Source organism: Lygodium microphyllum, chromosome 19, assembly GCF_053477565.2.
Source record: "Lygodium microphyllum isolate KBCC chromosome 19, Lygodium_microphyllum_v1.1.10, whole genome shotgun sequence".
Classification (NCBI taxonomy): domain Eukaryota; kingdom Viridiplantae; phylum Streptophyta; class Polypodiopsida; order Schizaeales; family Lygodiaceae; genus Lygodium; species Lygodium microphyllum.
This window is the reverse complement of record NC_141153.1, coordinates 49,295,882-49,367,970: the sequence shown is the minus strand read 5'-3', so window position 1 is coordinate 49,367,970 and position 72,089 is coordinate 49,295,882. Positions and strand designations below refer to the sequence as shown.

The following is a 72,089-nucleotide window of genomic DNA, read 5'->3' as shown; positions in this document are numbered from 1 at the left end:
CTTAACTGCATTATGTAGGGATTTCCACTGATTAAATTTAATAGTTGAGCCACCATTTCTCGAGTTTATATTGCCAAGTCTCCCATGAAAGCCTAGAAACCTTCTAGCCTTCACTCCACCAATAGATGGTTTTTTTGGGACACAATTACCATCCTTAGACTTCTGAAGATCTGGTTCAATAACAACATTGCCACCATACCAATTGCAGAGAGAACTTTTTCAACATTTGTTATAACATTGTTCTAGTTGATAATGGCTTCAGCTCCATGCAAATCCTATATAGAGATGAACAAGCTTTTCAATTATCCTGCAAAGTGCATGAAGTGTACAAATATGGGCATTCGCTAAAGGAATGTCCAAGTCTGGTTTAAACTGTGGATCCTTGTTGTGCCTAGAGGGAGCTCTATTCCAATTGCTTGAGTTTAACTCTGCAGCTGGTGACATGCAATATAAGCAAGGAGATCTCGAGTTGGCTCCCTTTGATACATTATACATACATTTGAGTGTCTTTAGGTCACCAGCTATGTGCCACTCAATCCTGTAGTTCCCAAATCCTTCAAGAAATAGCTCTTCTCTTGCTTGTTGCCTTTGAATAACATTAGGTATTGATGTTTGATGAAAAACCCAATATAGTATATCAAAATTCTCAGTATCTACCTCAAATGCTCCTAGCCACCATATGTTATATTCAGATTGAATACTAAATGATGTTGAGTGATTGCAATGACCTGACGAAAGTGCTCTATTCATCAAGGTGATAGAGATTCTCTCCAATTTTTTACATTTCAGAATCTCACTTTCATCAAGTTTAATCACAAATCTAGCCATTCCCTGTGCCTCTGCTACTGACAAGTCATAAAATTTGATCATTAAGCATTGTAGGGTGGAAAAGTCAAGGAAAATATTGTTAAATTCATTGAATGTAACCTCCTTTTTATTGCCCTTGAAGCTAGCCTTGATATGAAAAGGCTCACCTAGAATCCCCATCACTTTGTTATTAACTCTCTGTCTGATAGTCCTAACCACAAATGGCTTCGGAAGTATGCAATTGCGTATCTGTCCTTGCTTCATATTTGATTGTAAAAGCTGGAAAAGTTGCATATAAGCATCTCGATTGATACCAATACTATCCAGTGTCTTCTGTACTAACTCAGAATCCAAAGAATGATCCTTTACAAATGACTCCAAGCATTGTTTCTTTGCCTTTTTAAATTTCTTCTTCTCCAAAATATCCTTTGAAACTACTGAAGGAAGAAGATGATAATAAAACTGAGTTGCTTTTAAAGAATCTCTTTCACTTGCATTTGGTTGTAGAAGAGATCTAAGAAAAATTAACATCACAAATCAATGCAAGTAATTTAAATAAAGCCATATTTAAGATTTTTCAACTGAAAAAAAATATACATTGCTGCTTGGATTCTTTTACCACAGCCTCCTCCTCCTCGTTTGAGATTCTCAATATTTTTAAGAGCTCTTTGTTGATTTCGAAGGCCTAATAAAGTTTGCTTTCGTTGATAAGCTTTGATACGCTTTTCCAATGAATGAATTTTTTGTTGACAATCCTCTAGCTTCTGCAACAACTCTATATTATGTTTCATCAAAAGATGATTCTCTAGTCCAAGGATATCCTTTTCTGCAACAAGATTAAGTGTATAACCTAAAAATACATTGTAACCATCACCAATAAACCTCATTAATAATGAGCTATTATAGAAAGGAGGAGTGCTATTTCTGCTAGGATCTTTGGGATATAGCTTTCCATCTAACCAAAGATCAATATTCTTCTTTCCTTCAAACCTCAGTATATGTTTCATAGACTCTGTAACCGTGATAGATTTTGTTCTCTTTCTTATTGATTCATACTCACTATCCAACTCAATATGAAGATGATAGAGAGTTCTTTTATGAGAGCTACAGAGATCATTGGATGACTGATCCATAGCTGAGTTACAGAGATCATTGGGTGATTGATTCATAGCTAAGGATATGATTAGAAGCAAGAACGAAAACAAAGAAGAGGCTACTAAGGAGGATAAAAAAAGAAGAGAGAAACGATGGAGGGAGGCAATCGAGTATCCACCAAAATTCAAATTGAATATTACTTTTCACTTTAATGAGGAGAGGTAAGATCTTCATTATGACAACCTTGCTAACTTTATGGCGACCTAGATTTCTAGGTTTGATGTGACCACGAGAATATCACGACAATGACTTATTAACGAATTTTGATATTTTAACTTATCAAAATATAAACCTTTTAAAAATTCTATAAAATGATTTTATTTCTTAAATTTTTTTCTCTCTCTAGGATCTCTTACAGGGCATTTTCGAGACCTCAAAACTCCCCTAATGTTATATGTAGCAATAATGTTGTTTTCCATGAGGAGAAAATTCATAAGCAGGCTTGAGCATGTCGGTCGTTGAGGTATTCAGGGTGATATTTCAGGAGCCTCTTGCTAATGTACAACCAGCTAGATAGCTTGCCACAATGGCTGATGCTCTAGTAGCCCAGGTCCCTGATACTCCACGGAATGTCTTGGCTCCATAACTGGTTTGGAGGTGGTCGATTAGAGATAGACAAGAGCCTGCATGGCTTGAGCCCTCTATGGATTATGTTATGGTGATAGATGCTGGTGAGCCTCTTACTTATGATGAGGCCATGCATAGAGGTGATAGTCACTCTTTGGAGAGGGCCATGCAGTCAAAGTATGAATCACTACAGAAAAATCATACGTGGGATTTGGTTCCTTTGCCTAGTGGCAAGTGTGCTTTGCCATGGAAGTGGTTGTACAAGTTAAAAAGTACCCTTGGATACCGCAAGACGATGGGATACAAGGCCAGATTGGTTGTTAAGGGCTTCAAACATAAACATGGTGTGGACTTTGACTAAGTCTTTTCATATTGTGAAGATGACTAACCTATGCTTGGTATTGGTTGTGCTTGCTCTGCTTGACTTGAATCTTTATCAGATGATGGATGTCAAGATGTCTTTTCTTCATGGGGACTTGCATGATGAGATTTACATGGAGGACTCTAAGGGCTTTGCAGACCCTAGCAGGAACACCTAGTATGTAGATTGTGAATGGCCTTAAACATACACCTAGGGAATGGTATCACAAGTTTGATGCCTTTATGCATTCAAAGGATATTCTCACAATGATATGGATATGTGTTTATACAAGAAGAAGGCTAGTGATGGCAGCCTTATGATTTTGATCCTCTATGTGGATGATATGTTGATTACTTGGAGTGCTCATGCTTGAAAAGAGATAGGCATGTAAACCCTATGTATGCAAGGCAGATTAGGGTAGTTGGGTATGAATGAACTGGAGGGCATGGGGAAACCCTAACCCTAGCCATACAGATGCTATTTAAACAGCATAGAGGTCACTCTCAATGTAGAGGAGAGTGTACAATTGCATTTGTGAATAACTCATTAAGCAATATCTTCTTGTACTTGAGCTCTCTCTCTTCCTCTTGTGCATACTTTCTCTTGATCTCACTCTGATATTTCAATATGATATCAGAGCTATCTCTAATCCATTGAGCTTCCCACAATCACATCTTGGCTTAAGTGCATAAGAAACTTCCATTTCTTCAACTTATCCTTCTTTCCACCATAGCTAGTTTTGATCTACCTCCATTGGAGGAGTTGATGTGAGCAAAGAAGGCCATATCTACTCTTGATTCCTTCTAGAGACTTCTTCTTTGGCTTAGGGCACTTCAACACATCACATCAAACATTGACATTGAGCAATGAGGAAGGCAACATTGCGTGTTTTTACAGATCTTCTGAGGACGTTTTTACAACGTGAATTGTCGCATTGCACCATGGGAAACAGAGGGCACAATCCCTTGAGCCACCATAGCGCTTTGTTAGCCCCCATGTGAGCTATCTCTGTCTAAGAGGGTTTGGCATAATTCCTTTCTTGCTACTCACACAGAGCAAAACCCTGGCTGTGGGTTGTTCAGCAGACATAGCCAGAAAGCTTCAAGCTTTCTTCTTTTAATATTAATCACCCTGGTTGACACTAATAGTGATTCTAATCATTGACTTAAGTCCTATGGAGTCTCTTGTAGATTTGGAAGCTCCATCTCAGGTTCAAAGACACTTGATGAACATCATTAAGCTCATGAGAAAGCCGACTTGTAGACATATACTATGAGATGAGTGCTTGTAAGCACTAATGCTACATCTCATAGTCATGATCCTATTTCTAATCTCAGGATGTGGAAGATGTTTTACACTAAACCTTATTCTTAAGAAGATTAGTTTCTATCTTAAGCATATGTATTGAGTGCTTTACTGTCATTATGAGGCTATGTGTAGATTATGAACACATAGACCATTGTCCTCATCCCTCATCTCATCTTGTAACACATTAGAATTGAGCTTGCTATCTATTAATCATCTCTTTTTGCTTCCGCACTTATTGTCCATTGTGTAAAGGACTAGACACTACCATTGCCTAAAGCAATTGGTTAGACCTTCCTATCCTGGCCATGGCCTATGCTGGAGTTACACCTCAAATCCGTAAGCTTGATGGAAAAGAATTTCATCCATGGTAGGTACTAGTGAAGTATAAAATGATGGAATGGGGCTACTGGCCCTTCATTAAAGGAACCAAGGTAATTGATCCATCAAACCCACTTGATGTAGAAGATGATGAAAGAGCCCAAGCCATAATCATGCTTCATCTAGATGAATCCTTAATCCATTTGGAGTATAAACAAGGAGAAGACCTAGGTAAGTTCATTTCTCACATGAAGGGGCTAATGGCATAGCTATCCTCAGTTCAAGCTCCAATTCATGATAAAGATGTCATGGCAATTCTCTTGAAAGCTATAAAGAAGGTATTCCTAACCCTTGTAACTACTCTTACAAATATTCCTAATCCAACCTTAGAAAGCACCATCCAATCTTGTTTATATGAAGAGAAAAGAAATCAGAAAGAAGGCAGCACTAGTTAGGGATCTACTTCAATAGCCCGTGAGCAACTCTTGGTTCATACTGTCTCCACCAAATACTCCTTTTGCATTAAGAAGGGACATCTTGTCAGTAACTATTGGAAAAAATATCCTTACAAAATGAAGTGCAACAAATATAAGAAGACATGGCATATTACCAGTAAAATGCCCTACCACCCTTGAAGTACCAAAAGAATTGAAGGCCAACTTTGTCTCCAAAACATCTAATGATTGGCTTTTCTAAATCTATAAATCCTCTACTTATAAGCACTCTTGTAGTGTGATTTATAAAGGCATCCCATTTTGTTTTTTTTGGGGGGGGGCATTATTATGTTTTGTAGTACAATGCCACTCTGGCATTGGGGGGGGGTGTGTTGAGAGATAGGCATGTGAACCCTATATATGCAAGGGTAGATGAGGGTAGCTGGGTATGAATAAACTGGAGGGTAGGGGGAAACCCTAGCCCTAGCCATCTAGAGGCTATTTAAATAGCCTAGAGACCACTCTCAATGTATAGGAGAGGTACAACTGGTGAACAGGAGAGGTACAACTAGTAAACAACTCATTAAGCAAGATCTTCTTCTTGTACAGTTCTTGTACTTGAGCTCTCTTTCTCTCTCCCTCTTGTGTACACTTTCTCTTGCTCTCACTCTTATATTTCAACAATGCTAAGTTGGATGCCTTGAAAAGTTAGCTCAAGAAGAGCTTTGAGATGAAGGACATGGGACATGTCTCACATATTCTTGGGATGCACATTACATGCGATCCCTCTAAGGGGCTCCTTTACTTGTCATAGAAGGAGTACATTCAAAAGGTCCTTGAGCAGTTTCATTTGTAGGATGTTACACCTGTCCTTTACCTTTTCACGTGAAGGTTAGTCAGGCCGATTTTCTGCAGTAGTTTGATGAGGAGAAGGCCGAGATGATGAAGATTCCTTATGCATCCACAATGGGTAATTTGATATATGCCATGATAGCCATTCATCGTGACATAGCATTTATAGTGGGAGTTGTGGCACACTATATGGCTACACTTGGCATACAACATTGGGATGCCATCAAGGGTATCATGAGGTATCTGAAGGGCACAATAGCTATGTGAATATATTATGGTGGTTAGCATACAAGAGTTGTGGGGTACATTGACTCTAATTATGTAGGACATGTAGACAGTAGGAAGTTGACCTATAGCTATGTTTTCACTTTTGTTCGAGGCGCTGCCTCTTCTTGGATGTCCAAGGAGTAGAAATGCATGGCCTTATCTACTACAGAGGTAGAGTGTGTGCTTGCGAGAAGTGAGCTTTTGAGTGAGCTTTTTTTGGCAATCTCAAGTTTTTTTTCTTTTGGGAATATATGCCAGTGCCCCTCTTCTTTGGCTTCAAAAATTTCTAGCACTCTCTCCTATAATACTACAATACTACTTTTGGCCTCTCCTACATTAATTTGAAAAAGGTACCTCTCTATCCAAACTACTTTTTATATTTCTTTCTCTTCTCTCTTATCAATGATATTTAAAAAGACACCTCTTTTCTTGTCTCTCGTCAATAATTGTTTTTATCTCCTCTCTCTCTCTCTCTCATCCAATTTTTTTTAAATCTCTCTCTCCTCCCTCTCTTATCCATTGAGTCCTAAAACCCTTCCAATTAAAATTCCTTGCATTCAAAGTATCTAGAATATATTTTAAATTCTAAAGACTAGGCAAACCATTGATGAATTACTTAGTCAAGGTGGATTAGAGTTTGTATGAGAATAAGTTATATTTTTAGTTCTATAATATATACTAGACAGACCTACCTTGATTATTCTCTCTATATGTATGTGTGTGTGCATGCATGCACTCATGTGTGTGTCTCATTAAGAACTTGTTTCTATCTCTCTCTCTTATTAAAAAACTATTGCCACTAAATCTCTCTCTCTCTCTCTCTCTCTCTCTCTCATTAACATATATACATATGTATGTGTGCATGTATTTTTTTAGATCCTATAAATATTAATATTACAACAACATAATGTCAAGCTAGCAAAGACATGCACAATGAGAGATCAAGATGATGGTCTCTCTCTCTCTCTCTCTCTCTCTCTCTCTCTCTCTCTCATATTAAGCATATTGATTGAGCATCAAATGTGTACTTGTTTTCACTGATCAATATCCCTTCTTGCCACCAGAATAAATAATCCACAAATGTGCAAGCCTTAATAACGATTTTTAATTTTTTAACCAATGTTTAATGAGGTTGCTAGAGCCATGTATAAAGAAAAATGTTTAGTGAGTATTTGGAATGGATGCAAATGTAGACATGTTTATATACCAACCCATGCTTACTAAGAGAACTTACATCTCATATTTGGAAAGAGAAGAACTTTTCCAACGTTGCCCATAGTGTGACCAACAAAGCAAAGACTTTGCTAATTCTTAGAGCAAATACATTTTATTTTGTTGAGAAAATACAAACATACCTTGCTTTGGTTAGCTATGATCAAATTTATGATAATCTTTTACTATCATTGACTGTTAGTTTGTGAAATAATAGTACACCTGCTAGAGGTCAATGTAATACAAATCTAGATCCGAATTGTTTGTAGAAATGGTTTTGTCTTGTAAATGAGAGAGAGAGAGAGAGAGAGAGAGAGAGAGAGAGAGAGAGAGAGAGAGAGAGAGAGAGAGAGAGAGAGAGAGAGAGAGAGAGAGAGAGAGAGAGAGAGAGAGAGAGAGAGAGAGAGAGAGAGAGAGAGAGAGAGAGAGAACTATTTACAAGTAAAGAGTGAACTATTTGTTGGGACACATGTCATAATCCAATCTAAAGCAAGTTCTTTCAAAGCTAGATTACTTGCACAAATACTTTTGTATTGCAAACGAGAGAGAGAGAGAGAGAGAGAGAGAGAGAGAGAGAGAGAGAGAGAGAGAGAGAGAGAGAGAGAGAGAGAGAGAGAGAGAGAGAGAGAGAGAGAGAGAGAGAGAGAGAGAGAGAGAGAGAGAGAGAGAGAGAGAGAGAGAGAGAGAACTATTTACAAGTAAAGAGTGAACTATTTGTTGGGACACATGTCATAATCCAATCTAAAGCAAGTTCTTTCAAAGCTAGATTACTTGCACAAATACTTTTGTATTGCAAACGAGAGAGAGAGAGAGAGAGAGAGAGAGAGAGAGAGAGAGAGAGAGAGAGAGAGAGAGAGAGAGAGAGAGAGAGAGAGAGAGAGAGAGAGAGAGAGAGAGTGTGTGTGTGTGTGTGTGTGTGTGTGGTGGCGAAGGTAGTGATGGGGGTGATGGTGGTAGAGCTAGTGGCGGTGGTGGCGGTGGCGGTGGCGGAAAAAGTGGAAGTGGAGATGGATACATCTAAGACTGGAATAAGTGAACTATGTGGAATAAGAATATAGGGGTTGCAAAAAAAAAAAAAAAACTCACTTAAAAGATCACTCAAAAAACTCACGTCTTGCCCTTCCCTAGGCAGATTATGTTGCAGCCACCCACCATTGAGGCTTGCAAGGAGACACTTTGGTTTGGCAGACCTTGGCATTACTAATGTGGTCTCTACACTGCATTCAAATTCTATGAGCGCTATTCAGCTGGCCAAGAATTTGGTCTTCCATGTGAAGATGAAGCACATTGAGGTGGGCCACCAATTTATTCGAGAGGTCACTGAGGATAAGTCATTAAGCTTGTCAAGAACTCAATTGACCAAAATCCTGCAGATTCACCACACACACACACACACACACTCTCTCTCTCTCTCTCTCTCTAAACTCATTGATGGACCTAGATTTATAGATTCCATTGGATGAGTCCACAAGATATTGAAGTATTACATACTTCAGTGGTCCATGCCTTCCCACACATTGTGCCATCCACTACACCACCATGACGCTTAGCCCCATAGAATTGTTGATAGTATGATGAGTATAGAGAGATATGCATACCTCTCTAGTGGGAGATGGCTCTTATTGTGTGTACGCATAAACATGCTCAGACAATCTTCAAATGCATAATCTAGAAGAAGAAATAGGACTATTTGGCTAGATTGGAGACATAGATGTATTTTATGTTCTTGTTGGGACACGAGAGAAAAAGAGCGTAGGTGAGGCTTCATGAGAGTCGATCTAAAGGGACTGAGCTGCTTGAAGTAGAAGCACGGGGAGTGAAAGTAAGAGCTATGGTGGAAGGAGTAAGAGGAGCAAGAGAGAGAGACACACAAGATGTGGGAACTCCGATAGTCACAATGTGTGACTAGCCTACCCTTTATCCGATTGTCAATGAAAGAATAAAGAATGAAGTGACAATGATGGGCGCTTGCTACCTGCAGTGTATAGGTGTGCAGGAATGCGAGTACTGTAAGTGCCACTAATACATGGGCGACTAGGCACATACACCTTTACCCCTAATAACATCCCACTTCAAGCGAATGTGCCGTTGGTGAGGAGAGAACAATAAAAAAGTGGCAAAGTTACAAATGTACATAAGTATAACAAGATGAGGAAAGACAAGTAAAGAAAGAGAGAGAGAGATAGAGGGAATGAGCTACTTACATGTAGCGAGAGAGAGAGAGAGAGAGAGAGAGAGAGAGAGAGAGAGAGAGAGAGAGAGAGAGAGAGAGTTGTGTGAGAGGAAAGAAAGAGAGAGAGAGACAGAGGGAATGAGATACAGAGAGAGAGAGAGAGAGAGAGAGAGAGAGAGAGAGAGTGTGTGTGTGTGTGAAGGTGGTGGTGGCGAAGGCAGTGATGGGGATGATGGTGGTAGAGCTAGCGACGGCGGCAATAGAAGTGGAAGTGGAGATGGATACATCTAAGGTGGCTAGAATAAGTGAACTATGTGAAACAAGAATAGAGGGGTTGAAAAAAAAAAACTCACTTAAAAACTCGCTCAAAAAACTCACGTCTTGCCCTTCCCTAGGCAAATTATGTTGTAGCCACCCACCACTGAAGCTTGCAAGGAGACACTCTGGTTTGGCAGACCTTGGCATTACTAATGTGGTCCCTACACTGCATTCAGATTCTATGAGCGCTATTCAGCTGGCCAAGAATTTGGTCTTCCATGCGAAGATGAAGCACATTGAGGTGCGCTACTAATTTATTCAAGAGGTCACTGAGGATAAGTCCATTAAGCTTGTCAAGAACTCAACTGACCAAAATCCTCAGATTTTCTCACTAAAAGTCTCTCAATGGAGCATTTTTCCTTCCTTAGGAAGTTGATGGGCATTGGACTCAGATGACGTCTTTCCTCATCTTGTTATACTTATGTACATTTGTTATTGTCACTTCATTCTTTATTCTTTCAGTGACAATTGGATAAAGGGTAGGCTAGACACACATTGTGACTATTGGAGTTCCCACATCTTGTGTATGTCTCTCTCTTGCTCCTCTTGCTCCTTCCACCATAGCTCTTCCTTTCGCTCCCCGTGCTTCTACTTCAAGCAACTCCCTCCCTTTAGACCGACTCTCATGAAGCCTCACCTACGCTCTTTTTCTCTCTTGTCCCAACAAGAACATAAAATACATCTATGTCTCCAATCTAGCCAAGGAGTCCTATTTCTTCTTCTAGATTATGCATTTGAAGACTGTCTGAGCATGTTTATGCGTACACACACTAAGAGCCATCTCCCACTAGAGAGGTATGCATATCTCTCTATACTCATCATACTATCAACAATTCTACGGGGCTAAGCATCATGGTGGTGCAGTGGATGGCACAATGTGTGGGAAGGCATGGACTACTAAAGTATGTAATACTTCAACCAAATGTCTTGTGGACTCATGCAATGGAATCTATAAATCTAGATCCATCAATGAGTTTAGAGAGAGAGAGAGAGAGAGAGAGAGAGAGAGAGAGAGAGAGAGAGAGAGAGAGAGAGAGAGAGAGAGAGAGAGAGAGAGAGAGAGAGAGAGAGAGAGAGAGAGATGGCTTCTCATGTCTTTTCCCTTATGAACTCTTTACTTGCTAGAAGTCTCTCTCCCATAATCTTTTATTTTTACTCCCCTACTGTTGGCATGCTTGCTCATAATTTCGACCTTTTGATCCTTAGAGCATGTAGATACAAGAAATAGATGGTCAAAATCCCATATACACATGAAATAAAGAGCAAATGAATTTCTTATTTTTATGGCCAAAGCTATAATGCAATGGATATGTCACTTTACTATTTTTTCTAAATATAAGAATCATGTTGTAGGTTTATCGAAGCATAACAATAACAAACATAGGTACACAAATGTAAGAATCATGTTACAAGTTTATAGAAGCATAGCAATAACAAACATAAGGACATAAACGTGCTATACAAGTAGCATGTTGAAGAGCTACATAAGTCCCTTCATGGTTCTGTAATTCATGGGGGAAAGTGCCACTCCCTCGTATGCATTTGAAAAGGATATGTACTTTTCTATAGTATTCAATATTGCAAATATAATTTTTAAAGACAAGGTTATTAAAATATATTCAAAACTTAACAAAGATCATACTCTCAAAGTTTTCATTCACCTATGGTGGAGTCAAGCATGTGATCATGACAACAAACCAGCTTTTCATGCTTTGTGTATGAGTGTTATGCAAAACCATTGCAAAGGTATAAGTTGTATGATACCTTAGCAAAGGAGAAGAAGGATGCATGTGTAGCTACCTAAAGCAAGTACTAATACAATTATTTATCACTATATATTAGTAAATTCATTGAGAATATAAGTGCATGAAGGGAAAGAAGTGTATTGGTCATTTAGCATTAATAATTCAGTCTAAAATTCATTTTTTGAACTGAAATTGCATGGAGTATTGGTGATCTTATGATAGACGGCTAGACTTGCACAAGACAAGTACCAAGTACACACTATAAGTGGAAATAATCATGATTTATAAGAGCTAGTTTGGGACTGTTATGTGGACTTGTTTTGGAACCGAGTTTGCTGAAGTTTCACTATAAACTCTCTGTGAAATTTCACGAGGTAAACAGGTGTATTGCAAACTACTTTTGTAGCATGCTTGCTATATGATGAGATTATTTTTCTTGCTCTCCTAATGACTTCTTCCTTGTGCTTGTGTAAGTAGGGAGTGGTGTTAGTAAGGTAGGATGTGATATACTCAAGACACCTTGCTAGCCTTGAAGTATAATGAACATGAGGATAAACCATGTAGTCATTGAGAGTGAACCAAGCTACCCATATGTGTTGAGAGATAGGCATGTGAACCCTATGCATGCAAGGGTGGATAAGGGTAGATGGGTGTGAATGGACTGGAGGGCAGTGAGAAACCATAAACCTAGCCATCCGAAGGCTATTTAAATAGCCTAGAGGTCACTCTCAAAGGTAGAGAAAATGTACTAGTTGTACTTGTGAACAACTCATTAAGCAATATCTTCTTCTTGTACTTGAGCTCTCTCTCCCTCTTGTGCACACCTTTCTCATGCTCTCACTCTAATATTTGAACATGGTGTCAGAGGCATATCTGATCCAAAAATCTTCCTTCAGCTTCAGATTCTACTAAGTGCACATGAGCATGTCATTTTCTCAACCTATCCCTCTTTTCACCATAGCTAGTTTAGACTTACCTCCATTGGAGGAGCTAGTGTGAGGAAAGGAAGCCATATCTTCTCCTAAATCCCTTAAGAAATCTCTTCCTAAACTTATGTGTAGCATCTTGGCACATAAAAACCCTGACATTGTAGGTGCAGTAACATGAGATTGTGGTTTAACCCAAATTTGGCATAGTTTTGACAGTGACATGTTTCAAGCAGCAAAATGACACGAGCAAGATAGGGCAAATCCTTGGAGCTTTTGTGGGGCATTTGTATCCCCACAAGTGAGGTATCTATAACTGAAAGGGTTCAGAGAAATTCCATCTCTATTGCCCATAACAATCAAAACCCTAAATGTGATTTTCTATGGCAACCATAGCCCAAGCTTCAAAGCTTGCTTTTTTGAAAATTTCCACTCTCACTGAAGTCATCAACAATGATTTTAATCACTATTTTAAGCCATATGTGGAGTTTTTTGTAGAGCTGAACGCTCTGAACTCAGAGCATCCTTAACCAAAGGCGACTTCTCAAGCCAGTTACAATCGGGTTATTGTCAAGTGCTTTCACATATGCTTGGCAATGAGTGCTTCTTAGCACTAATGATAAATTTGTCTAGTACTTCCTACTGATTATTTTCAAAAATTTAAAATATTGTAGAACTTAAGCATGAATCAGCAAGTGCCTAAGTATCATAATACTTTTAATCATTGTAAGACTATGTGTTAGTTATAAACACATAGACCATTGTCCTCATCCTTGTGCTTCACATAGATGCTATTGCAATTCTCTTGAAAGCCGTAAAAAAGGTATTCCCAACCCTTGTAACTACTCTTACAAATATCTCTAATCCAACCTTGGAAAGCACCATCCAATCTTGTTTGGACGAGAAGGAAAGAAACCAGAAAGAAGGCAACACTAGTCAGATATCTACTTCAACAACCCATGAGCAACTCTTGGTTCATACTGTCTCCACTAAATGATCCTTTTATAATAAAAAGGGATATATTGTAAGAAACTATTGAAAAAAATATCGTGACAAGATGAAGTGCAACAAATCTAAGAAGACAAAGCATATTACTAGTAAATGCCCTACCACCCCTGAAGTACCAAAAGAATCAGAGGCCAACTTTATCTCCAAAACACACGATGATCAACTCTTCTAAATCTATAAATCTTGTACTTATAAGCACTCTTGTAGCATGATTTATAAAGGCATTCCATTTGGTTTTGGTGGGGGGGGGTGTCAAGATTGTGGGAGAGAAGGAAGGAGTCTCACTTGTAGCTTTCTCACTTACACAATGGGGGAATACACACAAAGGTGGAGGCTGAAAACAGTTTTCCTATTCTTACTTGTGTAAGCCAAAAGAACTCTAGTACAGAGAAATAGAAGAACCCTATATATGGGTCTCAAACCAAACTCAACTAACTAAGGTGGCATACTAACTGAGCCACGAACTAGAGTAGATAAGGATAGCTGTCATCTAGCTATTATTCATGGGCGGTGTACCAACCGCATTTGCAGCTAACAAGTCGATGACATAAATGCACAACGGTCACCCTGGCATATCACGAGTGGAGCTCGATATCTCAACACTCCCCCTCGAGCTCAATCCCAACTCCTGCACACCAAGCAGGTCTCTGAACTTGCGCAGCTTCTCTGCACCCAATGCCTTCGTGAATATGTCAGCTACCTGATCCTCTGTGCTGACATAAACTAGATCAATAAGACCTAGTAAAACCCTCTCCTGCACATAGTGATAATGCACCTCAATGTGCTTTGTTCTAGCATGATAGACTGGGTTATTTGCCAAGTGTATACTACTCATGTTGTCACAATAAATGACAACTAGCCCATCTGTAGGCTGATGCATATCATAAAGTAGCTTATGCAACCAAGCTACCTCACATGTAGCCATTGCTCCACCCCTGTACTCAGCTTCTGTGCTCGACAAGGCAACTGTAGGCTGTTTCTTGCTGCTCCAAGTGACTGCAGCACTCCCAAAAGAGAACACATATCCACTAGTAGATCGTCTATCAGAAATACTACCAGCCCAATCAGTATCAGTGTATCCATGCAACTGTATCTGAACCCCAGTCTCATAAAATAGTCCATACTGCAATGTGGACTTCACATACCTGAGTATGCGTCTAGCCGCATCCAAATGCGGTTTCCTTGGAGCCTGCATAAACTGACTTACCAATCCAACAACATAGCTCAAATCTGGCCTGGTAATAGTCATATAAATCAAACTTCCTACTATGCGTCTGTACATAGTAGGGTCTTCCAGAAGCTCACCTGCATCTACACTCAGCTTCACATTCTGCTCCAAAGGAACTGAAATAGGCTTACAGCCTGTTATCCTATATTTGGACATCATGTCCAATCCATACTGCCTCTGCAAGAGCGGTATTCCACTTGGTGATCTAATCACCTCAATGCCCAAGAAATAACGCAGCTCTCCCAAATCCTTCATCTCAAACTTCTGCTTCAATAGCATTTTCACATGAAGGATATATTCATCACTATCACCTCTCATAATCAAATCATCAACATAAATAACAAGTAGCATAATGCCTTTCTCTGTTTTTCTCACATAAAGTGAGAAATCTGCCTTGAAAATCTGAAAGCCAATAGTGACAAGATACTGTCCTATCTTGTCAGAACATGCTCTAGGTGCTTGCTTCAAGCCATACAAGGCTTTCTTCAACCTGCAAACAAACTCAGGATGAATAGCATGCACATAACCTGGTGGCTGCTCCATATAGACCTCTTCTTGCAAATCACCATGCAAGAAGGCATTCTTTACATCCATATGATGTAAAGACCATCCCTTTGATGTAGCCATAGCAATGAGTGCTCTTATGGTTGCCATCCTTGCAACCGGACTGAATGTTTCTTCATAATCAATGCCATATGTTTGTGCATACCCCTTGACTACTAATCTTGCCTTGTATCTGTTCATAGAACCATCTACATTGTGCTTCACCTTATAAATCCACTTACAACCAATTGCATTCTTATCTTTAGGCAAAGGTACCAATTCCCATGTAGCATTTTCTTCCAAGGCATCCATTTCTTCATCCATGGCTTTCTCCCATTTTTCTTTTCCCATGGCTTGCTCAAAAGAAGTGGGTTCTGGTTCCTGTATCACTTTGACAATATAGGCATAGTGAATGGCTATAAATCCATCATATTTCAGCCTATCCACAGGATACCTAGCTCTGGTTCCTGTATCACTTTGACCATATAGGCATAGTGAATGGCTGTAAATCCATCATATTTCAGCCTATCCACAGGATACCTAGCTCTGGTAGACCTACACAAAGTAGGTTTACATCTACATCATCAATCACATTTACTGGTTTATATCAGCTACTCATCTCATCAAAAACATCTCTGCTCATTGTAAACTTACGAGTAGAAGGGTTATAGCATCTATACCCTTTCTGCTGTAGAGAGTAATCAATAAAGATGCACTTCTCAGCTTTTGGATCCAACTTGGATCTCAACTCATCTGGCACATGAATATAGGCAATGCAACAAAAAATTTTCAAATGAGAAATATCTGGTTTCCTACCAGTATATCTCTCCTCTGGAGTCATCCAATGTATTGCTGCAGTGGGAGTCCTGTTCATTATGTAGACTGCTGTAGCAACTGCTTCAGCCCAGTAAAAATCTGGCAAGTCTTTTTCGTTGAGCATGGCACGAGATACCTCTCAAATATGCATGTTTTTCCTTTCTGCAATTCCATTTTTTTGTGGGGTATGACTGCATGAATATTGCTGCTTTATGCCATGCTTCTGCAGGAACCTTGCAAACTCATTTGAGAGGTACTCTCCCCCTCCATCTGACCTTAGGCATTTTATTTACACGCCTGTTTCTTTTTCAACCATAGCTTTAAGAGTTTTGAAATGCCCAAACACTTCGCTTTTCTTTTTCATAAAATACACCCAAACTTTTCTACTATAGTCATCAATAAAAGTGATAAAATAATGAGAGCCTCCAATAGATGCAGCTTTAGTAGTCCACACATCAGAGTGGATTAATTCCAATGGCTTCTTACTCTCTTGAGCATGTCTAGGAAATGGTTTCCTTGCCTGCTTTCCAAATTGACAAGCTTCACATACCTTATGCATTTCTGCAACCTTGAATTTAGGCAATCCTGCAACAATATTTTGGGCTTGCATTGATTTAAGTCGTTGTACATTAACATGACCAATGCGTTTATGCCAGATATCAATATCTGCAACTACACTGGTCCCATGTGCAAACATTGCTGCACTCAATTTAGACATGTCTGCATCCAACATAAACATTATGCCCTTCTTCTTTCCTTTTGCTATCAAGCGATATTTATTTTTCATATCCTCAACAAAGCATCCATGAGGATTAAATCTTATCTGCAAGCCCTGCTCAACCATTTGACCAACAGAAACCAGGTTCTTGATGATATTCGGGACATGAAATACATCCGACATGTATTTCTTTTTCCCATCCTGCATAGACAAAGGAAATTTTCCAATCTGCACAATAGGATGTGCAGTATCATCACCAGTCTCCACAAATCCTGGTTTTTCCATTTTCCTTACATCCTGCATCCATTCTGCGTGACCTGTCAGTTTGATGCACCTGAGTCAACATACCACACATCGTTGCTTTCTTCTACACTTGTCACAGAATTGGTCATGTGCTGCACCATAAACAAATGCTCATTTCTGTCATCACCCTGTCTACTAGAAGATGCATAATTTCCTTGTTGCAATTTTCCATTCATGATGTCATTCTGCTTTTTATAGCAGTCTTTAGCCATATGATCCATTTTACCACAGTAGTAGCATTCAACATTGCTGTTTACATTTTGGCCTCTTTGCCATCCACCACGACCTCTTTGGCTCCCCCTGCCTCTAGAGTTACCACGTCCTCCTCCACAGGACTGGTTTTCTTGAGTTTGCTACATATTCTGATTTCTACCACGGCCTCCAGATCGGCCTCCTCTACCTCTGCCTCTACCTCTTCCAGGATTTGAGTAGAAGACAATTTCTTTTGAAGTTCCTCCTGAAGAAGATGCACCACCATTTCTTTGCTCCTCAGAAATTAGAAGAGCAATCACCTCCTCAAAATCAAGAAATCTTTCACGGACGAAAATGGATGTTCGGAACTGTGCATAATCCTTTCCTAGACCATTCAAGGTCGCAGAAACTAAATCATCATCTTCCACTGGCGACCCAATGGAAGCAAGTGCATCTGCAATCGTCTTCACCTTCATGTGGTAGTCATTGATGCTCATACTTTCTCTTTGCACATTGTGCAACTCTTGCTTGAGCTGCATTTTCCTAGCTTGCGTATTTGTGCTATACATTTTTGACAAAGTATCCCATGCCTCCTTTGGCGTACTTGCATCCTAAATATGCACAATCATAGAGTCTGAAATACTGAGACAACCAGTACATAACTTTTCTGGCTCTCTCATGCCATCCTTTAAATGCCTGCATTTGTTGTTGATTGGGAACATCAGGAAGAACTCATTCTTCTTCATTTCCTGCAACAAATTCCCAATATTCTTTTCTCATAAGGAAATTCGTCATTCTAAACATCCATGCTTGGAAGTTGTTCTTGTCAAGCTTTTCAGTGACAATCTGTGAAAGAGAATCAGATGCCATTACAAAACACTGCAAAAAATTCTGTCACTGCAAAAAACACAGCTTCAGTCTCACAAGGGCAAATCTGCAAAACTGATGAAAGTGGTATTTGACCACACAGTCACTTCCTAGTGATGATTTTACATCAACATGCAACAAGGATGATTTTGTAACTCCCAACGTTTCTACGCACAGGCATACGATGCAATTTCTACGGTAACTTTTCACCAACCTGTAGAATAGTGGTCGCACAGCAAAAAACAAGGCCTTTTCCTGAGTGCATGCGAAAAACTTCCGCCTCCAAAATGGACCCCGAAATGGCCTCAAATAAAAAAAACAAGGCAACCAAAGGCTAAAGCCCTCTCCCGCAGTGTATATTACCCTCTTGCTACACCACGAAAGGTGTCTCAATCTGAGACAATGCACTCTTGTACTTTTCGGCTGTGCTACCTGCAGAGACTTGCTCCCAAACTCGAAAAATAAAAGCAACACTGGTCCTCTTACCAGAACACCGCGAACTTGGTTTGCTTTCTGGAACTCCTTACCATGAACCAGGCTCTGATACCATGTCAAGATTGTGGGAGAGAAGGAAGGAGTCTCACTTGTAGCTTTCTCACTTACACAATGGGGGAATACACACAAAGGTGGAGGCTGAAAATAATTTTTCTCTTCTTAGTTGTGTAAGTCAAAAGAACTCTAGTACAGATAAATAGAAGAACCCTATATATGGGTCTTAAACCAAACTCAACTAACTAAGGTGGCATATTAACTGAGCCACGAACTAGAGTAGATAAGGATAGCTGTCATCTAGCTATTATTTATGGGCGGTGTACCAACCGCATTTGCAGCTAATAAGTCGGTGACATAAATGTACAACGGTCACCCTAGCATATCACGAGTGGAGCTCGATATCTCAACAGGGAGAGGGGGGAGGGGAAACATTAACATGTATTGTAGTCCATTGACACTTTGGCATTGAAGGCATGTGTTGAGAGATAGGCATGTGAACCCTATGTATGCGAGGGTGGATAAGGGTAAATGGATGTGAATGAAGTGGAGGGCAAGGCGAAACCCTAACCCTAGCCATCTAGAGGCTATTTAAACAGCCTAGAGGTCACTCTCAAAGGTAGAGAGAGTGTATCCGTTCTACTTGTGAACAACTCATTAAGTAAGATCTTCTTCTTGTACTTGAGCTCTCTCTCCCTCTTGTGCATACCTTTCTCATGCTCTCACTGTAATATTTCAAAAATATGTAGCAATTTTTAGAATAAAGAGACATAGGAATGAGGACATGAAATAGCAACTATACCCTGATCCTAGAAAATCATGTCCTTCAAATGAGTAGAAGGGTTGAATATCGGGTCTAGTGAGGGTACCTAGCCAACTCAATGCCTTGTTGGTTGGTTAGGACAAGGGGTATGATTCCTTAGGGTATTATCTTGAGTCAATAGTTGCTAGAAGGTCAATTCCTAACTAGAAGTTCAATGCCTTGTTGGTTGGTTAAGATAAGGGGTGTGATTCTTTAGGGTATTATATTGAGCCAATAGCTAGAAGGTCAATTTCTAGGTTATTATCAAATTTTGTTTTGCCCCATGGGATCGGTTTTTGTAATAATAATCATGTTAATGAAAAGTTTATTTAATTTTTTCAAAATGATTGTTTGTGCATTTTTAGTTATTAATTAAGGGAATTTGTTTTAAGAAAGCTATGTATAGGATGCAACAAAGGAAGATATATGTTCAATATAGTATGGTGAAAATTAAACAACTAAAATGTGCTAAGTGAGTGGGTGGAAAGTAGAAGGATGAGTTTTCAACGACCCCTTTCTATACATGGGTGGGCTTGATCAATTGGGTGAATATTTTGTTAAAGACTTGTAGAGCATTCAATAAGGCTTAGAATAGACCTAATCCCATTCTAGGGGAAGGGACTATGATTGTGCTATGCCAAAGGGGTTGATACTTGCCTCACCTTGTTTCATTCTCTTTATGAACCAAGTTTGAAATTAGTTTGAGCATCTCAGAAGACATGCCAATAATCACAAGGGATTAATGCAAGTCTAACTAAACTGCTTGAGTTATGATGTTGTTTCCTTAGGAGATAGAGTTGGATCTTTAAGTAATTAGTCATTCCAATAATCCAATGTGGGTTAAGATAACATTCCAAAAAGTCAACATCTTCTTAGCTTGTCTAAGAAGACATGCCAATAATCCCAAGGGTATAATGCAAGTCTAACTAAATTGCTACAGTTATAATGGTGTTTTCCTATGAGATAGAGTTGGATCCTCTAGTAATTAGTCATTCCAATAATCCAATGTGGATTAAGTTGATAGATGATTGGCTCGTTATTGGATCTAGTCAACCTAATGGTCGCTTGCCAAATCTAAGATAGTACCCTACATTGATTCTTAAACTTGAGATAGAACTAGCACATGATGTACAAATCCTTCTCCATAAGGTCATGAAATGGGAAAACTGATCCTTGCTCTTGATCATTTATGATATTCCACCTTACTATTCACCAAGACCTCTTGATTAGAAACATAGTCATTTGTGTGGACACTTGAAAGGCAAAATCACATTTCATTATGAGCTAAAAGAGCTTTTACAAACATCTCAATCACATCACCTTAAGTTTGCACAGGCTATCATATTTGCATGATAGAGGAACTACGGATGATTGAAAAGCTTGGATTGGCCATTCAATCGAGCACAACTACCAATTGTCTCATTATAAAGCAGAGGCATTGACTAACAACAATGCAAATCCTTATCCTATGATGGGTTAACTCAAGAACCAAAAATTAATACAATTCCCCTTGCCATGTTTCCATTTCCCTTACAATAGCAAAAGCAAATGACCTATTAAGTAATCATCATCAACATGGAATAGTGTAGACTACGTAGTTGGCATTATGTTTAAGATCCATACTTCATAACTTTGTGATACCTATCTAATTATTTGACGTCTCACAATTGTCAAAATTATGCTTCGAGGTTCACTCAAAATTATTTTGTGCACTATCATCTATAATAGATGTGGAATTGTTCTTGAAATTCACAAAACAAATTTATGATATAGATATCTAATTATGAGATGTCCACAAGTATCTCCTAACATGATTCTATGCATATTAACTCTTGAAGAAAAATTATTGAAAGACTCTAGTTGCCAATTTTTGGGAATATAAAATGTCAAAGGGTTTAAGGTTTGTTTTGCAAATATTATACATAACATTAATTTGTGTATTTTCACCTAGATAATTGATGTTACACAAAGCATATTATATTTGTAGATTCCAATAAATAACAAGGAAAAGTGTGGTTTCGTACCAAGGACGGTTCAAGTGTATAATGTTTATGAGGTACAATGCCAAAGGGTGTAGAACACATTTTGCAAAACTTTGACAAAAACCATATATAGGCTAGCATTTCAATGCAACTGATACATGCAGATACTTCATTGCAAGCCGTTTGTAAGGTTCTCTCAAATAACTTAAGAACCTCACTCTTTGCTCGGATTTACTAGGAAAAACAAGTTTCATTTGCATTTTATAACCATAAGCCAAAAATGAGTTGCACCTAAATATTTCAATCTTTAGTTAGTTCACGAATCCTAATATCAGTCACATTTAAGTCATTTGAGTGGAGAGCTATACAAGAACAATGATGCATCACTATATGGATGGCTCTCTGTCAAACCATTTTATCCATGGTAAATATGGCAAAATATTACAATATAAACCCTAGCAATCTCCTTAGCTTATACACACATCCAAGGTCATTCCAAGCATACAAATGTATCATTCAAAGTGTGACTACTTCAAAAGGGTCTAATTGGATCATTATTCCTTATGAAAGGCCTAGGATGAGGTTGCTAGGGTCATTGCAAGATGAAACCATAATGCACACCTCAAACAAATCCTTCCAAGAATGAATACTTCAAATGAGGGTCATGATGGTTCCATTAGGATGTGGAGAAGATAGTGTCTTCACAAACATCATAACAATCTTCATTAGCAATAACAATGAGCACAAAGAGCTTGATGGAAAGAAGGAAAGAACCTTCATTAGCATAACTATATAAAAGTTCCCATTCAACCCACCAATAACATAAACAAGCACAATCTGGAAGTTCCACACATGAGAATAGCATAGGACAATGTGCACAATCTTGTTTTTCATTAGCCTTGCTTAAAGGAAACTTAGAAAACATTTGCCCTACCACAACTTTATATCCACATCTAATGATAGATGTTCACCCCTTAGTCACTTTGGAAAAACATGTGAACACTAGGTCTTATAATCTTATGGGATCCACTAGATATAAGTGTAGCTAGAGGATCTTCATTTTTACATATTTATTTTGATGATTGGATATCTGCTCCTATCCTTCCCATATGTGATGCATGGCTCTCTTTGAGAACATTTGCTTCCTTCTCATTGTGTACGCCATATATTATATGCCTTTTTCTAAAAATTATCCATGTGTAGCTAGCTGCTCATAACCAATTTGGATTAGCTATCTATTGTTATTTCTATAACCAAACGAACATAAGGTCAAGCACAACAAAAAACTTGTTGCATCTTCATCAACTGTACACAAACAATTGAAAATTCCTTGTGCCCAACAAAAGGCTAGGACTCTCCCCTTGGGTGGAAAATGTACTAGAAACCTTAACACTCATCAATAAGAATGCCGAGCAGTCTCATGCAAAAGCCATTTAAGCACTAGTAAGCAAGGTGACAATACGTTGGGCACGCATTACAAAGATAAATTTCACTTGGTGCAATGTCATAGAAGGTACGATCAATTTATCATGTCAGATATCTTTCTTCAGTCCTAGGTTCACAGTCCATTATATACACTAGACATAATCAAAAAGACTCCTGGCTCTTCTCTTTACATTTTGATTTAGCCCACCATCTCTTGGTGGGCCTCCAACCATATAGACAGCTAACTGGTTACAACTTTGCAGTCCATCATTTGCTGGGCTAGCTAATCCTACTTTTGAAGTATGAGAAGGGGGATTGAAATGTATTGAAAAGTAGGGAGCTCTTATTGGCTCCCTATACACATGCGTCATCATGCTTATGACTTATTTCCCTGAAGTGGGGTTGCTGTACCACCATGATTTCAACTTTTCTGCACTCTCCATCTCCCACAGGATCAATTTGTGACAAAGTAAACCCACAGTGCCCACAGAAAAGGCAGCAGCCAGACATCCATAAACCACCTTCTGCCTCTTTTTCCGCCTTCGCCTTCGTTTTTGAGCACTCTCTGATTCAGCACACCACCACTAACTACTCAAAAAAACTTGCACATCCAAAACCCATTTAAAAACAAATTAAAATATTACCTACTGTTTCCTGATTTCTTAGGGACATCTCCTCATTGACGAGTTCATAGTACTGCAGTTTGTCCCTTAATCTTGAGATCTCCCAATCTTTTGCTTCTATCATAGTCTCATATTCCTCTTCTTTCGCTGCTTTCATGACAGCACTTGCCACAGCCTCTCCCACAAGTCTAGCAACCAATAGCCTTTGTGAGATAATCTCAGAGAGGTCAGTGCTGCTGCATCCACATTGCTTTCTTGAATCATCTGCACAAGAGTTGTATGGAAGCTCTAATCCAATCAGTGAGAATCTCTTTGCCATCTCAAGCCATTGTGCCTGGAAAGACATCCGAGAATCTTCTGCTCTCATCCGCCTGGCTACCTCTTGCTGCAATCTTGGTGTTATAACTCCACCTGACTTGGCCAGATAACTGCGTGCTTTTGAATTATAGAGAGAGCCTTCATCCTCACTGAAAGAATCTGTTAACACCAACAAACCAGATTACAAAATGGCAACCCATCTGACTTGCAACAGTCTCCCTCAAACTGTAAATAACAGACTTTCAAATCATAAGGCACACTATCAAAATGCATATCACAATTTGGTTGTTTCAGAGTTACAATTGGAAGTTCACACATCAACATGTAAAAGTGGCACACAGTTCAAAATTTGGCCCTTTGTAAATAAATTCTTGAACATAGAACACAAACACAATTATACGGGATATGGGAAAGCACAGACTGATAAAAGAACTCAGTAGGGTTAGGGTAACTCAAAGAAAAATGAACACTGAAGATGAAAGAATAATAAATGAATAGATACAATGCTTAGTGTAGTAAACACACTATGCAGAGCAAAAACAGAGCCTCCAAATCTCGTGTCTTTGAAGAACCAAGGCAGACGGTATGAGCAAGAGAGAGTCGTACATTGTACAGATCTGAAAATGCAGCAACCAGCCTCTGGATATGATTAGCAGCAGTAAATGCAAACATCGAGAATCTGGATCAGCCTGAGCACCACTGGAGCAGCTTCAAAGAGTGGGCAGCAGGTAGAGAACAGTCGGAAAGAATCAAGCGACCCTTGCAAACAGCAAATGCAGCTGCAGAAGTGCTCATGGATGATTGGTGACAACTCCTAGACTAGAAATGCAGGCTGTAGAGGCCTGATCAGTGGTAAATGCAGCCATCTATAGGGTGCCAAGCTGATGGTGATGGCTGGAAACTGTCACCAACAGCAAAATACTGATGTAGACTGAACACCAACAGCTGGGTTGGATACAAGTGCCTAGCTGATGGACAACAACAGCTAGAACTAAGATATCCACCAGGAAGAGGTGTGGACAATAGAGAACAGGGCACCAACAATCTACGAACAAGATGGGCTGAGTTGATAGGGTGCCTTCTATTTATAGATGAGTTGATCCTCCCAAATTAGGGTTTGGCTTGTGGGACATAAATACTCTCTAGAAAAGTTTGGTAATAATTGAGTTTTGGGGCTGAAATTAAGATCAGTATATGTAATGCAATTTTCAGCTTAACACTCCCTCTCAAGCCCAAAATTGGAACCAAGAGACTACAAAGCATAGCTCAGCCCATAATCATCCCAAGGCGTCCCACCCCTAAGTAACCAAGGCATCGGCCAAGGGTGCACACATCAGCTGCCCAAGGACCTACCAAGACCACAAAGGTGATGGTTATCTTATGAAGGGAGCCCAAAGAACCACACCAGAAAGGCCGAGGCATCAAACATGTCAAAAGATGACGTACCAGTGAGACAGTAGGGTTTGCGGGGAGGAACACAGAGTGAACACGGCAAACATGGAGAAGAGAAGAGAAGAGAGAAGAAACTCCGATGAATGGAATGATGAAGTTTTGAATCATGGAGTGAATGTGATGCAAGGAAACAAGGGTGCCGTAGCACAAGGAAGATGATGAAGACAACCACGAACCACAAACTGCAATGTCCTCCTAAAGGGGCGTGAGGATAGTGGAGAGGAGGGAGAGAAGAGGTGACGGACTGAATGAATCAGCCATGAAGAATGAGTGAGAGAGTGGCCTATAAATAGGCATAGTCAATCTAGGATGGCGCCCCTTTTTGGGGCTGCAAATCCTAAATGCAAAATGCAAAAACACAAACTGCAAGTGAATGGTGAAGGGTTTCTCAACACCCTCTCTCAAGCCTAAAAAGGGGAACAAGAGAAGAGTCAGGTGGAGATAGAATGCTACGTGCTGACAAATGCTCATGCAGCAGGTGCCACTTGGACAGTGTCCCTTGTGGGAAAATTGTTCACTTGCCTAAGCGCCCTAGTACAAAGATGATGAAAACATGCAATGCATAGGAGATAGAGGATCCCTAAGATCCACGATTTCCACTTGAAAGGTAACCTGCAGTAAAGAACAATAGATAGAGTGAATTGGAAAACCTGAAACTCAACCTCGGGAGAGAAGCCACTAGCTTCGTGCATCCATGCTGGAAGGAATACGAAGGCCTCGTCACCAAGTCACGGCTGAATCTCCGAGGTCTTGATCTAGGTGGTATATGAAGATCTTGGGTATTAGTAGAAGAGATGATTGGTCGAAGACAACCACCCCAAGAAAGTAGAGGATCGGTAAAGAACTTCATGTGGAGTAGGTTTCCCCTTTGAAGTTGGAGATAGAGGGGCTCCCGCTAAAGTCGAAGAAGAAGTAGATGCCCCCTCTGAAAATAACATCCCTCTCTAAAGTAGATAGGGAATCCAAAAACTCATGGATCACGAACTCCGAAATGTCTAATGACGAAGAAAGTGCCGTCTGACATGCTGAAGAAGGTATCTGGGGTGGTGACGAACTCCCAGAGGTAGCCTCTTGAACCTGAAGAGGTAAGGGTGAAGGGTGGGGCTCAGACTGAGCAATGAGTGGGTAACAATTGCTGCTTCTTAATGGAGCGGATGGGGTAGCCGAAGAAGAGGAAGGAGTCGAGCAGCCACTGTCTCTCGAAGGAGCGGATTGATGAGGAGACGGTATTAAACAATCATTGTCTCTAGATGGAACAGACTGCAAATCCACAGGTCGTGGAAGTCACTGTACCTGAAAATAAGTAGGAGAAGACTGCCGCTGGCATTGCAACGATCTCCAGGAGGTAGTAGTGCCAATTGATCCTCCATGTGCTCAAAAGGACTTAATGGGCATCGGATGCAGCTTATTGCCTTGAGCATAGTACTCTGATAGCCGATGTAGAACGTTCTCTGTGGCCCAGAAAGGAGAGGTGGCATAAGGAGTGCCTGGTGGAAGACGCATATACTCCCGGGGGGTGGGGAGCAAACGTCGAAGTCGGCAAGCATCGGTGGTGTGTTCGGTGATGCTATAGTAGGAGCACCCAATAGTCTAGTCATCTGTTGGTAAAGAAGCCATGGATACCAATGTGCCTTGTTGAAGAAGGAAAAGGTCAACCACCATGAACCATGAACCGCAATGTCCGCCTCAAGGGGTGTGAGGGCAGAGCGAAGCACGAATTGCGATGTCCGCCTCAAGGGGTGGAAGGGCAGTGGAAGGCGTGGAAGTGAGCTGCCAGTGGAAGGATGCAACCAGCAGTAAGAGGTTGCAACTAGTAGAAAAATGCAGGTGAGGAGAGAAAAAGACTAAAAACGCAAGAAAAAACAGCAGTAGCAATCAGTATGCTGAAATCAGCTCCGAACAATGTGTGGTAGGCTGGAAACAGGCGCCAGACTGTTGTAGACGGCAACGGCCAGCTTGGACCGCGATGTCCTCCGCATCCAGGGTGTGGGCAACAAGCTGAAATACCTGAAATCCACAAAAACGAGATTGTTTTTTGAATGGAGAGTGATCCGCAACAGTCGCTCTGCTGTAAACAGCTGCAAACTGCGGGTGGAAGGCTGGAAACAAGTGCCAGACTGTAGATGACAGCAAGGGACAGCTGAGACTGTGATGTCCTCCGCGAAAGGGGTGTGGGCAACAAGTTGAAAACACCTGAAACTTGCAAAAAAGAGATTTTGATGCAGTGGAAGAAGAAGAGAAGTGGATGCCGAACCTGCTACCGGTCTTTGCCTTCACTGGAGTGGAGGATCTTTCCCGTTGTTTGAGCACAATCAGCTCTGATACCATGTCAAAAGATGACGTACCAGCAAGACAGTAGGGTTTGTGGGGAGGAACACGGAGTGAATATGGAGAAGAGAATGGAAGAGAGAAAAAACTCTGATGAATGGAATGATGAAGTTCTGAATCATGGAGTGAATGTGATACAAGGGAACAAGGATGTCGTAGCACAGGAAGATGATGAAGACAACCACGAACCATGAACCGCAATGTCCTTCTGAAGGGGTGTGAGGGTAGTGGAGAGGCTAGAGAGAAGAGGTAACAGACTGAATGAATCAGCCATGAAGAATGAGTGAGAGAGTGGCCTATAAATAGGCACACTCAATCTAGGATGGCGCCTCTTTTTGGGGCTGCAAATCCTAAACGCAAAAACGCAAACTGCAGGTGAAGGGTTTCTCAACAAGACAAAGGATGCTCGTTGGTTGCCTAGTGGCCAACCATGACTTGCAAAGGCAATGGAACCACTTTGAACCTTTTAAAGAAAAGGGTTTTCCTATTGATCCTACTCAGTATTTGTGCCCTTGGGAAAAGTAAAAGGGATAGTTAGATCCACAACACCACAAAATAAAAAGCAATCCCATCCATCTGTGGGTATCAAAGTATGGCGAGTATGTGAGGGATACTCCCATACAAACTACCCAAGGAGATTGCCATGTGAGTTGTCATGAATATAGTGGACCCAAGTTTACCATTCTTTGGCCAAAAAGGAATAAATATGCACAAATCCATGCTTACAAGAACAAAATACCAATGCATGGGATAATACAAAGGGCAATGCAAAGTGTCATACTCGAGAAAAATGCTAAGCAACGATGCCACTTGGATAGTATCCACACAAATAAATTGTTCACTTGTGTAAGTGCCCTTTTACAACCATAATCATCTTGATGCTATGGATCATGATACATGGTACAATAATAATGTCAATGAAGCAAGAGTTACCAAAATCCTATAAACACTAAGAGAAGAAACTGCCCCCTCTCACCACTAGATGGTGGAAGGGAAAGTTAGAGGGTGTTGAGCTAAAACACGCTTTTCAGCTAATTAGCATTCTTAAACAACCCCAAAACATACTTAATTAATTAAAAACCCTAAAAAGGGGAGTGGTCCGAGAGAGTTTTAGTGGTTTTCTAAAAACCCTAATTCTTTGGGACACCCTTTAACATCTATAAATAAACAAGCTGCTCCCCTTCAACCTTATTCTTGTCTGTGCAGGTTTCTTACCCTTGAGTGCAGATTTCAGCCATCAGTCCACACACACATGGCTATCTAGCCCCCAATGACTATTGGCACACCGTCTCTTGTTGCGTTTGCTCCTCCAATGTATAGGTGACAAATGGCAATCCACCATCATCAGGCGACCTTCTTCTGCTGCGTTTTGACCTCTTCTACACCTGGCAGCAGTTGGAGACTGTATCTACAACTTGCATTTGGTGTCATCCTTCCACGTGACACCTTCCTCCATTAGGCAACAGCTCCTCCACATCAGGCGATAGCTGCTAGCCCTCTTCGTCACTTGTCCAGCTTGCGTTTGGTGCTCCAAGTCTTCGTGACACCTATGTTCGTTGCATCCTCTCCATTCTACACTCCGACTGGTAGTCACAGACTTGGGATTTGTCTCTGATGGACGTCAATCTCTGACACTTTGCTCTACCCTTGAGTATCTATACACTCTTACATTCATTTAGAGTATTCATTCACTTCAAAGTTGTGTTTTTTTCTCCCTTCTTCTGTTTGTGTTTGAGTTTCTAAGTTAGAGTTTAGAGTTTTGCATTTAGGATTTGAGATTTGTTTTCTATGTCAGTGTCTGTCTCTTTGTGTTTTTGTCATGCTTGTACACTTTGTGTTTCCATAGTACAAACCCTAGCAGTTTTCTTCATAGAGGGAGCCCCCCCTCCTCATCAGACTAAAGTAAAAGGGGAGGGAGTACACATGCCGATCTTGGGTAGTAAGTATTGAGCAATCATGTGATTGACCAGTTTGGTTAAGATAATTGTAAAGTTGTTTGATGAAGGCACAAACTCTAGGTAGATGGCACTCCAATGTGCTTTATCTTTGGATTGATGATGGATTGACAAGCTAGTGCCATGGCACTCTGGTTGTCACAGAGGACCACTATCTGAATGTCACACAAGAATTGAAGTGCCACCAATAAGCTCCTCAAATAGATGGTCTCGATGGTGCCAGCATAGAGTGCCCTTTACTAAGCCTTAACAGTGGAGGCAACCACCATCTCTTGCTTACGGTTGAACCAAACAATGGGAACCATATCTAGGGAGAGGAATTGGGATCTCCTGCCCAATCAAAATTTGTGTACTCCTGCAAAAACTCAACACTTTCTACAAAAAAACCTAGCAAAAACTTGTTGTTTACCACATGCTTCCTTGTCCGTGAGTACCAAACCACAACCATAGTGTAAACCATAAGAGTATGTGCTCGAAATGTATCTCAACACACACAAGCAAGCAATCCATTCCGACATTTTACGTGCATTGAAATAGTGACTAAGCAAAGAAATAGAGTAAGCTAAGTCTCACCTAGTATGAATCAACTAGGGAAGTTTTTCTGCCAAAGACCTACAAGTATGCTCATTGAAGGGTGGACATTGGGTATCCTTAAACAATTTCATAGTGGGATCAAGAGGCATAGCTATAGGCCATGTTTCATCAATGCACTACTGCTCAACTAATTGAAGGGTGTAGTTATGATCCTCTCTGAGAAATATAGGGAATGCAAAACCTCGTGGATCATAGCCGTTGGACTATTTGATGACAAAGGAAGGGCCACTGGGGTGCCAGAGAAGGTATTTGAGGCTTTAAGATAATAGAGGCTAGACAACATCTATGTTGAGAGTGTGCTGCAGCTAGAGGAGTGAGCAGATGAGTAAGAGTGAGAGAGAGAGAGAGAGAGAGAGAGAGAGAGAGAGAGAGTACAATATGATTTGGGTGTACCAACAATGTGTTGGTACACAAAGAATAAAACATATTTATACTTAGGACACGTAAGGGTGCATTCACATGTACAACTAAATAATACATGTGTACAATACACAGAGGTAAGTAAAGGACCTTTATCCCAACAACCTCCCACTTAAAGGTCCGAAGTGAACCTCTAACCCCACTAGTCATATGTAATGCTCATGATGAGCCTTGCTTAGACTTTTAGTGAGAACATCTGTAGGGTTGTCCTGTGTTTTAATCTTGATCAATGTGATTAGACCATCTTCCAAAATCTGTTCGATAAAGTGATATCACACATCTATATGCTTTGTGCGTGAATGATACATGGCATTCTTAGCCAGATACACAGCACTCTGGCTATTACATCCCAGCACTGAAGTACTCATAGACATGTTGAGATCCTCTGCAAGTCCAAGAAATGGCCCCACCAGCAACTATAAAGACATACCCGCTAGTGGACCCCGCGAGTATCCAAGTCACCTGCCATGTCTTCATCACAATAACCCTACAGACTAAGTGCACTCTGCCCATAGCAAACACACTTTCTTTGTGTACCCTTTAGATATCGAAGAATACACTTGATAGCCTCCCAATGTGTTTTGCCGGAATTTGACATAAACCTGCTGACAACTCCCACTGCATGAGCAATGTCTGGACGAGTAGCAACCATAGCATACATAAGAGAGCCACAAGCTGATGCATAAGGACTCCCTTCATAGTATTGGCTTCCATGTCATCTTGTGGACTGTTGACTTTACTAAGCTTAAGATATGGAGGTAAGGGCACCCCACGAGGCTTAGCTTCAGCCATGTTAAATCTGTTCAGTATCTTTCAATGTACTTCTCTTGAGGTAAAAACAACAATTTCTGCATTCTATCCCTGCAAATCCTCATGCCCAATATATACTCTGCATTCCCAAAATCTTTCATGGAGAAAGCTGATTTCAGTTGATCTTTAAGAGCATCCAAGCTAGTCTTTATTTTCCCAACTAGTAACATATCATACACATACAAAGCAAGTATGATGGGGTTGCCATCTGTATCCTTTTTCATGTACAAACAATGATCTGCATGGCTGCATGTGAACCCATGAGAGAGTATAAAAGTGTCAAACTTTTTGTACCACTGCCGTGGTGCTTGCTTCAGCCCATATAAGTTGTGTTTTAGTTTACACACCAACTGCTCTCTTCCAAGAACTACATAACCCTCTGAATGTTTCATGTAGATTTCCTCATCAGTGTCACCATGCAAAAAAGTTGTTTTCACATCCACTTGATATAGCTCTAAGTCCAATACAACAGTGAGAGCAAAAAGCACACGTAGAGTGATCATCTTTACAACAAATGAGAAGATCTCTTGGAAGTCAATCCCTTCCTTTAGCAACCAGTCTTGCCTTATACTTGGGTTTCCCATCAACTATCTTTACTTTGTAAACCCATTTGTTTGGAAGAGGTTTTCTTCCTTTGGGTAACGACACAAGATCCCAAGTATCATTGGCATAAAGAGCTTTAATCTCTTCCTACATAGCTAGCTCCCACTTATTGCTGAATTCGCATGACTTAGCCTCTTTAGATGTAAGAGGCTCACCCTCATCTGTAAGCATCACATAGTGCAAAGAGGGGTTATATCTATGTGGCTGCCTTCTTAAGCGTGTAGACCTGCGTATCCAATGATCTACATTCTCAGGAATTGGGTCTACATCTAGAGATATGTTATTTCAGCATTTATTGGCCGCTGTAAGCCATTTTCAGCATGTTGTAGAGCACCTTCATTTTCATTTCCAGCACCTGCATTTTCATAATCGGCAAGTCTATCTTGCTGTCCATGACCTTTTTTGTGCTTCTATTTACTGTCTATCATCATCTCGCTCAAAAATAACTGGCTGATCATCAGTTTCAGCTTGTGGTATGGCACCATGAGGCTCATCGTTTGAACTAATAGGTGGCTACAGATTCTGAAATTTAACATTTTTCATATCTTTATCATAGGCTAAAGTACTTTGCAGCAACTTTGCCTCATTAAACACAACATTACGACTGCGAAGAATTTTCTTGGACTATGGTAACCACACTCTATAGCCAAATTCACCCTCATCACCATAGCCCATGAAAATGCCTTTGGTGGATTTCGGGTCAAGTTTGCTCCTTAGCTCATCTCTAACATGCACAAAAGCATCACAACCAAATATTCGTAAATGGTCATATGAGGCTGTTTTGTTAGACCAAACCTCCTCAGGAATGCCATTACTTAAGGACCTGTTTGGAGAGCGATTGCAAATGTGAACCGCGGTTTTAAGTGCCTCCCCCCGAAATTCATGAGGGAGATTAGCAATGGACAGCATGCACTGCACTCTTTCACACAAAGTCCTATAATATCTTTCAGCCACCCCATTTGAAGAAGGGTTGTAAGGAGCTATAAGCTCCCTCTTGATTCCAGGCAAGTCACAAAAGGACTTAAACTCAGTAGATATGAACTCACCCCCATTATCAGTTCTCAAGCATTTCAGCTTTTTGCATGTCTGAGTCGTCATAGATGCATTAAAAATTTTAAAAACAGCAAACACTTCACTTTTCTTTTTCAACAGATAAATCCAAATCTTCCTCGAACAATCATCAATAAAAGAGAGAAAATATACTGCACCGCCCAATGATTGCACGGGCATACTACATACATCAGAATGCACTAAGTCCAAGACATTGGACTTACGAGAGACACCAGAGTAAAAGGAAAAATTCATTTGCTTTCCAAACTCTCAGTCATTACAAAAATAAAGTTTAGAGCCTTTTCCATCAACCCTCTTCAAAGAGGTAAGGACATCAAGTCCATTCTTGCTCATATGGCCTAATCTCTTATGCCACAACTCCAAATGACAGACAATTTCAACAACTGCAAGAAACTTGCCATTCAAAGCTGTACAGTGCAAACAATACAAAGTGCCCTTCTTAGTTCCTTTTGCAATCAGCATGAAACTCTTTTTTAATTTCCACAAACCACCACCAAACAATGTAGTGTAACCATGCAAGTCAAGCTTACCAACAGATAGTAAACTCTTCTTGATGCTAGGCACATATCTCACATCTTTTCAATACAAGCTCTTGCCCATTATCCAAAGACAAGTGTACAGTGCCTATCCCATCAATGTTACAAGCATGGTTATTTCCAAGATACACTTTTCCATAACTGCCTTCATTGAACATAGCAAAACACTCCAAGCAAGGAGTTACATGGAAAGAGGCACTAGAGTCTACAATCCAAGTCTGAGTGACACCATCATCAACTGACAAAAGCACATCAATCACATCAGAATTGGTAATGCACCTGATTAGCAGGTGTAGTGATCTCATAGATAGTTTTCAACTTCTCCCATATTGCATAACCAGTATCTAAGCCCTTAAATGTCTGTCAAAATGTCATCAGTGACACCCATCTTTATATAAGCCATAGCCTTTTTGTTGACTCTGGCCCAATTTGCATCAGACATTTATGCACGTTTATCTTCCTGCAAAGCATCCTCACAATCCTTTAAGAACAATATGCCTTGCATATGGCCTTTCCAAAGGTCAAAGCCTTGACCATCAAACCGTTTGATTTCCATCAAACTCTTAATGTCAAAACAGGAAGAAATTGCAGCCATTTTTATCACAAACACAAGAGTAAATGCACTAAACTGCAAAAGCACAAGCTGAACCAGCAAATACACTATTGTTCTCGCCCAACCGAAAACAAATCTCTGTTGTTTTTACATAAACCAGCCACCACACGGGCAAATACTACAGAAATTTACCAAAATCTGCACAAAATCCCAAATTTCCAGGTCTAGCTGTGCATAAATGTCAGTCAATTTGACCTAGCTAAGCAAAATTTCAACAATACATGAAAAGCCCCAATTTTTCCGGGTCCAGGAAATTTTCTCGAATGAGTGAAATTCCGACAAATTTGGCAAAATCCCCAATTTAATTGAGGTCAACATGCACAATGTTTGCAATTTCTGACACGAAAAGCCCCAAATCTTCAAAACCATATTTGCACATATTTGAAAACTATGCTTCCATGCACGAACCCTTATCAAAGGAAGGCTAAAAGAATTTCTGATTAATTTTTTTTGTTTTTAAATGGGGTCGTTGACCCGCTATCACATCTGAGGGCCCATTGCCCACATGTTCTATCGGTTGCCGTCCCGCATGCGCCTCGTCCCCATCGCCAAGTCGTTGTTCCCTAGTCTGCCACGTGCGCTTGCTCAACTGCCCGTTGGTCTTCAACATCACGGCGCCTCCCTGCCCCATCACGCTGGTCGCCTCCCCTGGTCACTTGCTGGACCTATTGCGTGCTGTATAGGCCTTCTGTCTGCCCGTCGACCTAGCGTAAGTTGCCTGCACGACCTGTTTGTTGGTCGCCTACCATCAACAACTAGTCTAATCTCAAGAAGCATGCACAACCTATGCTCTGATACGAGTTGTTGAGAGTGTGCTCTAGCTGGAGGAGTGAGCAGGTAAGAGCGACAAAGAGAGAGAGAGAGAGAGAGAGAGAGAGAGAGAGAGCGCGATATGATTTGGGTGTACCAACAATGTGTTGGTACACAAAGAACAAAATGTATTTATACTTAGGGCACGTAAGGGTGCATTCACATGTACAACTAAATAATACACGTGTACAATACACGGAGATAAATAAAGAACCTTTATCCCAACAATCAAGAGGTGGCCTCTCCAGACAAAGCAGAAGAGGGATGGGAGGGAGCGATATCACACATAAACTCCTTGATACTCGCATCAAAGTCGATGCTCGTGGATCTATACAAGGGAGGAGGGAAAATGGAAATCTCCTATGGGAAACAACCTCTATCTCTCGATGAAGTAGACTATAGAGCCAAAGAAGTGGAAGGAGTCGAATAGCAACCGTCTCTCAAAGGAGTAAATTGTGGAGGAGATGGTACCCAACAGCCATTGTCTCTCAATGGAGCTGATTGCAGAACCACACCATTGGACTTGAAAATGGGTAGGGGAAACCTCCTAATGCATTGCAATGGTCTCCAGAAGGATTTATTGCCTTGTGGGATCTTACAGCCTTCTTTTGCTGGCAAGGGCTTAGTGCACATTATGTGTGTCTTATTACCTTAAGCATAAAAATCTCATAGCAAATGCATAATGATATTTGTGGCCTAGAATGATGAGATGGCACAAGGAGTGCCGCCAGGGGGGAGAGGGAATCCACATGTGTTCTAGTGGGGTAGAGACTCCATAGCAAAGATTGATGATGGCAATCTTCAACAGTATGCTAGATCTTGTCATAGGAGAAGCACCCAGAGGTTTATCCTTCTATTTGTGGAGAAGCCATAGCACTGGTATGTCAAACTTATAGAGGGAGGGTGGGAGGGAGAAGATAACAATGTCCTCCCAATGGTGCACTAGAAATAGGAGAAAATTTGAGAGTGTTGCCAATCCCACAACCTTTGTCTTCACTAATGAAGAGAATCTTTAGCTGTCTGAGCACCTCTGCTCTGATATCATGTTAAGAAAAGTGGCAGGATGGTATGTACTCATGCCGTATTAGAGAGACAATATGGTTTGCAGGGAAAAACATACTGTGTACCGCAAACACTGAGAAAAGAAAACTTTTTATAGGCACATGAGTCACTAAATTGTCTAGGGTGGCACCTCGACTCTCGAGTGGTGCCCGGATACTAATAAATTATATAAATAAGCTTTTTTAGGGTTGTAAATGGAAATCAAAATAGGAATTAAGGTAATGTAATGAACTTAAGGACTAGGGCTTCTCAATATCCCCTTTAGGCCCAAAAAAGCGCCAAAGAAAGAAAGAAACATCTACAAAAGGCCAATGTGCCCTATGAGACAAAACTAAAGTACATCTCTATTCAATGTCAACTCATCACGGAAGTGAAAGAAAAAATGCATCCTAGTATAAGGCTAACATCTAAAGATCTCTATGTCTAAAAATTTGAAAGTATAAAATGTATAGTTATAGTAGCTCCTCTCTAAATGTCAAGATCAACACATGATCCTAACCATGATGTGATCTAGGGCCGCCCTGCTAATGTATCGAGGGGTGAGTGTCGTGTGTCTCGTAATGATGACTTTGATCTGACTATAGTATGGGCCCCTCACTTGTCAGCCGCGTGGTTGAAATCACCGTGCTCGAGAAAGTGCAATGGCCTTGTCTAGTGTGACTCTGTGGCTTGGAGTAGTAGTTTGGTGAGATAGATTTGTGTTTGCTGAGCTTGTAGTGCCCGTGGGGTCTGATCTATGAAAGATATCTGTCACTCTCTCTGCCTAGGTCCCTCTAGGCAAGCTAGTCTCCTGTCTCGTAGCAATGTTGTGTGGCACCTTTGGAGCTCTAGGAGGAAAAGCCCTAGACATCTTTGGTCCTCATACTCCATGACACGACGAAGAGGTCCAAATCCCTCACAGAAAAGGTAGTGATACCTTCCTCGTATGTCATAGTACACTGTACATGTGCAAAATAGTACTCCTTTGTCTTAAGTTCTCTGTCACAGAGAGAGAGAGTGTGTGTGTGTGTGTGAGTGAGAGTGAATCCACCCTGTAATCCAAGTGTTCCGCTTGAAAGAAGATCCGTAGTGAAGCATAGTAGAGAGGATAAGCTAAGAGTGCCCAAAACTCGACCTTTGGAGAGAAGCCACTAGCTTCGTGTCTCCTTGTGTTAGAATTTGCCAATACTATGGGCATTGTCTAATGTTTTAGTGTTTAGTTCTTTTTCAGTTCTTAGTGTGAACACAACTAAAGTTATAAGTTGTGTCACCACTCTTAGAGTTAGAGTTAGAGTCAATTAACTCTAGTTGAGTTAAAGCTAGGTTTATCTTAGACCTATCTTAAGCCTTTCATTCTCATTCTTTCCATTCAGCAAGTACACTCTACTCTTTTGCTTCAGCACACTCTCATTGTCTCTCTTTTCTCTCCTTCATAGTTGGCTGTCATTTTCCACCATTTGGTAACAGAGCAAGTTATGCGTGCAGATTCAGTTCAACCACCCGTTAACTAGTGCCACCTTGCCTAAGGTCCTATTACTGTCAACCAGCTCTCTACCCGAGGAAGAGAAGGACAAGCTGCTACTACTTTCAGCCTACATGCAGCCCTACGTGCAGTCCCGTACACTACCCACACGCAACCCGAGGAGCTATTGTTTTGGAGGAGCTGCTACTGTTTTCAGCTCTGCCCTTATTCTCTCACTTCTGCCCGCCATATTCTCATCCCTACCTGCAATTTTCTGCAAACCCTAAAAAGTGCAAAAACCCTAATTCTCAAATTTGGGATTTTTTTGAAATTTCTGCAATTTCCCATCCATTTTGGCCATCTCTTTCTGAATCTCAGCTCGTGCTGCCCAAAATTTGGGGCTTGGCTCCTGGAGTTTAAATTGACAACCAATTCAAAGAAATTTCACAATTTCTTTGACATTCTTGTAAAATTTTTTTGGAGCTTTTGCCCGATTTGCAGTCCCACATGCGAATCTTCATTGAAAACACTAACATTGCACAATTTCATCGCCATTTGTGCAAGAAATTTGGGGGTTTTGTCCTAGAGGCTCCAACACACATCAGAAGGCAGATTCCAGTTGATGTTCGCTGTTGGCACACACCCCGACATGACATTACTACAAAAATTCAAGCTATAAGGTACAAATTTCTTCAATTTCTTTGAAATTTTAGAAAGAAATTTGGGGCTTCTGCCCAACACACATTCCAAGGCAGCAAACAAGCAGTACAACATCATTTAATTAATGTTACAATCAGATTGAGCATAAAAATTTGGAAAAATTCAGTAAATTTTGGTAAGAGTCAACATTAAGTTGCTGTAATTTGTACTTTTGAGGGCATGCATTACAAGGCAAGTGTGGTACAACAGTGCATTGTTGTTATTTCTGTTGAGCTCAGAGGTGGCGCAAGGATTGAGACACGCAGTGCTTGCTATCAGCAAAGAGACAAAGAGAGAGTGCATAGTAGAGAGAGAGAGAGAGAGAGAGAGAGAGAGAGTGAGTACGACTTGTGGGTACAATAACGAGAGTGTACCTCTTTAGGTTTTTAGATAGATATATATGAAAGCACAAATGTGCTAAGGGTGTGTTCACACCCATGCACATGTAAAAGGCACGATGGCCCTTTAGTCCCAACAACCTCCCACCTAGAGGCAATGTGTCTTAAGAGAAGAAAAGAATCAGCTAAGTCTAGGTATGTACAAAGCTGAAATACATATATCTATCCAACTCCCATCATCCGTCGGCAATGAGCAAACCGCTCTGTTGGAAGACCCTTCATAACAAGGTTTGCAGGATTATCATCTGTATGCACTTTGACAAGCTCAATGCTCTTGCTGTCAAGTGCATCTCCAATGAAGAGATACTTCACCTGTATGTGCTTCGTCTTTGCATGAAAGACAGGATTCCGTGCTATCACAATGGAGAACAGGTAACTCTGTAATGCCAAGCTCTCCCACCAGACGTGAAAGCCATAAAGCCTCCTTGCATGCCTCAGTGACAGCCACATACTCTGCCTCTGTAGTAGACAATGCAACACACTTTTGTAGCCTGGAGATCTAAGAGACTGCTCCTCCTATGAAGATAAACACATACCCAAAAGTGGACTTTCTGCAATCTGCATGACCAGCATAGTCTACATCCATAAAGCCAACGACAGATGCCTTCTGCTTTCCAAAGCAGATGCACAAATCCTTTGTGCCTTTGAGGTATCTCATAATACCTTTCACTGCTTCCCAATGCTTTTTACCAGGGTTTGCCATGTATCTGCTAACTGTCAAAAGATGACGTACTAGCGAGACAATAGGGTTTGTGGAGAGGAACATAGAGTGAACTTGACAAACATGGAGAAGAGAAGGGAAGAGAGAAGAAACTATGATGAATGGAATGATGAAGACCTGAATCATGGAGTGAATGTGATACAAGGAAACAAGGGTGCCATAGCACAAGGAAGATGATGAAGACAACCATGACATGAAACGCAATGTCCTCCTGAAGGGGTGTGAGGGTAGTGGAGAGGCTAGAGAGAAGAGGTGATGGACTGAATGAATCAACCGTAAGAAATGAATGAGAGAGTGGCCTATAAATAGGCACAGTCAGTCTAGGATGGTGCCCCTTTTTGGGGCTGCAAATCCTAAACGCAAAATGCAGAAATGCAAAAACGCAACTGTAGGTGAAGGGTTTCTTAACACCCCCTCTCAGGCCCAAAAAGGAAAACAAGAGAAGAGTGAGGTGGAGATGCAATGCTACATGCTGAAGAATGCTCATGCAGCAAGTGCCACTTGGACAGTGTCCCTCGTGGGGAAATTGTTCACTTGCCCAAGCGTCCTAGTACAAAGATGATGAAAACATGCAATGCATAGAAGGAATGTCAGACTTTGTGTGGTGCTGAGAACCATAAGGAAATGCTCGGATTTGATCTCGGAAGATGGCTCCACGTTGACCAAGGGACAAAGAAGATCCACCCTGTGATCTAAGAATACCACCTGAAAGGAGACCTTTGAAGATAGTTAGGAGACTAGATGAGCTGTAGAACCCGAAACTCAATCTCGGGAAAGAAGCCACTAGCTCCATGACTCCCTGTTGGAAGGAATATGAAAGCCTAGCCACCAAGTCGCTATTGAAGACCCAAGGGCCCCAATCTAGGTAGATCCTCTAGATCCTGGGTATGAGTAGAGGAAATGACTGCTCAAAGGAGAGCCACTCCTCAAAAGTGAAAGGTGGTGGTATGTGAAGAACTTCATGGCACATAGGGTCCCTCTCTGATCGGAAGGAGTAGAACTAGGAGCCCCTTGTGAAGCCGAAGAAGAATTGGAAGTCCCCCTCTGAGGGCGAAGTAAGAATATCCCCCTCTGAATCCCACTCTGAGAGAGAAAGGGAATCCAATCACTCATGGCTCACGGACTGCAAAGCATCTGATGACAAAGATAGTGCCGCTGGTCATGCCGAAGAAGATATCTGGGGCTCGAAAGAAGAAGCCGGAAAGCACCTAGAAGTGGCCTCTCGAACTTGAGTGGAAGAGGGTGGAGAAGGAGGCGACTCGGGATGAGCTAAGAGTGGGGAACAGTCGCGGGCTCTCAAGAGAGTGGACAGTGGAGGAGATGTAGGCTGTGGAAGCCACTGTACCTGGAAGTGGGTGGCGGAAACCTCCGCGCAGGGGAGTGGTTTCCAGGAGGGCTTATCGCCTCGTAAGGTCTTAGAGCCTCCGTGTGCTCGAAAGGACTTAGTGCGCGTTGGGTACGGCTTATTGCCTTGAGTATATTACTCTAATAGCCGATGCAGAACCATCTCTGTGGCCCAGAAAGGAGAGGTGGCACAAGGAGTGCGTGGTGGAAGACGCATATACTTTGGAGGGGTGGGGAGCAAAGGTTGATGTTGAGAGTCTTCGGTGAGATAACCGTTCGTGCCGCAATAGGAACACCCAGTAGAAGGGCAATCTGTCGAGGGAGACGCCTTGGTACCGATGTGGTAAACTGGATAAGGTAGGGTGGGAGGGAGAAAAAGGATATCTCCCAATGCGCAGTGGAAATAGTAGAGAAATCAGATGTTGATGCCGAACCCACCACCGGTCTTTCTCTTCTCTGATGAGGAGAGAGAAAGACTAAAAACGCAAGTGAAACCAGCAATAGCAGTCAGTATGCTGAAATCAGCTCCCAACAGTGTGTGGTAGGCTGGAAACAGGTGCCAGACTGTTGTAGACAACAATGGCCAGCTTGGACCGCAATGTCCTCCGCGTTCGGGGTGTAGGCAGCAAGCTGAAATACTTGAAATCCGCAAAAACGAGATTGTTTTCTGAATGGAGAGCGATCACAACAGTCGCTCTGCTGTAAACAGCTGCAAACTGCAAGTGGAAGGCTGGAAAGAGGGGCCAAACTGTGGATGACAGCAAGGGACAGCTGAGATTGCGATGTCCTCCGCAAAAGGAGTATGAGCAATAAGCTGAAATCACCTGAAACCTGCAAAAACGAGATTTTGATACAACGGAAGAAGAAGAGAAGTGGATGCTGAACCTGCAACCGGTCTTTGTCGTCACTGGAGTGGAGGATCTTTACCATTGTTTGAGCAGATCCGGCTTTGATACCATGTCAAAAGATGATGTACCAGCGAGACAGTAGGGTTTGTGGGGAGGAACACAGAGTGAACTCAGCAAACATGGAGAAGAGAAGGGAAGAGAGAAGAAATTGTGATGAATGGAATGATGAAGACTTGAATCATGGAGTGAATGGATACAAGGGAACAAGGGTGCCGTAGCACAAGGAAGATGAAGACAGCCACGAACCACGAGCTATAATGTCCTCCTAAAGGGGTGTGAGGGTAGTGGAGAGGCTGGAGAGAAGAGGTGACAGACTGAATGAATCAGCCGTAAGGAATGAATGAGAGAGTGGCCTATAAATAGGCACAATCACTCTAGGATGGCGCCCCCTTTTTGGGACTGCAAACCCTAAACGCAAAACGCAGAAACATAAAAACGCAAACTGCAGGTGAAGGGTTTCTCAACACTAACCACTCCCACTGCAAAGGCAATGTCAGGACGTGTAGCAACCATAGCATACATCAAACTTCCAACAATTGAAGCATATGGTATCTTAGCCATTTCAGCCTTTTTATCATAAAATGTAGGGTTGTCCTCTGCACCGAGTTTCACATATGGAGGCAATGGAACCCTAATTGTTTTCCCCCCTTCCATATTGAAACACTATAAAACCTTGGAGATCTACTCTTGCTGAGATAGATAGAGTAATCCTTTTTACCTATCCCTGAGCATTCGCATGCCAAGAATGTGATTTGCATCACCAAGATTCTTCATATCAAAGCTGCCATGAAGACTTTGCTTCAGTGAGTCCAAGGCATGAGTATCCCTGCCAGCAATCATAATTGCCTCCGTACTGTGAGAGTGCGCAACGGAAGAAGAACACGAACACAGAGGAGGAGAGAGAGAAAGCAGGGAATGAAGGAAGAAAATCTGCACTGACTGTAATGAATGCTGAATACAAAACTGTGGACTGATCAGCCCCTGCACGCAGCCCGAAGCGTCAGTGAGGGCACCAGATCAGGCTGATGATGATGGCAGCACCAAAGACGGAGGAAGATGACGGAGTCAGAGTGTGCACCTCCCAAAGGAGGAGGGAAGATGATAATACAACTGACTGCCAAGTGGGAAATGGCTATAAATAGCCAAAAAACCCAAAAACTGGCCGACCTGAAATTTGAGGCCATAAATATGTCCGACCAGCATTTAATGCTGATCCGACCAGCATTTAATGCTGGTAAAAATGCCAGGAATGCTCAGAAAAATCCCGGAAAGGGTGGACAATGTCCGGCAAGTGAGGCAAGCTGAAGAATGCAGAAACTGCCCCGGGAAATGCACATAAAATCCCGACTGGAGGAGAAAATGCACTGAAATGCAATAAACTGAGTGCTCTAGAATGAGCTACCTCCTCCGTCAAAACAAGTGATAGACAAGTCAGAGCTCCTAAAGTCCTCGTCTGACTCAGACTGAGGCTCACAGGCAGGAGATGACAAGGCATGACAAACATGACTGCTAACACCCCCTCTCAGATCCTGGATGTGGCAGAAGGCCAAGGGAGAAACGGATCCTAGGGTGGCAAGAGGAATGCCAAGGTCAATGAAGTCCGTCGATGTAGACTGCTGCTGAAGGAGCTCCTCACGATCCTGGGAATCCCCCTCTAAAACACTAGGGGCCAGGGAATCCATAGCTGCATCACCGAGATCATCCCCCTCTGAAAGGGATGGGGGGTACGAGGGAACCACCGGAGGAGAAGGTGGGGGATGGGAAGAAACCTGTGGAATAGAAGGTGCACAAGCGGGAACGGGTGTAGCAATAGACTGCCTCGGAGGACCGTGCATCAAAGAAGGGGAATGGAGCCTGTAAATCAATGGTTACCCTCATGTATTCATCTTATTCTGTAATGAAATGGCTATTTCCACTTTAAACATATATTTTATAATCTATCATTTAATGATTTATGATTTTTGTTATTTAAAAAATCATCTTAATTTTTTTCGTACTAATATCGTACCATACCTTTCGTACCTAACAACTATGCCAGCAATCAACATGTCATCAACATACAAAACCAAGATAATCAGGCTGCCATCTACTGCCTTCTTGGTGTACAAGCAATGATCCACTTGACTTCTATGAAAACCTTGAGACTGCATAAATGTATCAAACTTATGATACCGTTCTCTTGGTGCTTGTTTTAGCCCATACAAACTCCTTTTGAGTTTACAGACCATCTTCTATTTCCCTTTTTCCACAAACCCTTCAGGCTGCTGCATATATATGTCTTCATGCAAATCACCATGTAAGAATGCAGTCTTTACATCCATCTGTATGAGCTCCATATCTTCAGCTGCAACCAAGCCCAAAATGGTTCTCAATGTAGTCATCTTGACTACTGCATTTTTCTTTACGAATGTGCAGCTTGCCTAACCACGCTTCTTGAGGAACTCCCCCCCCCCCCCCCCAAAAGACTTGTTTGGTGACTGATTAATCAAGTGTACAGCTATCATAATAGCGCATGCCCAAAAACCATGGGGTAATGCAGCATGAGACAGCATTATACGGACCTTATCTTGTATAGTCTGATTCATATGCTTTGCAACGCCATTTTGGGGTGGATTATGAGGGGCAGTGAGCTCCCTCTTTATCCCTTTACTGTCATAAAATGCCTGAAAGGCCTTGGACACATATTCCCCACCATTGTCAGAGCGAAGTACTTAAGTGTCTTATCAATCTGATTTTCAACCAATGCCAAGAATTTTTTAAACTTGTCAAGCACTTTATCCTTGCTACGAATAGGATAAACCCAAACCTTCCATGTAGCATCATTGACAAAGGTGACAAAATATTTCTTTCCCCCTAAAGATAATCTTGGCATCTGACATACATCAGAATGTACTAACTCTAGAGGAGAATATTTCAGTGAAAGAGACTTTTTATGAGATGTTTGTGCATGTTTACCATAAACACAATGATCACAATGCTCAAAATCAGCATAACGAAGACTAGGCAAGTAACCCAAACAAGAAAGCACTTTCATTCCAATTTGACTCATGTGTCCCGATCGGCCATGCCACAAAGAAACACTTGGCTGCTCGGTCACGGCAACAACATGATCACTCACACTAGATACATGGAGAGGATACAAGGTATCACTTTTACAACCTCTGGCAATCACTCTAGATCCCTTACAGATCTTCCATTTTCCATCTCCAAAGGTAGTATGTAATCCATCATCATCTAGCTACCCTGCACTAATCAAGCTCTTCTTAAGCCGAGTTGCATGATCCGTATATGCTCAAGTGTGAAGATAGAACCGTGCTGAAACTGCAACTACACACTGCCAATACCTGCAATGTCACATGCATAGTTATCCCCAAGATGGACAACACCATCTCCATCCCCTGTATAGTCAGAGAACCACTCATGATGAGGGGTGACATAAAAGGAAGCACCTGAATCAAGAATCCAAGTATGCATGTCATCATCTGTATCTGCAAGTAAAGCATGTGCACTAAAGTGTGAAGAGACCAAGAGTACGTCATTCCCACTGTCACTGTCATGAGTGACTAAATTCACCTCTTCAATTTTGACACTGCTCTTCTCAGACAGACTTTCTTTTTTCTCTTCCTTGCTATCATCTGTCTTCTTGCCCTTTCCTTTCTCTTTCTTCCATTTATAACAGTCACGTTCAAAGTGACCCTTCTTGCCACAATGATGGCATTCAACATCCTTGCTATGTGATTTACTGCATCCCTTGCTATCAGATTTGCCTTTTTGTTGTGATCTGCCCCTAGTATGCAAAGCACTAGAAGACTTGCTAGATGCATTGTTTTGCCGATTCATTTTTTCCATGAGTAATCACCTTATTCACATACAGGATTTACGTGAGCAGCTACTCAATGTGGATGAAATCATTTAGGATACGGAATTGGTAAACATCACATTGAACTCTCTTCTAGAGTCATATCTTGGTTTCCACACCTCTTTAATGTTGTCTTTGGGGGGAGGAGGAGGTGAGGGGGAAAGAAGCAGCTTATATTTGTGGAGTTGGAAAACCTCTTGTTGCAAGAGGAATAGGCTCGAAAGAATGCTAGATTGCGTTCAGGAGATGTGGCCATGCTTTCCAACATCAAAGGCAAAGGAAAAGTCAAGCAAAATGCAAAGAATCAATAAAAGGTTGATGCTGGACAGCCATCAAATAAGGCTGTCCAAGACATAGAAAAGTCTTTAAAAAAAAGGAAAAATGTCATTATTACAAAAAGCCAAGTCACTATATTGATGAATGTCGTAAAAGATTAGCCAAAGAGAAAAAAAAGGACTCCAGTATTGGTTATCCAAGAGACATCAGCCAAGCTTCAACCAGCTTTGTGGAGGAGAAATATGCATTTCTGACTTGCAGTTATGATTTTTCAATGGTTGATTCAGCATTTAATGCTACTGAAACGAAGCAAACATAGTATTTTGACAGTGAAGCTTCAAAGCACATCACTTCTAGGAAGTATTTGTTTTCCTCTTTGCATTCAGTCCCTGTTGGGAAGTGAGTAACATGTGCGAACAATAGCAGTTATGATGTTTGTGGCATTGGAACAGCCACTAATATTGCTGCAGATGATTTTGACTTCATGCTTCTAGATGTCTTGTTTGTGCTTGGCATTGCAAAGAACTTGTTGTTTATCTCTACTTTTAACAAGCATGGCTTTCAAGTCATCTTTGAGGATAACAAATGCATTGTCAGAGACAGGGAGATGGATTATACACTTAAGCTATCTGGGACCCTGTATAAGGGTTTATTTTTGTTGAATACCTATGGTGCACACTCTCATGATGCTCTAGAAGTCACTACTCTATCACCCACTATGCAGAATGCAAAGCTATGGCATACTCACTATGGACATATGAGTTTTGGGAGTTTGATGACCCTTCAGAGGTGTCACATGGTAGATGCATTGCCTCTAGTGGAGACTCCACCTCCTCATGCATACGAGGGATGTATTTTGGGCAAGATACATAGATATGCCTTCAAAAAGAACGGTGCAGTGCGTGTATCTGAAAATTGCAGCTTATTCACTCTAATGTTTGTGGTCCCATGAGGACGTGTGCACTTGGAGATCATCTTTACTTTGTTACACTTATTGATGACTACTCTCAGTATACATGGGTGTATGGGCTGAAAGTAAAATCTAATGTGTTTATGCATTTTAAACATCTTGTTGGGCTGAAATTGACTTGAAAGTGCAAACACTTTGCACAAATACGGGGGGGGGGGTTAGTACATGTCTCGTGCTTTTGAGACATATTTGCTTGACCATGGCATTACGTATCAAGCACTATTAGAATGTCTCCTCAGCTGAATAGTGTTGCTAAAAGGAAGAATCACACTTTTCTGGAGATGACTTGTTGTATGCTCAAAAGCAAGGGATTGCCTCATAAATTTTGGTTAGAAGACCTTTAGTGTGCAAATTATATATTGAATTGTGCATCCACTAAGGCACTAAAGACAATCACCCCATTTGAAGCTTAGCATGGCAAGAAACCCAAGCTTGACTACTTTCGGGTGTTTGATTGCATAGCCTATGCACATGTTCCAAAAGGGCTTCGTGGAAAGCTTGATGACAAGGCTGTAAAATGCATAAGCAAGGTATTGATGATGGTTTGCCACATGCAATGGAAGATGTAGTACAACATGAAAGGGCTATTGTAAATGTAGCAAAAACAGTCCTGAGATGGTTGTTACAAACTCTCCAAGAGAGGTTATGAAGAGACTTTTGCTCCTACATCCCATATGAGTACAATGAGATGTGTAATTGCTATGGTTGCAAATTACGATTCGAAGATACATTAGTTGGACATTAAGACAATATTCTTGAATGGGGATTTGTATGAGGATGTTTATGTGTCACAACCTCGAGGGTTTGTGGTGAAGGGGAAAGAGCACATGGTATGCAACCTAAACAAAGCTCTTTATGGTCTCAAACAAGCTCCTCGTGCATAATACTCTAAAATTAATGCATATTTGGCTAGCAAAGGTTCAAAAACAATCCAACTACTCCCACTCTATACATTAAGAATGAAGGGGGAGACCTAATGATCATCATTCTTTATGTAGATGACCTATTGCTCATTGGACCTTCAAAAGCAAAAATTGCAGATTTCAAGGCTGAATTAAAACATGCATTTGCTGTATCAAATATGGGCTGTCTACACTATTATTTGGAGATTCAGTTCACCCAAAATCAGCATGGTATTATCATGTCACAATCATAGGATGTGGATAACCTATTACATAGGTTTAATATGCAAGATTGCAAACCTATGTGCACTCCTATGGAGCCAAGCTTAAATCTATCTATGCATGATGGTGAAGAGATGTCTGATGTTGCAATTTACAGCTAGGTTGTTGGCTGTCTTATTTATCTTTGCAACACACACCTTGACATTCAGTATGTAGTATCTCAAATGAGCAGGTATATGCATAACCCACGAACTATCCATTGGCAAGCTGTTAAGCGAATCTTTAGATACTAGCAAGGTAATCAGTCACATGCATTATTATTTCCCCAGGGGGGAACTTATAGTGATTCTGATTGGGTTGGTAATGCAAACACTAGGCAGTCTACTAGTGGACATTGTTTCTTTCTGGGCCATTCATGCATTTCATGGCTAGGCAAGAAACAGCCTATAGTGACTACCTCATTCTCTGAGGTCGAGTACAGGGCAGCCTTCATGGCAACAATGGAATGTGTATGGTTGTGCAGATTGTTGGTTGATCTACGTTTACCATTCGAGGGTCCTACACCCATTCTTTTTGACAGTCAGAGTGCTATTGCAGTGACACGAAATCATGTGTTTCATGCTCACATGAAACATATTGAGGTGCATTATCATTATGTCGAAGAGAGATGCTATGCAAGAGAGATCAACTTGATGTATGCTCCTACACAGGAAAATGTTGCAAACATTTTCACCAAGACACTACCTCTAAGAAGTTTGAGGCTTTTCGCAAGTCCTTAAACTAGCTACCCTTTGGTGATTGATCATTCATATACTTTACCACATTGGCACTCCAGGGAGGTGTTAGAATTTGCCAATTCTATGGGCAATGCCCAATGTTTTAGTCTTCACCTCTTTTTCAGTTCTTAGTGTGAACACAACTAAAGTTATAAGTTGTGTCACCACTCTTAGAGTTAGAGTTAGTTTAACTTTAGTTGAGTTAGAGTTAGGTCTATCTTAGACCTATCTTGTACCTTTCATTCTCATTCTTTTAGTTCAGCAAGTACACTCTATTCTTTTGCTTTAGCACACTCTCATTGTCTCTCCTTTCTCTTCTCCATAGCTAGCTATCATTTTCCAACACCTTGCTGGTAAGGATATGAAGGCCTAGCCACCAAGTCATGGCTAAAACATCCAAGACCCCGAGTTAGGTAGAACCTATAGATCTTGGGTATCAACAGGTGAGATGGCATCCTAACATCAACAACCCAAGAAGGAAAAGGGTTTTCAACAAGGTATGCAAAAGATTGCATGATGAGTAGAGACCCCCTCTGAAGCTAGAAGAATGGGATCCCCTTGAAAGTCTAAAAAAGATGATTTTCCTCTAAATTTTCCTTTGAGAGAGAGGTAATCTAAAAATTCATGGATCATGGCCTCTAGATTTTCTAATGATGGAGGGCCATTGGGGATGCTGGAAAAGCTATCTACGGTGGCTGTAAGGGAACAAAGGCCAACCAGACAACACCCAAAGGTGGCCTCTTGAAAAAAATGAGTAGAAGAGGGATGAGAAAGAGGTATAGTTACCAAGAACGGGAAACGGGAATGGAAACAGGAACGGAGGGAACGGCATATATGTGTGTGTGCGTGTGCGCGTGCACATACATACATACATACATACATGAGATATCAACCATAATTTGTGAAATTAGAGACATAATAATCAAGTTTCAACAATAATAAAGATTCAAAACATTGTAATCACCAATGGATTGTCGCATCCACCATTGTAATCAACAATGTTGCATAAGTCCAATAAGTGTGCATTGCAAAGACACAAAATATGCACTGAACTTTAAAGTCTAAAGATCCAAGTTACAAGAGCTCCAAGTTCCAAGTGAATGGTTCTATTGTCTCTTCTCTCTGCCCCTTCTCTCTGTTCATTGTCTTTTAGTCTTATCCATACGCTTCCACATGACTCTAACATAGGCAAAGCTACTTGACGGAAAGTAGATGCATCGCAAACTAGGACACGTAATACACATTGTCCAACATATCTAGATTTGCGCTTAGTTAAATCAAACTTGAGTTTACTAATACCTTAGATCTTTTGTCAAGGAGTTATTTCCACATTAGATATTGTTCATTGTCGATTCACGAGAGATAAATATATCCTCAAGTAGAGACATATGATTTGTAGCTCCACTATCCACGATCCATTTGACTTGATGGCCACACGAAAGGGTGGGGTGTGCCTCACAAAAGACTCGTTGAGAGGCATCTCATAGATGTGAACCAAGCTCTCATTCTTGTACGTCTCTACATAGAGAAGGTGGGCTTGTGGAATGAAGTCTCTCAATGGTCCAATTGAACAATCCAACATCCCCTCTAAACTTAAGAAGGGCATAGATTATGATGGCTCCTATGGCAACATGACCCTATGGTCTCCATTAGACTTGCCACCCATCCGTGTGAGATAAGTTGTTGAAGGTTGGCCACCACTTTGCCTCTATTTAAGGGTTTTGCAAATTGAACATCTGATACCATACTAATTCATCTTATCTAACTCGAAGAGTATGCGTTGTTTTCTTGGGTTGACACCCTATAAGCCAATATTAATGATGTTGTGCTATCATCTCTAGCATGGAAATGTAAATTAATTATAAAAGCCCACCTCACCCAACTAGATACGTTGCCAAGAATGAAAAAACATTCTTCCGATTCAAGAATCTTATATGCTAATGCTCGATGCCTGTTCTTGGTTTCTACTCTACTTCAATGTGCACATGTGCACACATGCATACATGCACCCAAATATACATGTCATTTGTTGAAATTAACGGATTTGCATGGATATGTGATACATATATACACATGTATGTGTACATACCTACATTTCAGTCAAACATTAGTGAATCACTAAGTCCTCAACCAAGGGTGGAACATTTCATGTGGTACCACTTCTTTGTAGTAGACTTTGCCATGAAGTCTACTCTCTTTGTTCAGATAATGAAAATGGCTTTTTCTATTTGAAAATGTGTGCGCGTGTGTCTCTCTCTCTCAAATCTCTCTGGTATGTTTTGTTTTTTATAGTCTCTTTTAGGCACATGTATCATCACACAATTTCACAAAGCATTCCATTGGAAATAATGCAGGAATCTGTTACTTTGCTCTCCTAAAACATGCTCACAATCTAAAGGAGTAAAATTGAGTAAGGCCAAGACAGACTACTGCAAATGCAGAGGATTCTTACCACCATCTGAGAGCCCGTCTCGTGCATCATAGAACTCGTCGTAGCCCAAAGAAGCTGAACAGCTGCATTCCCCAGCTTGTGCAAGAGATTGATTTGAATCAACAGACGCAATGCCAACATCAGATTGGTTTGAATACGCAATGCCAACACCATCTGAAACTGAGTGTGAATCATCATTGGCAGCTAGTCTACTACAAGTATCGTGAGTGACAATTTTGAGCTTCAAAACATCCCGTCCAGTACACTGTTCTGACACTTGCAGGGCGAGATTGCCTTGCCACTCCATACCGGCTGAAAAGTGGACTTTTGTGCTGCTGTCGACCTTGGGATACTGAACGTGCTGTGAGTTATCCTTGGGGATGCCAATTCTACCTTCTGCATGCTGCTGACTTCCAAACCTGCTGTCTTCCACATGCTGCATGGCCATGGCATGCGGGAGTATGGGAGATGGCTGCTCATTTCTCTTTACTGCTGCATCATAGCACGAGTCCTGGACTCTAGTTGGGTACCTCCTCTTGCAGTTGAGGACGTAGGGAGATGAGGAGGGGGAAGGGGGGCCCCCCTCCAGCTCTGCCTTGCCACCACCGGGAGGCACCTCTGACGAGTCTCTATGGTTGTTCTTGCTGTTATCCATGGAAGGGAAGAACGACTAGATAGGAGGCCAGCTACGTCTTCAGCCGACGTGTTGCTGCGTCTACATCAGCTTTGACAGAGAGGACTGTCACGCCATTGGTCTGCGCCATCGTTCTTGGCGTATCGTCGAGACTTGGAAGCCATGGAGCCGTGTTTTTACCATCTAAAATTACCTCATCACACCACCATCACAATTTGTCTTCTATTTAGGAGATGAGTGACCGAAATTCGTGACAAAGATGGAGGTGGAGGAGGAGTGGGATAGCGGGACACTAACCGAGAAATTAAATAGCAATTTATTTAATTAAGAGCTAGTTAATTTGGCAAGAGCTAGTTAATTTGGCAGTATCAAAATGTAAGCCCACCATCCAGCATGGAACTACCTCCATAGGATCTTGTTGAGATAATTCTTCTAAAGTCTCTGCAAGATGATGAAGATACGGAAGGTGAGAGCGTTAAAGCTAATGGTGAGAGTATTGATGCCATTTCTTGGGAAACATGGCATAAGGGAAGTCTCATTGATATAGAAGAGGAGAACAAGCTTAGGCTAAGGCCAAATCCTCAACTGGTACCCAAGATACTTGCCTCATCTATTAGAAAGAATACGAGAGAAGGCTGATGGAATGCCAAAGAGGGTTTTTTGGATAAAGACAAGGTATGCTAAAATGTGCTCAAGTTTGATACAAGAGTTGTGTTGATCTTCTTCTTTCGTATACTAAAGAAAATAAGCATGAATACCTAGATATTAATGTGCCTTATGTGGGGGAACTCATTGGAGCAAATTTGTTGGTGCATATTACACCTGTGGCATGTGGGACCACTACTTCAGGGAATGCCTATTTGTTAAATGAAAATGAATCAAGAAAGCCACTCGAATAGAGCCATGACTGAAGGTCATCAAGAACAATCAGTAGTTGGGAAGGATCCTAATTCTGCAAAGAATTATAACAGTAAAGTTTGGAATTGGTTAGGAATTAAAAAGGAAAAGATGTCTTCTCAAAGCAAAAGGAGCAATTATTCAAACAAGCACCTTTGTTAGACCACCTCAAGTTTGGAGTTTTTGAAATAAAATAGCAATACCCAAAAGTAGAGAGAAATCAAATGCTTTTGCTCGACTTAATAAGTTGCCTTTAGAGCAATTGATTTGGAGTATCTATGAATGGATGCAAAAGATTCGCATGGTAGCAAGCCTTGATTGGGCCAAGTGGAGCTCAAAATCATGATTGCTTTGCACCCCAAATCAATGCAAATAGACTAGACAAGCAAGAAGGCATTCTCGTCAATGCATGGTTAGATTAGTAGGGCACTTTAGAATGGCAATAAGGGATTTAAAAGGATGCAAAGTTTTGACAACAATGGAGGTAACAATGCAGACCCAAATTAGAATAGTTGCAGTCAATGTTAATAGAACTATTGATAGTATTCAAAGGAGCCTTTTTTGGAAATGGGTCTAAAAGAATCCTAGTACAATGTTGGTGGAGGAATATAAATTTCATAGCAAAAGCAAATTAGAAAAATGGTACAAAGTGTGCATTTGCTTCATGGGAAGGGAAAGAGGTAGTGAATATGGGTGCTTGCCAATAGTAAAGTTTTGCATAAATCCTAAACTTAAACTTAAGTCACAAGACTGCTAATTGTTTATAGTCACCAATTGGAGGAATGGCTCGTTCATGTGAGATTTTTGACTTGATAGTCAAGCCCCTCAGCATAGGGGTGGATTGTTGCATATATTAACCAGGGAAATTTTGATATTTAATGTTACCTTTAAAGGAAATTTTAAAATAAAAATCGAATAAACTTTAGTTAACCATATTAATACAGAATCCATGATAAGTTGTTCATACAAAAGACATAAATACATGACCTTCAAATCAAAGACAATAATTATTTGTTAAATTTGCAAAAGCAGCTCCCTAGATTTCCTAAGCCATTGCTACCCCATCCCTATTTGGTACTACATAGGGGATCCACCATTGCTACCTAGTCCTCTTGACACAACCCAAGGGCCATCACCTCGTAAATTCCACTATAAGGGTTGGGTCCCATGATCACATCGTTACTCAACCTTTATCCACCTTTGCAAAATATCATTCCTTAATTAATCCAATTAAGAATCAAGCATAATCAAGGCAATTGGCCCTAATATCATCTTCTAGGAAAACATTCCTTTATTCCCATGGCAACTTGTCATTACAGACCCCTAACATGCATTTGCCATCAACACAAGCCTTGGAATATTTATCCAAATTTATAATGCAACAATCAGTTGATTGAAAGAAAAACATTTAGAGTGTTGTTCAATCAACCAACAAAACTAATTGTATTTTTCCCAAACAATACAAGAATAGATGCGATAATAATTCCATCGAATATTCGCTCTCCCTCTTGGGATCAAAGAGTGATTCTATGCAAAATTCTCTTAATACTTGTATGCACAATTCTTAATGTCATTCTTTTTATGATTATGCTATTCATAACCCCTGACCGATTGCTCTATCAACGAATAAGCCATACGCAACTAAGTGCAATTAACTTTCCTTGATACATGCACTTTGCAAACTCCATCTCCCGAATATGTGAGAAGAGGCCTATCCCTTCCCATGACTTATTCTTATACATCATAGTATGGAGCCTAATGTATCTCATGTGAGAACCAAAGCAAGCATCTATCAATTTAGAAATACTTTACTTACGACCGGAATCACGGTTGGATTGGTAATGATGCCCTCGCCCGAGGCTCCATTGCTTATTGAGGGATTGCCATCTATGAGTAACATCTTCCGCTTGGGGGCCATCATCCGCAAGTAGACTCTAGAGATTAAGAAGGCGGAATAAATTCGAGATGGAAGAGCGTAAGAGAAGATGGCTAAGCCGAGGATTGAGATAGTGTGAATTGAGTAGCCTCTTAGAGTAACCCTTCTATCTTTCTCTCTCTCTCTCTCTCTCTCTCTCTCTCTCTCTCTCTCTCTCTCTCTCTCTCTCTCTCACAAGCTCTCTCTCATAATCTCTTGGAGGGGTATCCTTCTCTCTACCTCTCTCTTGCAGCCTCTCGGGGTCTCCTTATGCTCCCTTGTGCTTCCCCATGCCAAATGAATTAGAGAAGAGGGGATGAGGTTGAGAACAAGAGTGCTTGGTGGAGGGACTCTTGGAAAACTCAGTGATGTGATGCTTAACTCATAAATCTAATAGTTCCATTGGCTCCAAAAGGGAGCTAGAACCCCAAGACACCAAGAGACTTGGTTGGAAAGCTTTCACATCACTCCTTCTTTCTCTCCTTGTTCGAAGTGCTGTCTACTGCCTGTAGACTGTGATCGCGGGCGCGCACGATTTCGCCAATCACTCTCTTTATCTTTTTTCTTTTTATAAAATCTCCAAAACTAACTAAAACATCACTTGTCTTTTCTTTTAAATGACATCTTGTTTTATCTTTTTAGGATAATATCTAAAATATACTAGTTTTTTACCCAAAAATCTAATATCTTTGGACCATCCATATTATACACATTAACGTTAATGATTAATATGGCTCATAACTCTTGTTCACGTTGTAACTTCCGTGAAAGGTGGTTATGGTCCTTGTCAATCCGAGAAAAATGTCGGATTACGACACTCAGTTTTTCTTTTAATATATATTTTTAATTAAATAAAAATTATTAACTATTAACGTTAGTTAGTTTTTACCTTAGTTAGTCTTTAGTTAGTAATCTTACTAACTTATTAATTGACTAACTAACTTTCGAACTAACCAACTAACTTTTATTGTGTGGAAATATTACAACACATAAGAATGAGCTCCTCTATTTATTTTTTGGCTTTTATACACCCCAACAAGTTGGGCATCCTATTCACATTTTGTGGCCCTTTGATCGAGTCCTTTTAATTCATATATACACCTTTCATTAATTGAAACAATCCTATCAAAAGTAACTAGAAACTTAGTGCCCACAACCTCATGTAGCTACAAGTCTTCCTATCTAACATTGGGATATTTTTCAATTTGTACAAGACTAAGCATACTCTCAAATCATGTTAGTGTAGCCATAAGATAATTGGGATACATTAATGTTGTACCTTGCAAATGATAGTGTCTTAATTACTCTAATGCAATGGTGCGCAGATCGGACGCTGTATGCTCGCGTAGTGAATGCCGGAAGGTCCCCAAGAACAATGAACTCTACTTTTTGCACAAATTACAAGGTAAAACAACATGAACGACAAGAGCAAGAGACCAATTGGGTGCAATCTCCCCCATGCCTTGTGTGAGTGCTCCACAAAGCATGTATTTTATGTATATTTCATCTTCATGCTCAAATAATAGCCCAAATTACAAAATAGCAAGCTTTTAGCTTTTGAGTTTGCTTTTACACAAAAATACGAATAAAGCTAACGGACGGTGCCCAAAGAGTCTGGCACGCCCAATACAATGTCCAAATAGAAATAACATAACCGTGCGCCCATGCGCATATAAAATAATAATAAATAATCGATGCCTCAATAAATAGGCATGACAAAATATAGGCGTGGCGCCTATCAAAATATAATCCATAAATCGAATACTCGCTATCCTCCAATGCTTTCCTCCGCCACTGCTGCTATCTCTACACATCAACTGAAGCATTCACAATCGTTAGTAAAATAATACAATTAAACCGACAAAAGTGAATACCTAGCAGTCTTCAGCTACATAAATAAATCAACTGGTTAGAAATAAATTCTAACCTTAATTTATTACGAGTGCGCACTCAAAACTCATAAACGTTTATTAATTTAATATGCATTTTGCGGAATCACCCATGTACACACTAAATTAATGAAACGCCCGAAAAGGACAGGCGTCCCCATCAACTTCTCGCACAAGGAATCCACTTTGTGTATAAGCCCCGGTCATCAAAGTTTACGGAATCCACCGTAAAACCTCACGGAATCCACCGTGGCACGGAATCCACCGTGAAATATGCCTGCTGGCATCATACCCCTGGGGTGGGATAGCAATTGACCTCAATTGCTATTAGCTCAATGTGGAGCTAACAGAGTGGGGAAAGCATTTAAGTCTCTAGCGTGCATCCATTGTGCTTCCTCTACTGGATGGTTCTTAAATTTAACTAGATATCTAGAATATCTTCGGTCAGTTCTAGTGGTCATGAAGTCAGTGTCTATGATAGCTTCTGGTTCAAGTATTTCAGTCTCTTCCTCTAACAAAGGTGGGTTTTCATAAACAGGGTGTACAGGTAATTGGCCTCTAAATGGTCTCAATAAACTAATGTGAAATGTGTTGTGAATTTTCCAATGAGGTGGTAATTCTAACTTGAATGCATTATCATTAATTTTATGAATGATCCTAAATGGTCCATAGAATCTAGGGGCTAATTTGACAACTGGGTGTCTATCTACACTTTGTAGTCTACGTTTTTCTATTCTCAACCAAACATAATCATCAACTTTGAAATTCATTGCTTGTCTTTTCTTGTTGGCTTGTTTGGTATATGATTGCTGGGCTTTAGCAATCATATCTTTAACCTCATCAAAAATAGTATTATGCATACTAGCAATATCATCAGCACTTTGAACTCTATTTGACAAAGATGCAACAGGTGTAGATAATCTATATCCATAAATCACTTCAAACGGTGCTTTCTTTGTAGATGTGTGTGGTGTATTGTTATACGCAAACTGTAATAAATACAAATGTGTGTCCCATGTCTGTGGTTTAGAGATAGTATATGCACGTAAAAGATCTAGAATTGTGCTGTTAGTGGCTTCTGTTTGTCCATTAGTTTCTGGATGAAATGCAGATGAGAAATCAATCTTTGTGCCTAGGTTAGCAAACAGAGTAATCCAAAAGTTGTTACAAAATCTAGAATCACGATCTGAAATAATAACTTTTGGCAATCCATGGTTAGTAAAAACAGTTTTCAAAAACAACTGTGCTGCTTGTGATGCTGTTAAAGTTTTCTTACATGGTATGAAATATGCTTGTTTACTAAATCTATCTACTACTGTCCAAATCATATCATGGTTAGATTTAGTATTAGGTAAACCAGTAATGAAATCCATAGAAATTTGTTCCCAAGGTTTAGATGGAATAGACAAAGGCATAAGTAATCCATACTGTTTACCATGATGTCTCTTAACTCTTTGACAAATCAAACATTCAGAAACAAAGTTAGATACATCAGTATCCATATGCGGCCAATAAAAATCTTTAGTTAACGTACGTAAGGTAGATATGATACCTCTATGACCTTGATATGGGGGACAATGAATTTCATTCAAAACAAAAGATCGGAATGGAATTGTAACACACAATCTCTTTTCATAAAACATAAATCCATCATTATATGACAATGAATCAATAGGAATCAAATTATTTTGAACTAATTTATTCCAATCAGCATGAAAAGTCATATTCTGATGATAAGTATCTTTCATAGCAATCAAAGAATCAAAAGATATAACAGAAATATTATGAATGGCAGGTCTTCTACTCAATGCATCAGCCACTACATTTTCTTTTCCGGGTTGGTATTGAATGATAGGATGAAAACTTTGAATAAAGGATGCCCATTTGATATGATGGTCAGAGATTTGGGGTTGGCTAAGTAAATGTCTAATACTTTGCTGATCGGTCTTAATCATAAATTCTGAACCCATTAAGTAGTGTTTCCACAATTTCTGTTTTAAAGAATTCACTCTTTTCAGGATTTGCATACAATTGATTTTCTTTCAATAACTGAAAAACCAATGACAAATGCTCATAATGTTCTTTCTCATTTTGACTAAACACCAAAATATCATCAAAGAAGACAATTACACAATACTGATATTTCAAAAATATACGGTTCATCATTCTACTAAACGTAGCAGGTGCATTAGTCAATCCAAATGGTATCACTAAAAATTCGTAATGACCAAACTGTGTCCTAAATGCAGTCTTGAATATGTCTGACGTATTTAGTCTCACCTGATGATAACCAGACTTAAGGTCTATTTTACTAAATATAGCAGATCCTTGCAGTTTGTCCATAAGGTCATCAACTCTAGGAATGGGATACCTATTCTTTATAGTGATCTTATTTAAAGCTCAATAGTCAATGCACATACGATAGGTATTATTCTTTTTCTTGACTAACAGAACAGGTGCACCGAATGGAGAACTGCTAGGTCGAATCAATCCTCTATTTAGTAATTCCTCAACTTGACTCTGAATTTCTTTTTGCTCTATTTGGTTATGCCTATATGGTGCTTTGCAAGGTGGTTGTGTGCCAGGGATCAAATCTATCTTATGGTCTTCTGGATGTGAAGGAGGTAAACCAGGTGGTAGATCTTCTGCAAAACAGTCCTTAAAATGTGCAAGAAATTCTTTATGCCTAGGGTGCATATGATTTTCTTTTACTTGCAATTCATTCACCCAAATGAGATAGGATTTACTACTCTTGCGTAATGCACGTTTAGCTTGAGTATGCGAAAGCGGTGGAAAAACATTAGATGCATGCATACCATATAATGTAATAGATTTTCCTTGAAAATTAATATTCATTGAGTGTGTGGAATAATCTATATCTGGGTTATACTGATGACGCCAAGGCATACCTAAAATAATGTCACTCGACTGTAATGGAACAACTAGGAAATTTCTTCTTTCAGTGTATTGACCAATTTGAATCTCTAAGTCTTGCACTTCCTATGTACCATTATACCTAGTGCCTAAGAATGCAGCTTTGATGCGATAATGCGTAGGTACAGTCTGTAACTTCAATTCTTTTACTAATTTTGCTGAAATAAAATCATGAATACTACTGTCATCATGCAAAATAATCTTTTCCTTTCCATGCACCATACATTTCATAGTCAATAAAGAATGCAGAGTAGGCATACCTGGTAAAGTATCCGAAGGTGTAGTAGTGTCATCCTCATCTTCTGTGAAATCAGGCATATCTTCATGTTCGTCTTCATCCATTGCTCCAAGGTAGTTGATATGGGCAGGTGGCTTCTTTGAATGACAATTTGTTGCTAGATGTCCAGGCTGGTGGCATTTATAGCATACTATTGGCTTGGCTTTGGTTACATTGTTTGCAATGGCGGGAAGTCTAGGAACATTAGGGTTTGGCTGTGGAATAGGCTTAGGGTTTTGATTGACATTAGATGGTAAAGCAGGTGGTTTTGCCCAATTTTTACGGAAAGATGATGAAGAGAAACAACCTGGATTAAATCTTCTAAAATTGGAATTGAATTGTTTAGATCCATAATTACCATTGGCTTGGAATTGTTGTGGACGTCTGTCTCTACCTCGTAGCTTATCTTCAGTGTCGTGAGCTAGTGAAATGGTGTCTTCAAGAGTAGCACGCTTGAACATGTTAACTTCAGCGTAGTAATGCCCAAGGAGTCCAGACATATACTTGCGCTTGTGTGTCGCTTTAGGTACGTCTTCAAGCATGCGTAGTTGGAGTAATGTATTCCAAAAACGCTCTGTATACTGAGGAATAGGCTCACGATCCCGTTGCTGGAGAAGATCCCATTGCTTAATAGCTTTCTCATGAAATTGTGGTGGAAGGAAATTCTGCATGAACTTCTTCTTGAAATCCTCCCAAGTAGCAGGACAATCTATGCTCTTGCGTACTACAGTCCACCAAAGAGATGCTCTGTCTACTAAATGATTAGTGACACACTTGAATTTATCTTTTTCTGCATAGGTTTCCTCATGGAAATAGTCATCAAACTGACTAATGAATGCTAGAACAGTTTTTCCTTCTCGTATGCCATTGAAAGTACGGAATTTGAAACTTCTTTTACTTATCTTTGATTCCTTGCGGATGGTTTGAGCTTCGAGAGTTGCGTCGATGGTACGTCGAATAAGATCTTCAGCTTGAGGTTCTTCTTTGTCGGTAGACGCTCTTTGTAAATTTGCCAGTTGAGCTTGCAATGCTTGCCTAGCCCTTCGTTCTTCTTCCAATTGCATCATGATTAAGTCCAGCTTTTGCTCCATCGTAGGCTCAAGTAAGTCGCCTTCAGCCCCCATAAGATCATCCATATGTGGTTTCGTCATCCTGCAAAACTCAAAAGACCTTTCTCACTCAAAATCAAGTTAGCCGGATGAGCGTAGCTCAAGTTCGGGAATACAAGGCTTATGTATTTTTGGGTATGGCTTTCTCAATCTTCGGAAAATCTGCGTTTTATCCTTGTTCGTATGTTGAAAATGCTTTAGCAAACCTGCATATGGGTACAGTACCTTCCAATGAACAACTTTGCAGTTCGGAGTTTCTGCGCAGGAACAGCCCTTCTAGGAGTTTTGAGCACAAGTCAGTTCTGACTCCAGTTGACTAGTCTGACTTGCAGAGTTGCAGACTTGCAGAACTTAATCGATTTATTTGACTTGCAGAATTTGACTTGAAGATACTTGCTGAACTTGACTGTTTGGGTGTGACCTGGAGTTAGTTGTGACTTGCAGGATTGAAGAGCTTTATGTGACTAAGCTTAATTGATTAAGATTAAGGCTTCTTGGACAAAAAACGGCGCAAAACGTGGGGGGGGCCGTTTTTCTGACCACGGTGGAAAAATCGGAGGTCTCTGAAGACCTCGTGTTGACAAATCGAAGCTTTTCCAAGCTTCTTAAAGCTTAGCAAGCTTTAATGCTAAGCTTAGTAATAAAAAAGCTTTGAAGTTTATGAGCTATGGAGGATTTCTCACTGTTTATCCACGACTTGATGAAGGATATGTAGGAGTGGTCCTCCGCCTCTGTAGCCCGGTCCTTCGCGATCCAATGACGGAAACAGGGGTTCTTGATCGCCAGAAGTCTGCCTGTATCGACGGTTCGCGACGAGATTGACCGTAGAGCCCGATCGTTCCAGGAGCTCCGCCTTTGCACGAGATGGGTAGCGATTGGAAGCTCTTGATCTCAGCTTCGCTCTGATACCACTGATGCATAGATCGGACGCTATATGCTCGCGTAGTGAATGCCGGAAGGTCCCCAAGAACAATGAACTCCACTTTTTGCACAAATTACAAGGTTAAAAAAAATGAACGACAAGAGCAAGAGACCAATTGGGTGCAATATCCCCCCATGCCTTGTGTGAGCGCTCCACAAAGCATGTATTTTATGTATATTTCATCTTCATGCTCAAATAATAGCCCAAATTACAAAATAACAAGCTTTTAGCTTTTGAGTTTGCTTTTACACAAAAATAGGAATAAAGCTAATGGACGGTGCCCAAAGAGTCTGGCACGCCCAATACAATGTCCAAATAGAAATAACATAACCGTGCGCCCATGAGCATACAAAATAATAATAAATAATCGATGCCTCAATAAATAGGCATGACAAAATATAGGCGTGGCGCCTATCAAAATATAATCCATAAATCGAATACTCGCTATCCTCCAATGCTTTCCTCCGCCACTGCTGCTATCTCTACACATCAACTGAAGCATTCACAATCGTTAGTAAAATAATACAATTAAACCGACAAAAGTGAATACCTAGCAGTCTTCAGCTACATAAATAAATCAACTGGTTAGAAATAAATCCTAACCTTAATTTATTACGAGTGCGCACTCAAAACTCATAAACGCTTATTAATTTAATATGCATTTTGCGGAATCACCCGCTATGGAATCACCCATGTACACACTAAATTAATGAAACGCCCGAAAAGGACAGGTGTCCCCATCAACTTCTTGCACAAAGAATCCACTTTGTGTATGAGCCCCGGTCATCAAAGTTTACGGAATCCACCGTAAAACCTCACGGAATCCACCGTGGCATGGAATCCACCGTGAAATATGCCTCCTGGCATCATGCAATTTTTAAATAAATCCCTTACGAACTATTTCTGGCACTTTGCATTTGCATACTTTTGCTTTGAACTTGAAATCCTTCTTAAGTTGTGAAAATATTACTCTATTCTATACGAATACCAATCTCATAACACTCATTGTCATAGGTAGCATGATTCAACTTGTACCAAAGACATGGAATGCTTGGGATGCCAAGGTATTGTCCTTGGAGGATTGGTGGTATTCATTAATGAAGAATTCTTCTTGGTACTTAGTAATTGGTGGTTATTGGTAGCTAGGTTACCAAAGTTCATGATATAGTTTATGCAGACTTAATTGATAGTCCTTGTGGTTGGATAAAGACTAAACATGCATGTAATTGTAGGGTGTAGAAGATGGAAGAGTTGTTGTTGAGAGACACATGATGGTTTAGGATTCTTTGTGTCATCTATACTTGCAATGGAAAACCGTACATGCATTCTCTCCCTAGGGGAAGTGCAAGTCTTCTTTCTAGTATATGGACATATATTGTTGATTTGGGAGAACAGTGGAACTCCATGCCAGCTTGGAGTGTTATCATACACTTGAGGACCCAAACCATGTATAGGTTATTATGGAATTGTTATGTGAGTGCATGTGCATACTAGATAATTACATGGGTAGAAGACAACTCCATTGATTTTTCTGGCTGATATAGTTGATGAAATACGAAACTTGGTGGTCAAGGATGCGAAATAGTGTTGGTGCTAAGAAAAGGGTGCTTGAATAAGATTATAGGGACTTGATGTTAGCTATTTGGACAAAGGTGTTAAGTCCAAGGTGAGTAATCTCTTAAGGATAGGGTCTTAACTCTCCACTAGACTCAAGTGCATGTGGCACCTGGAGAGAAACCAATAGCCTGGAAACTTGGTTTGTGAGCCCTAACATCTCCACGATTTCATAAATTGGAATTAAAAAAAAAGGATGTGAATGTTTTTCCCAGTAAGCACTTGATCCTTTTGTTGTTGCTCTAATGGGGGTAGTGAGGTGAATGAGAGCTATAGAGAAAAGATACAAGTGACTCATAGAAATAGGTCTAACCATAGGCAAGTCAAGCTTCCTAAGTGTGTTTTGCCCCTAATGGGCCTTGAGGAAATGTGAGGGAATTGGAAAAAAGGCCATGGGGTTAGAGATGGGGTTGATTGATGAATGTTTATTTATTTTCTTCTCGCAAATTTGTTGCTTGTTGTATTCTTCTTAAGCTTGAGCTTGTATTGTATCTCACTTGTTTTTGTATTGCATTCAGTTGATAAAAATTGAGAGTATATGCAATTGATCCTTGTGCAAACAATTAGAAAAATTTACATGTAAGTTTAGATTTTTAACACTCATTAGAACCATGGTTGTAACTCATTTGCTTACTCTCCATTATAGGAAAAATGTTGCATGCTTGCAAGGTAATTGTTCTTGTGGTGTGCATATTTTCAATTAATTTTTTAAAAATATACAACGATTGCAATAAATTGGGTATTCATATATAAGTCAATGAGTTATGGTACAATGTCACTTGACCTAGGGACAAGCCATTCCTCAAAATTGAGTTTATATTTGAATGTAGCATATGCATCAAGACATTGAGGTCCTTTTTTGAGGATTAATATGTATGCAATGACATCAAGCACCACATTTCTCTGGCCCAATTTGCTGACAATATGTTCTTCTTCTTTTATAAGGAGTTTGTGTTCAAGTAGCTCGATATTTTGTATAGTCACAAATACTAGTAGGGAAGGGGGTGCTATAGATATGGGTTCATTCCTAGAATCCCATACAACTTGTATTTTCTGTTGATAATGATTATTCAAGCTCCAAGTTTTGCAAGATTAAAGCTTATATGGTGTATTATTTATTGTCAAACTTGCTTTGTCCTTGTGTCTTAATTCCAATGCTTGCAACACCTCCATGCTTTTATCACAATCCTTAGTGTAGAAAAATAGAATCACAAAAAGCTCCTAATCTTTAGCTTTAGATGTATGCTATTTGAGTATATAAATCATTTTGGATAATGCATACAAACTTTTCTTTGCTCTTCCCTATCAATCTCCATTCTAGGAAATTCTCATATTCTTCAACTAGAGAACCAAAATCAATATGTATAGCATAAGTAAGGAATTTCACTTTGTTATCTAGTTTCTTATGGCACTCAATTACTATTTAATTCTCCTTTGCACCTTTCCTCGGCCATTTCTGTGAGAGATGTCTTAATCAATTGAGGTTTTAAGTGCACTGAAGGTTTAGGTCGGGATGATTACTTCTTAACAAGAGTTGGATTGAAGTGGGAGCTCACGCTCGACTACCAATACCCATGGATCGCTTATTGTTTCAAGTGTTTCAAGTGAGCTCTAATGGCTATCTCTCACCTAGCTGATGCGCTTCCGATCCTACAAGTGTAGTGAGCTTAGCTTGATGCCCGAATGAGTAGCCTCCTCCCTTAAGTACTCCGGTAGCTCCATGATCCGTGATGTGAGCTCAAGCAACCTCAACCCTCTACCTTCAAGCTCCATCCACCATAGCCACACATGCGAGAGAAGAGAAGAGAAGAGAAGAGAAGAGAAGAGAAGAAGAGAGGAGAAGATGGAGAGCTTCTCCACCATGGTCCCTCACCCTCACACACTCACTCCCTCACACTCTCACTCTCTCACAAGCAAGAGAAGAGAAGAGAAGAGAAGAGAAGAAGAGAGGAGAAGATGGAGAGCTTCTCCACCATGGTCCCTCACCCTCACACACTCACTCCCTTACACACTCTCTCAAGTAGCACAAGCAAGAGGAAGAGAAGAACATAAGAAGAGAGCTACTTTTGCCACACACCAATAATGAGCTTCTTATTCACTTTTTGAGTTTATATACAAGCCCTAAATCCTTTGGGTACCCATCCCCTTTTTTACATGATCGAGCATCTTGCCAAGGTCCTCTTTTCCTATTCCCTTCTATTTACCTTATCCCTTCACCTATGCCTATCTAGATTTTATAATATGCACAGGAGGGAGCCTGGCGCTCTCTTACAATATTTTAGGGGCATCTTTCATTTAAAAATGTGCCTTCCATCTTTTGCATTTTTCTGAGGTTTCCTTTACGTCTTTTGCCTTTTCTCCTTCTTGTTGACTTCATTGGGTCCGCATTTCAAAACTTTCTTGGATTTATTTTTGCTTTTCTTTTTTCTTGTCTTACATTGGGGTTAACATTACCCCCCTCTTAGTCGAGTGCCAGTCCCAATGGCACTTGCGGGTCTTTGTTGATGAGGGCTTGGTGAGTTGAAGGGTGGTTGTATGGATCGATGATGGGGCCTTGTGGGGATTGCTCATGGAAGAGAAGCTTATGGAATGATTGAGGTGGTAGAGGCTGAGGGTATGTCCGGGGCATCTGAGGTCGGTGGTTGGTCACCTTCGTCTTTACCTAAAAGGAAAAGAAAAGTGGGTTGCCTAGGGGGTGTGTCTACCTTACCATTCAGTGTAATGTGCTCATATTGGTGGAACTGGAAGTTGGGTCACAAGCAAGCCTGGGTATTGTCCCACACTTAAAGTCCTAGTTCATGCATAAGGGAGGTGTAATGGGTGAAGTTAGGGAGACAAATTTAACCATAGGTGAGTGTGACCTCCCTAGGTATGTCCTACCCTTGATGTGCCCTAAGCATGAAGTGGGAAATAAAAAAGGGGCTAGGGGGTTAGGGACGGAGTTGGCCGACCGAGGCCACCGAACACACTTAACTTGAGGACCCCTAGGTGTAGTGACTGTGGTACTCATAAGTGATTTTCTTACTTTCTCTTGTGATTTTCTTCTTTGTCATCATGGTCATGAGAAGAAGTTGGGGGCTTAAGGGACTTGCTAAGGAAGCCGTTTCCCTACATATATCCTTTTAGGTTCATTCTAACATGGAGAGGAGTTGTGGATAAAAATGGATGGTTGCACCTAGTGAAGCAGCTGTCGTTCATGTCCTCTAAGAGGGCCATGAAAAAGGACGATAAGAGGGCAACTCACATCATTAACCTAGCCATGGCACAACTATCTATGCTAGCATTAAGATCAAAAAATAGGGGCGGGAGGTAATATTCTTATGGTGTAGGATCCTGTTTAAGTAGTACCCTAAGTAATCTAAGATAGTTACAAGTAGTGATAAAGGAGGGATTTGGGCAAGAAGTGAACTCATTAAGAAAATGGGCAATTGAGTCCCATAAGTTGTTGTTGAAGAAGGTCATGGTGTCCTCCAGCTTGATCACATTTACATTGTATATTTTCAGGAAATTATGTTTGTCGTGGATGTCAGGGTTGAAGTCTACCCCTACCCTTCTCGAATATGGTATGAATGTGGGGTTGTTTCTCTCAAAGGGTAGTATGTTGCAAAACGACATCCATGCATCCATGTTGCCATCCCAAATTCTTCTCCTCCACTTTGGTTGGGACTCATAGCCCTTCACTATCCTAGGCACCTCCATGACTTTGTTTTCCCAGTAATCAGGTACTTCCATTCCCCACTGTGTTTGATTCTTCTTCCTCTCTTATTGTCAAGCCTTTCTCCCACACTTATCACCTCCTCCAGCACTATGGTTGATAGTACTCTACATAGTGTAGAGGGGAATTTGAAAGTGAAGTCGAAAGGTTGGCAGTCGTTCTTTTTCTGTTCCCACACTATGAGCTCCACATTTCAATTCATTGGAAAACAATCTTCTCGTGGTGGAATGGGCGCTTCTGGGGCTACTACTAGTTGGGATTTTAATCTTCTCCTTGCATGCTCCAACATCCTCATTCTCCTATTCTTGATTTTTGCTTTTCTCTTAGCAGTGGTGTCCACCTCTTGCTACGTTTCTGGTCGTGGAGAGGGAGGTTGCAGGACAAGCTCCTCGTCTGGTTGCCCCATTTCAAATTCTAGTCCTACTTTTGGAAGTGGCCTCTGCATTTCATATTCTCTTTTGGGCTCTTGTGGTTCTCCTTCCTTGAAGCCTAGCAGGTCCACATCTTGAACTATTAGCCCTGCCCTTAGCAAATAATTTCTTTGATCTTATTGGCTTAGGTAGTCCCTTCTTCTTGCAATTGAGCATATAGCCCATGCCTTATGGCTCTATGGGCGATCTCCAGCTTTGTCTTTGGTGTCTCAATGGCCTCCTCCTCTTCTGATTGTGTGACATCCAAGGTAGTGTTGAGGAAGGCATGTTGTTGGGCTTCCAATCTTGTCTATGTGGCCTTTGCCTTGCTTTCTGCTAACACTCTGTTCCCTTCTACAAGGGCCAGACGACTCGCCGGGTCTTTTACTCTCCTTTTACTCTTCATCACCCATTCTTTGGCTCTCTATTTCATTTCCTCTGAGCTTTCATTCTGTCTTTGAGCTAAGACCACTATCATTGGTTCTTGCTCTCTCTACTTTTCGGTTATTTTCTCCTTCTCCTTCTCCAAGCATTCAATATCTCTCTCTAATCTCCCTTGCTCTTCCATCTCCATCATCAACCTACCTATCATTTCATCTATCTATCTTTGATGATCTTCTCCTTTGCTTCTTCTACTATGAGCTGATCCATGGCTTCTTGGATTTTGTCCATCTGTCTTGTCATCTCTTCATTTTACACAATGAGGAGTTTGTACTGTCTTTGTAGGCCGATCAGTTCTCCTTCTTTCGCTTTGAGCTCTGCCTTTAGCTCACTTATCTCTTTTTGATATCTAGCCACTTGGTGAGTTCTCTTGAGTTGGTAGGCTGCTAGTGTCTCCTTCTTAGCCTCCAACTGAGCTACTACTATCCTCTTATCCTCCTTTGCTTTCTCTACTTGTGAGAGAAGCTCTTTGATGTATTCATCGTAGCCTATGGAAGGCGGCATGGTGGTGGGGATGGAAGTGGCAGAGGCCTATATCTTTTTCCTTTTGGGATCTTGTCTCAACTCGGCATTTGCCACCGCTGGTCTCTTAGTTCCAATCATCATTGGGGTTCCTGCACTTACATTCAAGGCTATCTCCTATGCTGTGTCCACTAGGAACTACACCCAGGCCATGAGGTTGCTGGCATCTACCTTAGGTGTAGTGGTTTGGGTAGTTGTGGTAGTAGCTAGGGTAGTCGGCACGAGAGTGGGTGAGATTGGATGAAGTAATCCCTTGTCCTTACCTTTTGTCATCATTGGGGGTGGTATAATATCTGGCACTTGGGCACTAGTTCCTGGGCCTTCTCCTCTAAAAGGGCTCATGGCAGCCAAATCCTCCTACATGGAGCGCTACTCTATCGACATGTGGATGGCCCTAGCCATGTGTTCATCTTCTTTCCTCCTAAGATCTTCAGCCTCTTCATCTACCTTTCCTTTTCTCTCCTCTTTGGCTCTCTTGGACTCCTCTTCTATCTTCTCCATTTCATCTTTTTCCTTCCTCCTTCTTTCTTCTTCAGTCTTCTTTGACTCTTTTTGTGCCTTCAGCAAGTCAGCTTTTTCTTTCTTCCTTCTCTCTTCTTTAGCCTGCTTTTGGGGATTCTTATTCTTCTGCTTCTTAGCCCCTCCTTGGCTAGACCGTGTCTCCTACTCTCCTTCCTCACTCACAATTCTCTTGCTAGATTGTTCCTGCTCATGGAAAGGTGACATGTTGGGTGTCTCTCTAACTTGTTCTTTGCCTTACACCTCTCCTAGTGCCTCTTAGATGATGGCTGTCAATACCCCACCAAATCTTATGGTTGAGGCCTTGGAGGATGACTTCTTTCTTGCCTTGGAGGTCGTGGACTCTCCATCTATTGGTCTTCCACGTGTGGCCAATGCTTTTGCTAAGGTTTCAATCGTTTTTCGCGTGAAGCCATTCAAGTTCACTTTGTCTAGGGACTTGGTTACAATGCTTTCTAGCATTGGTACGTTGATCCTGCTTATTAGTGTGTTGTACCTTTGACTGGAGAACAAGGCATGCACCATCTTCGCTTGCAATTGGACTTTCGGATCTGGGATATTGGTGCAGCTAATGCCATCATTGGTGTGGACCAAAATCTTGTCCATTCCCAGCATGTTATACACATCCCTTTTGGGCCATCTTTCGACTTTGTTGGCTAGGCCCAACCCTCTCTCCACCAACTCAGGGCTCAGCTCAACCTCCACTTGGCAAGTTTCCTCTCCTTGCCGCACAGTTACAATGCCATGGTTCCTATTAAAGGTTCAAAATAATTCCCACACTTGTCGTAGTCCACTGCTTGCACAACTTTTTCCACATACTTTTGCAAATTGCATTGTTTCACAATCTGTTTCACGGCTTGTTTTTCCATGGCTACATCTTCCAAGTTCAGGGCATGCCTGAACTTGAATTGGTTGAAGGCCCTTGTCTACCGATAGTTTGTACTTTGCTTGTTTCTTTTTTGAGAACTGAAGTTTGATGCTTTTCTCTTAACTTGCCATTGTGGGTCCTCATCATAATACCACAGCTCACCATTAATTTTCTTAAGATAATTCCTTGTAGGAAGATGAGTCTTTATCTCCCTTCCTCCTTCCTTCTTTATCTCCCCCCTCTTTCCTCCCTCCCCATCTCTTTGTTTCTCCCTCTCTTTATTTCTCTCTCCCTCCCTCTCTCCCCCTTCTCTCCTCCTCTTTCCCCCTTCTCTCCCTCCCTCTCTCCCCCTTCTCTCCCTCCCTCTCTCCCCCTTTTCTCTTAACTTGCCATTGTGGGTCCTCATCATAATACCACAGCTCACCATTAATTTTCTTAAGATAATTCCTTGTAGGAAGATGAGTCTTTATCTCCCTTCCTCCTTCCTTCTTTATCTCCCCCCTCTTTTCTCCCTCCCCATCTCTTTGTTTCTCCCTCTCTTTATTTCTCTCTCCCTCCCTCTCTCCCCCTTCTCTCCTCCTCTTTGTTTTCCTCCTTCACCTTCTCTTTCTCTTATTCCCTCTCTTTATTGTTCATGAAGCCCCTCTCTCTCCCTTTTTCTTTTTCTTTTTCTTTCTCTCTTTCTCTCCCTCCCCTCTTCTCTTTATTTCTCTCTCTCTCTCTCTCCCTCTCTCTCTCTTTCTTTCAATGCATCTCTCCACAAACAAAAATAAAGAGAGAAAATGAGAAAATAGAAAAACAAAGGAAGGAGAGGCAATGTCTCTCTCTCTCTCTCTCTCTCTCTCTATCTTTTCCTCTCTCTCAATGCACCTCTCTCTCTCTCTCTCTCTATTTCCCTCTCCCTCTCTATTTTTCTCTCCATTCTTTCCTATTTCTCTCTCTCTCCCTCCCTCTACTTTTCTCTTTGCTCTTTATCTATTTCTCTCCCTTCCTCTCTATTTCTTTCTCCTTCATTTCTATATCTCTCTCTTTTCTCTCTCCTCTCCTTCTCTCCCTTTATCTCTCTCCCCCTCTCTCATTCTCTCTTTGTTTCTCTAATTCTCTCTCTCTCTCTCTCTCTCTCTCTATTTTTCTCTTTTCCATCATCTCTCTATTTGCCTCTCTCTCCATCTCTCTTCTTTTTACTGTTCTCTCTCCCTTTTCATTCCTTCTCTCTCTCTCTCTCTCGACCCTTTATTTCTCTCCCCACCCCTTTCTCTCTTTCCATCTCTTTGTTTCTCTCCCTCATCCTCCTCTCTCCCTCCCCCCATCTCTCTATTTATCTTTTCCTTCCTCTCTCTCTATTTCTCTCTCCCCCTCTTTCTCTTGGTTTCCCTCCTTAACTATCTATTTCTCTCCTTCCCTCTCTCTATTTTTCATGAAGCCCCCCTCTCTCTTTTTCTTTCTCTCACTCTTTCTCTTTTCCTCTCCCTCCCTTCTTCTCTCTATTTTTCTCTTTCCCTCCCTCTCTTCCTCTCTTTCAATGCATCTCTCCACAAACAGAAATAAAGATAAAAAAGAAGAAAATATAAAAACAAAGAAAGGAGAGGCAATGTCTCCATGTGTAGAAGAGGGAGTTGAAGCTCAACCGCAAAGATCCATGGACTGCTTATTCCTTCAAGCATTTCAAGTGAGCACCTATGGCTATCTCTTACCTAGCTGACACGCCTTCGATCCTGTTGAGGTGTAGTAAGCTTACCTTGATGCCCAAATGAGCTGGCTCCTCCCTCAAGCACTTCGTTAGCTCCACAATTCGTGATGCAAGCTCAAGCATCCTCAAGCCTCCACCTCCAAGCTCCATCCTCTATAGTAGCCATGTGCGAGATGAGAGAAGGGAATAGAAGAATAAGAGAGAAGATGATGGAGAGTTTCACTTCCAAGATTCCTCACCCTCACACACTCACTCCCTCACTCCCTCACACTCCCTCTCTCAAGCACACACAAACAAGCAAAGAGAAGAGCAGAAGAGGAGAAGATGAGTCCACTTTTGCTACACACCAAAGAATGAGCTCTTCATTCATTTTTAGACTTTATATACAAAACCCTAAATCCCCTTTAGGTGGCCATCCCCTTACCCCCTTTTTACATGGCCGCCTACGCCATCTTTCCCATTGTCCTCCTATCTTCCTAGCTTCCTTTCTATCCCTGAATCCCTTTTAGGTGGCCATCCCCTTATCCCCTTGTTACAGGTCTAGGCCCTCTTTCTCATTGTCCTCCTATCTTCCTCGCTTCCTTTCTACCGCCCATCTACCCTTACAATTTGCATAGGAGGGAGTCTTTTTTGGCGCTCTTTTACAAAAAGTTTTAGGGGCACCTTGCATTTAAGAATGCACTTCTGCCTTGACTTAGCTTTTGAGGCAGCCCTTGCACTTTTGACTGTTTCCCTTCTTGCTTCTTTCGTTGTGTCCGATTTCCTCCTAGACCAC

General features: G+C 40.9%; 1 protein-coding gene across 2 annotated transcripts; it reads right to left on the bottom strand.

Annotated features, from left to right (window-relative positions):
• Window positions 1-22,752: 22,752 nt before the first annotated feature.
• On the bottom strand, window positions 22,753-51,819 carry LOC148019846 (uncharacterized). Of its 2 annotated transcripts, none has more exons than XM_087700837.1 (3): window positions 50,980-51,819; window positions 23,465-23,916; window positions 22,753-23,381 (listed from the first exon to the last, which is right to left on the bottom strand). In XM_087700837.1, the coding sequence occupies exons 1-3, from the start codon at window positions 51,611-51,613 to the stop codon at window positions 23,271-23,273; spliced, it is 1,197 nt and encodes a 398-aa protein (XP_087556963.1). In that variant the 5' UTR covers window positions 51,614-51,819; the 3' UTR covers window positions 22,753-23,270. The 2 variants fall into 2 exon arrangements, with proteins under 2 accessions (XP_087556963.1, XP_087556961.1); XM_087700835.1 differs by having other exon boundaries at window positions 23,461-23,916; window positions 50,980-51,818.
• Between the last annotated feature and the right edge of the window lie 20,270 nt (window positions 51,820-72,089).

Coding starts and splice junctions, on each gene's coding strand:
- LOC148019846 (XM_087700835.1), bottom strand. CDS start 51,613: ATGGATAACAGCAAGAACAACCATAGAGACTCGTCAGAGGTGCCTCCC. Junction 23,917..50,979: donor AGACGGGCTCTCAGATGGTG/GTAAGAATCCTC, acceptor TGGTGTTAACAG/ATTCTTTCAGTGAGGATGAA. Junction 23,382..23,460: donor AAGAAATCAGGAAACAGTAG/GTAATATTTTAA, acceptor GTGCTGAATCAG/AGAGTGCTCAAAAACGAAGG.